The sequence below is a fragment of the Trachurus japonicus genome, chromosome 5 (assembly GCF_045865225.1).
Source record: "Trachurus japonicus isolate A0001 chromosome 5, Traja_1.0".
NCBI classification, from domain to species: domain Eukaryota; kingdom Metazoa; phylum Chordata; class Actinopteri; order Carangiformes; family Carangidae; genus Trachurus; species Trachurus japonicus.
In genome coordinates, this window is record NC_140911.1 from 14,930,687 (window position 1) to 15,002,775 (window position 72,089).

General features: G+C 41.1%; 3 protein-coding genes across 4 annotated transcripts in view; 1 reads left to right on the plus strand and 2 right to left on the minus strand.

Moving 5' to 3' along the window:
* Positions 1 to 20,386, plus strand: part of wnt4 (wingless-type MMTV integration site family, member 4) — a 24,474-nt gene extending 4,088 nt beyond the window's left edge. Inside the window, exons 2-6 of the mRNA XM_085776496.1 lie at positions 15,781 to 15,862; positions 16,628 to 16,781; positions 17,039 to 17,170; positions 17,479 to 17,621; positions 18,457 to 20,386. Coding sequence (XP_085632622.1) covers positions 15,781 to 15,862; positions 16,628 to 16,781; positions 17,039 to 17,170; positions 17,479 to 17,621; positions 18,457 to 18,927 — 982 coding nt within the window. The 3' untranslated portion in view covers positions 18,928 to 20,386. The remainder of the gene's footprint in view (positions 1 to 15,780; positions 15,863 to 16,627; positions 16,782 to 17,038; positions 17,171 to 17,478; positions 17,622 to 18,456) is intronic.
* Positions 20,387 to 30,971: 10,585 nt separating this feature from the next.
* Positions 30,972 to 43,964, minus strand: cdc42 (cell division cycle 42). Of its 2 annotated transcripts, none has more exons than XM_085776497.1 (6): positions 43,761 to 43,964; positions 38,108 to 38,248; positions 37,767 to 37,839; positions 37,450 to 37,559; positions 36,663 to 36,860; positions 30,972 to 32,855 (listed from the first exon to the last, which is right to left on the minus strand). In XM_085776497.1, the coding sequence occupies exons 2-6, from the start codon at positions 38,210 to 38,212 to the stop codon at positions 32,766 to 32,768; spliced, it is 576 nt and encodes a 191-aa protein (XP_085632623.1). In that variant the 5' UTR covers positions 38,213 to 38,248; positions 43,761 to 43,964; the 3' UTR covers positions 30,972 to 32,765. The 2 variants fall into 2 exon arrangements, with proteins under 2 accessions (XP_085632623.1, XP_085632624.1); XM_085776498.1 differs by lacking the exon at positions 30,972 to 32,855 and adding an exon at positions 34,688 to 35,523.
* A 672-nt stretch (positions 43,965 to 44,636) lies between these two features.
* On the minus strand, positions 44,637 to 51,902 carry snrpe (small nuclear ribonucleoprotein polypeptide E). The gene is made up of 5 exons (XM_085776500.1): positions 51,701 to 51,902; positions 49,037 to 49,063; positions 48,866 to 48,928; positions 45,615 to 45,693; positions 44,637 to 44,862 (listed from the first exon to the last, which is right to left on the minus strand). Exons 1-5 carry the CDS (start codon positions 51,752 to 51,754, stop codon positions 44,807 to 44,809), a joined length of 279 nt encoding a protein of 92 aa, XP_085632626.1. The 5' UTR covers positions 51,755 to 51,902; the 3' UTR covers positions 44,637 to 44,806.
* Positions 51,903 to 72,089: the final 20,187 nt, after the last annotated feature.

The window sequence follows — 72,089 nt, forward strand, 5'->3', positions numbered from 1 at the left end:
AGTGGTTCAGGGACCCTGAGGGGTCCTTGAGGGGAAGAATGTATTATTATTATGGTCATGAGTAAGTTTCCACCTTGGAACTGAAACACTTCCTGAACTGTAACACTGTATCAGCCACAAGCTAACAAACACTATTGAGAGTCTCTCTGATTCTTCCCATGTTAATCATATTGATAATTTGCTATTTCAACCTTGCACATGCAGTGGTGGTGGGCGGAGCATAAGGCCAGATTCAGGTTTTTCATTGAGTAAGTACAGTTATCGTAGTGTTCATGCTTATAGCACCAGTATTTGATCATTTATGCAATGATTACTCATAAGTTCAAAGTATGGATTTGTCCTGTACCAAAAACCAAAAAAATGTGACATGTGTGACCGTAAATACAACTGAGGCTAATGAAAGCAAAGCCTAGTTTATGCTTCCGCGTCGCGTCAACGGCATACCTACGGCGTAGACCCGACGCCGTCGTTGAGCATTCGAAGTTCTGCGGCGAGGGAACGTGTTGCTTCCGGTCACAGTAAACAATCGTTGCGTCGACGCAACGCGTAGTCAGGATTTTTTGGAGGTGCGCGTCAGGCTATGGCATAGGGTCCGCGTAGGGGTCTGTGTCAACGCCGTAGCTACGCCGTCGCCGCAACGCAGAAGCATAGACCAGGCTTCAGTTATATTTACGGTTCACACTAATTGGTAAAAGTTAGCATGATACGCTAAACTAAGATGGTGGACATGGTAAATGTTGCACCTGCTAAAAAATCAAGTTCTCACACACGTCATATGAGCTTGCTGACAGACACGTTGAGCTCAAGGTTGTATCACTTACTAATAGAGGGTTTCAATTATTATGTTGAATGCTGAAAGTGAATCAACTGACTGTGTCTTGTTTCAAAATGTAAAAAAACAAAAAGAAGAAAAAAGAAACTCAAACACCAACCTGAGAAAATGTAATCACAGAATAATTACTCCCACCAGTGCTGTGGCAAAAGAAAGATCACATCTGGCATGCGTCTAGAGAAAAGACAAAAAAACAAAAGGCATTGCTCAGTTTCAATTATTTGTTTAGCTAAAGTGTCATGAATCTGCTCTGTAGAAAGGATTATAATCTTCATTTGTTTGTTTAGGAAAGCGTGTCTCCTTTAAAACCTAGAAAGAGTTGAGTGTTTGCTTTTTAAACACTTCGGTTTCACTGGGGAACACCGGGTTCAAGCTTAGATGCCATGTGCTACTGTCAATGTGAAGCAAAAGATGCAGCATGAGAAGAAGCAGAATTATGGGAATGAGTATGGCAGGGAGCATCATGTTGTCAGCAAATGTTCTGGTTTAGGCGCAACCCTTGTTTCACTGAAGATTCGGCCCTCAGCATTGTGGTCGTGTCACAATTGAGGTTGAGTCTGGCAACAGAGGGGGAGGCCACACAGAGGTAGGATACAACATGTTGTTTATGGTACCCAAAGAAAACAAAGCATATAAATGGGGCAGAGGTCAGTATTGTGTGTTAGGTGCAGCAAAGAGACAAAGGTGGTATAGGTTGAGGAGGATGCTGAAACCCAAAGGAGAAATGAGAATAGCTGAGCAAGCCAGTGGAGGGGTTGTCATGGTTATCATCAATATAACCCTTTCGGTTTCTCCCCATTTCTCTCTCTCTTGTCCTTCTGCTTTTCCGTCCGTGTGAGTGTGTATGTGTGTGTGATCATATATGTCCCAAACAACCAGGTGCTAAAGAGATGGCAGCTGATGGGTAACCAGAGAAAGCAAAGGCCTTGAGTACACAGTACATGCTGGCGCCTCACACGTCTTTTACACACTCTCTCGTTCACACACACACACACAAATGCACAAACACATGAATGTGGTAAAGCTTAGGCATGTTATTTCGGGAACTCTCGTCACCGCAGCAAGTACAATTATTGTGACACACTTTGGACCCACGGGGAATCACTTAGGACGGGCAGGTTATGACCAGGACAGCTCGAGGAAACACCGGGGTCACTGAAAGACGAAGGACAGGACTGAGAAAATTATAGAGACGAGCACAGGAGTTTTTTGGGAGCCATAACACTCGCTCATGCGGGCAATGTTGTAGGGCTGGAGTTCCTTGACTGTGAACAGCTGATTGCATTTCTGAATATACACGTCAGCTTCTGCTGGATGCTTGGGCTAGTGAGCAAGTTAAAGAAGGTCCTGCCTTAAAAGCTTTTGAAAATGTCTCGGGTGTAGAGGTGAGTGGTGGCATGTTGGACTTGGAGGAGTGGAGTAGGATCTGTAGGTGTAGCTGGGCAGAAGAGGCCAGTGCATGGGACTAATAGTGCAGTTAGCGGCCACTGAGGCCAGCTCTGCAACAGGGTGGTCACAGAAAAGAACCAGAATCAGCACAGACCTGAAGAAGAAACCCAATACGTTGAGTAGGCTTTGGTTGCATTCTCGGTCCTTGTAAGTTAGCTAGCTCTCGAAAACAAACACAGGTAAGGTAGCTGAGAGCTAGCAATCAGCTGACAGCAGCTAAAGGTTGCTGGAAATTTAAATCCAAAACCTATAGGCTACATTTGATCACTTTAGTGAATTTGTAACAGGTAGTCAGAGATATGATGGTTGGCAATATGTGGTTGAAGATACTGAGGTAAAACAGACAATATTGACTCATAGATTACATTGCTATCATTGGAACTTATTAAAGAAACAAAATACAGAAAAAAAACAATATTACAATTATGTTTTTATAAGATAGTATATAAAAAAATAACTCAGAGCTGTTGTAGCCCATCAGTCCAAAGCTCACTGAATCTGTGGCAACATTATCCCAACATTGTCAATGCACATTTCATCACAGGGGGAAACTTTAATATATTAATATTAAATATGCAAACTTTGAGCATTACACACATGATTGCATATATAGATTATGATGAATTCATATTTAAGGTTGTACTCAGTGCTTCCCTTAGAAAAGTAGAGACTGTGTTCAGTGGTAATGGTGAGATACAAGATGAGTAAAAAACCAGCCTGCAGATTAATTCTGACCTTGTACAGAGAGTTCTTTATACCTAAACTTGTGTATATCGCACAGTTTACACACGTGTGTTAACTGTGTAAACAGTAAGCTGGAGCTGTGTATGGTGCATGTTCAAACCTGCCCACTGTGCATGACTGATTTCAACTTTACAGCAAGCTTATCTTGTTATCTATCAAGCCCAATGTGAAAATAAATACAACAATTAGATGCCAGAAAGTCTTAAAGTTGTCAACACATTCAAATATCAAAGTACATACTGGACCTGATCCCAATAAATGACCTTACTCATGCTTATTATTAGTCTTCTTCTACCTGATTAAGTTTGGATTAACGCAACTTTTTAGCCATATGCAGTATAGCTTTAACCCCTTTTACCTGTTGCTAGATATTTGGCTCACACGTGGACTGTGCTGCTGAGTCTCCCCACTCTCTCTGTGTAATAACAGAGCCAGCAAAGAAACTCAGATGAACAGATTGTACCTGAAGTGAGCAATGTTACTGATTTCTGTATCTTAGGTTAGGAATTTGTTGCTGGGAAGTTTGTTTATTTTAAAACTGTCAGTGAGCAGCAGCATTTATGATCCATCAATCAATAATGGTTAATTATTATTTTAAACCGAGTGCACAGAGTTTGGAAATACAGAGGAGGTTACAATAATATGAAAATCAACTGGAAATTAGTGTCTTATTAAATGCACATCATAGACACCATTGGAAATTGTAACATAATAAAGGAGTGACAGGTGAGTTTTGTGTGTTACATCTCAAGTTAGACAAACATAGCTGATTGTTTGAATGGGATCCAGTCAGTCAGTTTGATGAACAGGTGACGAGCATTGCTAACCTTACTCCACCACTATTTCCCTTTTCTCTCATCCTCTCCCACATCTTTTTCCTTCCAAAGGATTGCCATTTCCATCTGTGTCACAGTGACAAAACTAAAATTAGGGTCTACTCACATTAAATGCAAAAGGTCAACCTTAAAATCAAGTTAATGATAAATAGCTGTTACAGCACAACATCACATGGAGTGTTGGTCTGAGGGTAAAAGGCATCGAACTAAGTCCAACAGTGAAATGACCTGTGTTTTTGTAGTTAATGACCAGATGACAACACCAACACACAAGCAACAACCTGAGGGATCAGATGAGGAAGCTGCTTTTTTTGGCATCATACAACATCCTTGTAGAAATGGTGACAGGTAGCTCAGGAATCAGCAGCAGCCAAGTCCTGCATTTAGAAACAATCAGCTGTTCACAGCTATTGTTTCCGCAAGAGCTGCAGACCTCCAACATGGCCTCCAGAGAGTGTGTTTCATCACCTGAAACATGACAGAAAGCAGGATGAACAATCAGAGGACAGTGATGTTACAACAGGCTGTTGGCTGGAGTCGGATGAGCCTGTGAATATAACACACACACACACACACACACACACGTTAACTGGTTCGTAGCCTTTTGGGGCCGCAGCACCAACACTGAGCAGGAGGTTAATTTCATGGCTTTTACAGCCTCTCTCCCTAATGTGTGTGAAAGTGTGTTTTTGAGTGTATGTGTGTGTGAGAGGGTTGTGGTGTTGGCAGAGTGTGTTATTTTTAGGGGGAAATGAGCTCTACTGGAGCCAGCAGCATAAAAATACACCCAGACACACGCGTGGACACACACACACACACACACACGCTCACACAAATTACTGATGTAGTGTGAGCTGGCGCTGCTCAGGCCAAGTGTTAATTGAACTCATCAGGTAGTTTTCACTCTCTCCTTTAACTCCTTCCCGTCTCATCACATGACGCTCTCTTCTTCCTCCTTTTATTGTTCCTTCACTGTCTGACTTTCAATGATTTACTCTGCTCCTTTTTCCATTTTCTTTCCCCTCACATCCTCCCTCCTTCTTATCTTCCATTCTTTCCACTGGAGGTACTGTCTCCCTCTTACTTTTATTTGTCACTGAATACATAGGAACAAGGCTATTTTCAGTACTATGACTCAAAATTAGATCCACGCACTCGCCCATTATTACCACCACCAACTGCAATGACTCTGTCATCAGTGTTTTGTTTTGTTTGTTTTCATGTTTTGCTTCATGAACATTTGAGGAGTTTTGCCTATCATGATTCATGTTTTGGTTTTCTTTTTTGTTTTATTAAGAAATATATTGATAGTAAATATACACCCAGTCATTTGGACTCATCACTCTTATTTTTCTCTCAGCTTTTTTAAACTGTCCATAGTAACACAAGATGAAGGCAATGAGACATGTGAGTAATGGTATCTCCTGCTGAATGACATGAAAACTTGGGCCAATATGCAATATTTTTTATCATGGCAAAAAACTCACATTTTATTCCAATGTATTTGCTTTGCAGTGTTGCCATCCGCAGGCTTTAAGACACTGGTATATGTATATTACGGTATGTGTATTGATATACTAATATTGTTAAAAAATACAATTGAAACAAAAATTCTTCGGCATCACAGTCTTGGGAGGCCCCAGACAAGTTTATCCCAAATTATTCTGCAACATGAAGTCCAGATGATCAGAGAGGTTCACTGGTCTGGTACTAAATTCAGTTGCAATCAGGATTTTAAACCTGATTCATCCTCATCCTCATCCTCAAACATGGAGCACAAGATTTATGACATTTAACAGACAGAAATCATAAAGAGAAAGACAGAGGACTGAGGGCAAGGGAGATGGGTGTTTGTCGGTCAGATGCTTTATATTACCATGTAGAGACTAAGAGACTATTATTATTTATAATGAGTCACAGAAAATGTACTGTAACATACAAACAAACACACAGACACAGGTAAACGCTCATGAGACAAAGTAGCTATAGCCTGCTTTACCATTCACAGTAGACCTGCACAGAGCAGCCATAAGCTAGTGTGCAGGAAAACGTTTTTGCGATGGTTGGCCTCAGTCTAGATAAGGAACTGTATTTTAGGGACAGCAACTAAACAAATTCGTTATAGTTCATTAATGAATGGTGCTTGTAGAACTGTTTGTATCTTAAACTGAAAGGACCTGATGCCACAAAGGGAGATGACACTTTCTGACTGTCACTTGTCTTCCATAAAGATGTAGCGTCAGGGTGGTTTATAACCTCTTACATTGTAAACAACGACATCAGAAGCTCTTGGGAAGTTCATGGACTTTAAAAGCCTTCACACCCCGGTCATGGAGACTCACCTGGTAGAGCACATGCCATGTCGGCTTCGTCCTTACTGCAGCTGCCAGGGGATCAGATCTGACCTGTTGCTCTTTGCTGCACTGTCATTTCCTCCTTGACGATCCTGTTTTTCTCAAAAAAAAAGGCAAAAATGCTGACAAGAATAATAATTATAATTAAAAAAAAAAAACTTAGCACGTACTTTCAACAATTTAAGGCAGAAACCAATCTCCCTCATGGATTTGTAACTTAGTTAAATCAAGACTTAGAAAAAACTCTGCTGTAAATTGAGGTTCTTCCGTATCAACTCCCTGCCCAAGTAACACGGAAAAGCTGTGACACATCAGGAAAACTTGAGGATGTTTGTTGTGATGTTCATTGCTTCATGTTTGAAGAAGAGTAAACATGTGTAACCAAGAGACTGTGTTTAGATACCAGATAAGTGAAAACCGGTCTTAGAATTAATACTAAACTTGTACGGAGTTCTTTATACCCACAAACTTGTGTACAACGTGCATTTTGCACATGTGCATTACTTTGTAAACAATAAGCCGGAGCTGTGTATGGTGCATGTCCAAACCTGCCCACTGTGCATGACTGATTTCCACCTTACAAGCTAGCTTATTATCAAGTAAAGTGAACATAAAAATTCCTTGTGAAACGATAAGCAAATTCATCCCTGATATGCAAATCACAGGTCACTGTGCAGCTCTTTGTAGATTTCATTTGGTGTTGTGGTTTTTGAGTCAGCACATGTGCTCTGTAGTGGAGTCTCCCCAGTCTAATCTATGTAACAGACAAACTACCTGTCCTTGAAGTGAACAAGCCACTAGCAAAGAGACTCATGGAACAAATAAGCTAGAGCATTCACTAGGCGTTCTGTGGCAATTCTAAAGTATTAAGGGGAATTTACATGTTGTTGTTACAATAATCTGATAATGCTCGAAGACGACTGACCAGCCCTGGTGCTGCCTCACCAGATTTTCAAGTTATCTTCTGGCTAAGACTTGGGGAAGCGTATTGGATTTTTGTGTAACATTCTCAGAGATTGATGTTTGATTAATTGCCACTGAATTTGCAACACACATTCATTTACCTGCCAGGATGGATTGTAAACGTCTTGGTGGCACCTTACTCATTGTGTAGTACTGTAATCAGATCAGTTGCAACTGCAAAATCAATGACTGCTCGGGCTGCTACTGCTGTGGTTGAAATCATTAATATATTTGCATATTACCTTGAGAACAAAGAACTGCACCCCTGTGAATGGATGACATTTTCCAGAGATTCAGAGACTTGATCTTGACTTGATGCACGTCTGTCATCTTTGTCCAACCAAACCCAGCAGCACCAATCCACCACAGTGACTTTGGTGCTATGATGACATTTTCTTTGTAGCTTATGTGACAGGTACACAGGTCAGGAATCAGCAGCAGCCAAGTCCTGCATTTAGAAACAATCAGCTGTTCACAGCTATTGTTTCCGCAAGAGCTGCAGACCTCCAACATGGCCTCCAGAGAGTGTGTTTCATCACCTGAAACATGACAGAAAGCAGGATGAACAATCAGAGGACAGTGATGTTACAACAGGCTGTTGGCTGGAGTCGGATGAGCCTGTGAATATAACACACACACACACACACTCACACGTTAACTGGTTCGTAGCCTTTTGGGGCCGCAGCACTAACACTGAGCAGGAGGTTAATTTCATGGCTTTTACAGCCTCTCTCCCTAATGTGTGTGAAAGTGTGTTTTTGAGTGTATGTGTGTGTGAGAGGGTTGTGGTGTTGGCAGAGTGTGTTATTTTTAGGGGGAAATGAGCTCTACTGGAGCCAGCAGCATAAAAATACACCCAGACACACGCGTGGACACACACACACACACACACACACACGCTCACACAAATTACTGATGTAGTGTGAGCTGGCGCTGCTCAGGCCAAGTGTTAATTGAACTCATCAGGTAGTTTTCACTCTCTCCTTTAACTCCTTCCCGTCTCATCACATGACGCTCTCTTCTTCCTCCTTTTATTGTTCCTTCACTGTCTGACTTTGAATGATTTACTCTGCTCCTTTTTCCATTTTCTTTCCCCTCACATCCTCCCTCCTTCTTATCTTCCATTCTTTCCACTGGAGGTACTGTCTCCCTCTTACTTTTATTTGTCACTGAATACATAGGAACAAGGCTATTTTCAGTACTATGACTCAAAATTAGATCCACGCACTCGCCCATTATTACCACCACCAACTGCAATGACTCTGTCATCAGTGTTTTAATTTATTATGGTCACGTTTTGCTTCATTAACATTTGAGGAATTTTGCTCATCATTTTACTGCTTTTGACACAGAACAGCTTCATATGCATAAACACACATTATTGTTACTGTAAGTCATAAGGTAAACAGCCTAGACTGTATTTCAAATCAAAAACTGTCTCTGTCATTCAGTCATCATATATTTTGGAGGAGAAAATCTTCCAAATGTAGTCTTACCGGTTCTGAATAGGCTACTAATGATCAAAAGAAGGGTTAGATCAGGAGAATCAGAGTTCAACGCATTTTAAGTCTTTCTTATTCACACTGGATTTGACACAGGTTCATAGGTCTTTCTCTTATTCCTCCAATTATATGATCTGAACTGAAATCTGTGTTTTAATGGCGAGAGATTTGCAACATGTAAAGGACATAATACAGTCACAGCATGAGGTGGAACAAATACAAGGACTTTATGTATTTACACTGCTCAATCCCCTCATTGCTGCTTCTGCTGCTTCCTAGAAAGTCTGCATTGGGTTCAAGAGTTTCACCATATGTTAAAACAGGTACAAATAGCATGCACATCCCAAAAAAGGTAATACTGGGTGCTGGACCAAAGGATAAATATGAGATGAAGAATAGAGTCTGCACACCAGAAGCTGCTCCTTGAAAATATAATAAACCTGAAGTTTCGGGCACCTGCCCTTCATCAGACATGAAGTAAAAAAGTGGAGCCCCTAGGGTCACCTGATGCAATCAGGTGTGATCAGCCAAAGTGTGAACAATAATAACCTAATCAGAGGAAATATAAGTCCATGCATGTTCATGTCATTCAAATTCATTATAGCATCAGTACAGTATGTACATTATAAGCATAGGGAAATACATGCAGAGGTACAATGCAAGAGGGTACAATACAATGCAAAGATAACAGAATACCAATATACACAATTCATTAGGAAATATTTAAGAGAATCTGTGCAGGTGTAAGACCTGAAATACACATAACTCACACACAAACTTTAAATATCACATGAGGTATGGACAATCATACACTCATGTGGTATTAAACGTAAAAAAAAAATAAAAAAAAGTTCTGTAATGGCGTCTCAAATAGCTAAGTATCAACAACACAGCAAGAAGACAAATGAAGAGTAACCTGAGAACATGGCTCGCACAGTAGTAGCAGAAGACAATATGCAACAACAGACCAACTACTGAGGAGACAATGTCAACACAAGTGGCACATTACTAGACATATAAAAATGAGGCACACAAAGTCAACACATCACAAAAGCCATGTTCTCAGGTTACTCTTTATTTGTCTTCTTGCTGTGTTGTTGATACTTATTGGTATTCTGTTATCTTTGCATTGTACCCTCTTGCATTATATCTCTGCATGCATTTCCCTATGCTTATACATATACTGTACTGATGTGCTAATGAATTTGAATGACATGAACATGCACAGACTTATATTTCCTCTGATTAGGTTATTATTGTTCACACCTTTTGTTTCTCACATCTGATGCATTAGGCTGTAGGGGCTGTATGGTGCGTCTCCACCTTTTCACTTCATGTCTGCTGAAGGGCAGGTGCCCGACATGTCACGTTTATTAAATTTTCAAGGAGAAGCTTCTGGTGTGCGGACCATACAGTATAATGTTACAAAGGTTTCTGTTCAGATCAGACCTGGAAACATCTTCTACTTGTCGCAAAAAGAAAATTTATCAATACAGGTTTCAATAATTTCCAGCTGTCTGTCCGGGACACACTGAACAGACAGAAAAACAAACTTTCTGGTAAGAATAGTCTCTCTTCAACTGCCAGGACAGTGACATCTACAACTAAAGGCAGCATCTGAAGGTAAACTGGGAGAACAGCACCCTCTAGAGGTCACTGCATGTTTTGCATACAGTAGGTGTCCACTGCAGAGGGGTCAGGGAGGGTTAGCTCAGGTCACACTCTTCTTTAGGAGCGCTTTAAAGCTGCTGCCTGCCTGCAGACTCTCCCCCCGACTGAGGCTTTGTTGTTCATGTGTTTGAGAAATCAAGCCTTCGCTTTTGTTCAGTTTCACTTTCCTTGTGGCGCTTTGTTGGTCTGAGACTGAAGGAAAATATTGTCAGTGCTTGTTGCAGTCTGATAGCTCCTGGAAGACGTGTGCACAGAGGCTGAGTAGAGAAGACATTTTTGAGACTCTTGCTCGCAGCTCTCCTCCTCACATTTCCCATTCACACTATATTTACCTGTCACTGTGTACCTCCGCTGTGTGCTCAGTGCTGGAAAGGTAAACATAAGGATATTTTCATATAAATACACATTAGAGATGATGGAGGCGGAGAGAGTGTGCTACAGTTTGTGTTATGCGTGTGTGTGTGTGTGTGTGTGTGTGAAGTCTACTGAAGCACATTACTGTCATGTAGTGTGTCCAGCCTCTATAGCCCCTCTCTCTCTCTCCACTGCTTTTTCTCCTCTCTATGAAGCCAAATGTCACTTCCTCTATAGTTAATAAAAATACGTTCTTCTCGCCAGCATGTTGAATGAAAAGTAGAGACAAACCCAGCGTTGTGAAACACTGATTGGCAGACAAGGAAAAGCATATGAAGAAGAAATAAAAGGCAACAGTGAGCAGGGTAAGGCTGAGGGATGTTAGCACCATGTTAGTCAAAGTTACTGACTCTGATTTCTGTCAATTAAACACACTGAACATTAAGATATCTATTAATTATGCTTGTTTTGTCTGACAATGTAAATCATTCCATATAAAGTCCATTTAAAATCAAACAAAATGTTTAAAAAAGGAGCAGTCTCTACATTTAGGATCCCAAATCTTTAATGACTTGATGATTTAATGATAGGCTTATGGTAAATATGTTTGAGTGATATTTTAAAATCCACACCTCGTATCTTTGTATTTAAGGAAATAACTGCTACAGCTAAAAGACACAAGCATTCAACAAACCAGATAAAATATGTTAATTAAAAAGCTTAACCATACTGATTCACCTCACTGATGTCTGTGTAAAACAAATCTGTGTAAAACAATTTTTAACCATCGAAAAAAAGTCCTGTGATGACAGCATGTGCTAACAAGACAGACCTGAACTCATCTTAAAGGTCCACTGGATCGTTTTTCATGACCTTTTTCTTTAAATATATTATTCTTATTATTAAAAAAGGTATTGAGCTAATCATTAATCGTTCCATTAAATACTTTTGTCTTACAGCAGTTACAGTTTTTTATATAAAAAATGCAGTAGTTCATATTAATAATTGATGAAAATTGTTCAAACCTTTGCATGGGTTTCACAATTTTTAAGAGATCCTTTATTTCCTGTCTAAACAACAACCTGCGTCACAAGTGTCTCCTCTGTTTAGAATTATCTCTTATTTTCAGTTTCAGCCTCCCATGAGGCAGTAGGGGGCTCCGGGTGGGAGGTATGGAGCATTCCACCTGGACACTAGTGCGTTCGCAGGCCGTGCTGTGTTTGTGTTGCATTACACATCGCAGCCTTCACAAGATCGCTGGCTCCACTGGGCTTAGGCCCCTGGGATTTAAGCACGCAACCACCAGAGGCCAGAGAGAGAAGAGGGAGAGGAATGAAGATGAGATGTGGGATGATGGTGTGTGTGTGTGTGTGTGTGTGTGTGTGTGTCCTGTCCTTCTATGGATTGACTCCTCTGTCTCCTTGTTGAGGTGTTTTGTTAACCTCGTCTCTGGGAAGTGAAGGGTACACACAGCAGAATGAACAGATAAAGACAGACGGGGCTGAAAATGCTCACACACACACACACACACACACATTCACCCAAGGTCCGTGTTGAAGTTTTCCCACACACACTAATATGCAGAAAAACACCTGAATAAAAGCTTATCCAATGTTTATTAAATGTTTCCAGGGTGAACATCAGGCCAGTGGGATGCCATCCAGCTGTTTGTGTTTTGGTGTGTGCGATTGCTGCTCATCAGAGGAGGAGCAGCTTTCGGGTTGTTGTCGTCTATTTTCTGTCTGATGCTCTCCCAGCTGGACGGCGTGGCCCTGAACGCAGCCTCCCTGCCCAGGGCGACGCTGAACAACAAAGAGGGATCAAACGCCGCACATGGCTTTGATGAAAACCTCGCAACTGCAGTGGAGCAAATCAGAGCAGGGCAGAGCTGAGTTGGACTGGATCCACACCAGGAGAGAGGGAGAGGGAGGTTGGGTGGGTGGGTGGGGGGACCTGTTGATTTAGGGGGAGAAATTAGAGTGGGTCTAGCCCCACCCCCCCCACTCCCTCACCCCCAAACACTGCAACTTCATACTGCAACACAATACACAAAACACCAACATGCAACTGGCTAACAAAGTATGTGTGCAGAATGAGTTTAGATTGGTTGTCAGGTTATTATTATTCTATATGACTACACTTTCATTAGGGTGAAAGAGTGTGATGCTACTGTTGGTGGTACTTTCTCTCTCTGTCTGTCTCATCTGTATTTTGCCTGACCTGTCCTTCTCTTTTCCTCACATGAAACAAAGCGTTTGAAACAGTCTGTAAAACTCAGCACTGATGTGCATGTACAGCACAAAAGGTTTTAATGGAAAATGAGATGCCAATTCATACAAGTATGGAACAGCAATACTATTCATTTGGATGCGTTAGCATTTACTTGTGAGGCTCCTTTTATCTCTGTTGTTGGTCTCTCCCAAGGGGGCAGTTGTCGGTCTGAGAAGTGAAGCTCACTTTCGCATTCAAAAAACTGCAATCCTCTCGGCTGCCTCTGGTATGGGGGCTGGTGCCAGAAAGCAGCATTCTCCATAGACCCCCATGTTAAAGTCGCCGATTTTCCATCCTCAATAAACATGATCAAAGCCTGGTGCCATCACCACTCTGAGGGGGGTGAATTTTTTTTTAACTCTACCATTTTACTATTATTAGGTTTAAAATTCTCGCCAATTAGGGCGCGGAAACGTTGAGCGACAGGTCCGGAAACCACTGCTTCGAGGCCAGTGAGCGGGTTCTCGGCCGGCCAATCCAACATGGCGCTGTTCAGGCCGCCATATTTGAGTCACAAAAATGACTCCCCAAAACCAATGGGTGACGTCACGGACGCTACGTCCATATTTTTTACAGTCTATGGTCTCTCCACCATCCACTGTGGTTACCAGCTGGTCTCCAAATGTTATTTGTGGATAGGCCTGTCCTGTCACTGCCTGTAGATAACTGCCACACACAACCCTACAGCATGTCAAATTATCTGAAACATCACTTTAATCACTGCTTTAAACAAAATGTCAGGAGTTTCTGACGTGAAAACGCTACAGGCGAAGGATGGGGCCTCGGTGGTGCTTCCACTTTATGAGAGAGTGAGGTCACCCCAGAGGGTGGATCTGAGCGGATGTGGCTGAGATGTGGTGGAGTGGGAGAGAGCGGGGTTATCACAGCGATGAGTGGTAAATACTGACACTGTCTGGATGGGAAGAGAAGAAGGCGGCTAATGAAAGGGGCAAGAGAGAACGAGATTATCTGGACTGTTGAGAGGAGGAGATGAAAGAGCGAATGGAGAGGAGGAGCTGTTTGACCTCTGATGTACTAATTATACTGACACATTTACAAATAGTATTAAACACAGCACTTGTGCTAAAAGTGCAGTACTTTTACCCCTTTTAGCATTAACACACATGGAGAATTTAAGATGCTGAATGTAGCAACCAGCCGAGCTTTGCAAAACGAGTTCAATTATCAGGTTGTCATACCGATCGATTCAGTCCAACGGTGTAAATCACCAGTGGTATGACATTATGTTATGCACTACAGTTTTGTCAATAATCTGACAGCAGAATTCTTTGCAATCTGGATCTGTGCCACGGTTTGATTGAGACGGGCAAACAGGGCTTTACAGAGGTATGTGTGGTCTTGGGAACTCATAACCCAAGACTCATAAAACAAGCTTGAGAAACCTCAAGGAAAAACATGTCTACTTGTACGGAATAATAGCCTGAAAGTTAATTTTGCTGGAATTTGCCTTTATTAAGAGCCATTTTGATATTCACCATCTGCCCATTGTACGGAGGAGTCCGCAAATACTGAGTTCATATTTTTATATTATTACACGTTGGGTTATCACATTTATTACACTTGTCCCCATCCCTTCAGTGCTCTTGTACACAGTTGTGCTGCTGCAGTTTTCATTATATGAACCTCTGTGACTTTCATGTACCACTTTACATCTTAATACATTAAGGATTAATTAATATAATTCAGTTTTGGTTTAATGTGGATATTTGATATCCAAATAAGACCATTACCAGACACAGCACTTGTTTTACTGGAACAAACAAGTACGGTCTCTTCACTCTGGTGCTGGTATTGGCTCCCTGTAAGATTAAGATAATTCACAATGATTTTAAAATGTTACTATGACTTTAAAGGCCTTATGTGACCTCAATCACAATTACATCTAAGCTGTCCTGGCCTGGTATGTGTGGAAGGAGCTTCGCTGGCTGCCCCTATAGGTCGAACCAGTTAGATCCTCTCCATATTATTTGATAAGCAGCTATGTTATTCATGTGCTTTTATTCATGTTTTTGTCTGCACTTTAACGTTTGTAAGTGAAGCTGCTATCAAAATAAAGTCACTTTATATCGTCAACATAAAAATCGATCTCAACAAGAATAAGAGGTGATAAGAATTAAGTTTCAGTTTCAAAAGCACAAATGTTTCATTTTCTTTGACTCAAGTGCTTTCAGATATGATGTGTAGTAATAGAAACTGCACTGGAAGTAAAGAATTATCACCTCACTTTGTTTAAGAAAAACTCTGATTTTATAGACTCAACATGTGTGTGAGGGGAGCAGCACATGAGCACGGCTGCTCCCTCTGAGGGAGACTCGCTTACAAGAAAATGAGCCTATTTCTGTAAGGTGCAGCTGGGCGAGGAGATATGAGACTGAAGTGACGTGAGGTGGATGTGTGAGGGTCACGGCATCCAGACCAATGCCATTTTCTCAGATTATATGTGTGTGTGGGGTTGTGTATGCAGGATATCTCCCTGACCTGTCTGGCCTGGAGGTGGTGTGTGTGATAAACCACTTTCCCTCCTCTCAGTGTCCTCATTACCAGACAATTATCCAAAACATTCCCACGTCATGGGAACTAACCCTCCTCAGACCATCCCTGCTGGTGTTTTCTAGAAACTGTGACAGTAACAGAGTCAAAGTGATAGTGGAGTTACTGCATGTTGACATCAGATTTTTTTTTTTTACATTAAAAACTTTTCTTTGCATTTTTAGAAACAAAACTGTAGTAGTGCTGCACATTAATGAGACTGTTCTGTTCTGTGTGTGTGTGTGTTTTGTCAGGTACCTGGCCAAGTTGTCGTCAGTGGGAAGCATCAGGGATGAGGAGACGTGCGAGAGGTTACGAGGCCTCATCCAGAGACAGGTGCACATCTCCACTCACAACAATAATTTATTGTCAAAAGTGTGTGCATAGCTCTTTTCACAAACCCCTGCTACACAATGAACACAAACACACCTCGTACAACTTGTGGAGGCTTTTCATAGATGCACCTTTTGACTGTGTTGCTGTCAATTCACAGCACACCCTTTGAAATTGACAGTTACGTTTTTACCACGGTGAATGGAGCAGGTGGTGTGCAGAAAATCAAATTTCCTTTTTTTTTTTTTTATGGTTGTGCTGCACTGACTTATGTCACTGTAGGCCACTCCTTGAACTAACAGACATATGATAAAGCTGTTAGCATACTTGCAGGGCCGTTGCTAGGAATTCTGGGCCCCCTGAAAGAATACTAAAGTGGCCCCCTGCCCCCTGACTTTTCCACTTTTTTTATTATCATTTTTTATTTAGCCTACTTTGTTTTGACGCTAATGCAGCATTACTATGAGTATTAGTCAGGGTCTTATGCAGAATAAATCAGTCATACAAATATTAGACTATGGGGTTTTCTGTGGGCCCCACTGGTCGCTGGGCCCCTACAATTATCATCACCTTTCTCCCCTATACAACGGGCCTGCCTACTTGTGTTCATTAATAAAATGTCCTGCTTCATAATGAGGCATTAAGAATCTCATCTTTGCCTCATTTATTCACCTGAACATTCACAGAGAGGTACAGAGGTTCAGTAGTTTAGTTTGTATGTGTGCTCTGACTGAGGCTGATGCAGCTGTTGTGTGACTCCGTTTCCAGGTTCAGATCTGTAAGCGCAGCGTGGAGGTGATGGATGCTGTGCGTCGTGGAGCCCAGCTCGCCATAGACGAGTGTCAGTTTCAGTTTCGTAACCGCCGATGGAACTGCTCCACTCTGGAGACAATGCCTGTGTTCGGCAAAGTGGTCACCCAGGGTAAGATTATACACCGCAGCAATCCCTGTCACAAACATTTTATCAGTCAACTCAAATATGTCCAAATATCTTAGAAATATTGTGACATTTTTTCGTTTGTTTCCATTTGTGTTGGCTCCCCCTGCACGTTAACGTCTGGGCTCCTTTAGACTTTAATACAAACTGCTTTTTTCAATTCAGTATGAGAAGCTCCTTTCAGCTGCATAATGAAACAATATGACTGTGTTTGTGCATATGTGTGTATGTGTGTGTACTAGGCACCCGTGAGGCAGCCTTTGTGTATGCCATCTCAGCAGCCAGTGTGGCGTTTGCGGTCACAAGGGCCTGCAGCAGCGGAGAGCTGGAAAAATGTGGCTGTGACCACAATGTACATGGAGTCAGTCCAGAGGGTAGGTCTCTCTTTCTCTCTCTCCCTCTTTCACACAAACACACACATACACACACACACACACACACATGCAAAGGAAACAACTGACCCAGTACCTTTTAATACAATAAATGATGTGACATTTAAGTGTTTATTTTATTTCGAGAGGGCTAAGCTAGACTCTTACAACATCAGCTCTGGGGCCATACATTTATACAATGAACCACCAACACAGAAATAAAAGTTTGTGTAAATCAGCGTTCAAGTATCATGTTTATGCAACATTTAAAGAACAAAACAGGAAACCACTCTTCTGGTATCTCATCGCAGGGTTCCAGTGGTCGGGCTGCAGTGATAACATTGCCTATGGAGTGGCTTTTTCTCAATCCTTTGTAGACGTGAGAGAGAGGAGTAAAGGCCAGTCCTCCAGCCGGGCTCTCATGAACCTGCACAACAACGAGGCTGGCAGAAAGGTGAGTGAGAGGAACCCTTCTGCAAAATGCTTTGCACCTTTGAGTGTAAAATGAAGATGATTGTTAAAGCTGAGAACTGTTTTTGAAATTAGCTTAGTTTGTTCAAAATGATCTTGACATAGATTGTTGTATCCTGTAAGTGTGCAGCAGCAGGAATACTGAGAGTGGAAACTGACAGTGAAAGTAAATAAGTAATTTGAGATGTAGATCGACATACATCTACATAGGCCTACTGATAGAGATATTTGGGTTAAGTGCAAGTTAGGTTGCAGATACTTAGGGAAAGTCAAAGTCAAAGTTCAAGACAGTGAAGATAAGTCATTTAAGCCCCTAAACCCACCATCGGGCCCAGAATGCATTAGAAGCAATACAGTCAACAGGCCAGTGGGTTAAAATAATCCTGATTAATGTGACACAAGTCTAAAATAATTCAATTAAACTCTGAAGCCATATGAGAGACATCCAGTAAAGTCTCCAGTCTGTTAAAGAAGAGCTTCTCAAACGTTTTCGCGTTAAGGACCCCAAAACAGAAAAAAATCAGACCTCAGACCAGGATGAAACTTTTAGATGTTTTATTACATGAAATGTTCAAAATCCACAGTCAAAATCAGTCAAAATTCTGCCACTGTGTTACTTATGGAAAGAATTACTGTGAAAATCAGTTATTCTCCATTTGCTGCTTCTTGCTGAGGGTTTGTGGGACTGGTATCAGTCGAAAAGTTTGCTGTGAGAATGAGCACTCCATGTCTGAAAGATGTTGGCATCCAGAGCAGTTTGTCTTTATGCATATGATGCATCGTCTTACCTCAGTGTCTGTTGTTTGGCCTCTCCACAGGCCATCTTGTCCCACATGCGTGTGGAGTGCAAATGTCACGGCGTGTCCGGCTCCTGCGAGGTAAAAACCTGCTGGAAAGCCATGCCGCCCTTTCGCAAGGTGGGCAACGTCATCAAGGAGAAATTTGACGGCGCCACTGAGGTGGAGCAGCGCAAGGTGGGCACCACCAAAGTCCTGGTGCCTCGCAACTCCCAGTTCAAACCTCATACAGATGAAGACCTGGTCTACCTGGACCCCAGTCCAGATTTCTGTGACTTTGATCCACGCACGCCGGGCATGCTGGGCACCGTGGGCCGCCAGTGCAACAGAACCTCAAAGGCCATTGACGGCTGCGAGCTGATGTGCTGCGGTCGCGGCTTCCAGACGCAGGAGGTGGAGGTGGTGGACAGGTGCAGCTGTAAGTTCCACTGGTGCTGTTACGTCAAATGCAAACAGTGCCGAAAAATGGTGGAGATGCACACTTGCCGGTGATGGACGTGGGGGCACAGAAGGCGCTGCTGATGAACACAACAAACGCCCCACACTCTTTCTAAGTCACCAAGGCTCGAGGGAATCCACCCCACCCTCCTACTACTGGTCAACGGAAACAGACTGAGTGGCTGAGAGGTCATCCGATTCATTTTATGCCACCGTAATGGATATCAGTAGTTAATGCATGGGATTTCCTACAAGGCTACAGAGGCAGTTTGTTTCTTCTGAAGTAGAGAGCATCTTTCACTTTCTGTCTCCCTCCCCTCACTCTCATGTTTGGTTTGTCATTGATGCTTCTTATTTTTGTAATGTTTAACTTATTTTGTTGAGACTGAGGAGACTGACATAGGGTGGGGGTGGACTCGGAAGGAGGGGACAGACGAGTGGAGACTGGGGACAAACTGGACCCACGGGTGGCCAGATGGGTGGGTGGGGATTAAAGGGGTTAGGGTGGGGTCAAGAGGAGTGTTGTTTGCCCTCTGTCCTTGCTGCTGCTGCTTTCGGTGACTCACTCTGAGTGCTGGATGTCATAAAGGGAGACGCCAAAATCTGTCGGAGGACGGACTCGGAACAACAGAGAGGAATGAGTCACAGACGGACTCTCTGTGATTCTCTTCCTGAGTGTACATGGCTGTGCTGCGCTGAGGTTTCACTTGCTGTTGACTCATTTATTTTGCCCCCCTGCAATGCCCTGATGCTGCTCCACTCACACACACACTCACTCACTCTCTGTGCGTCAGAGGGAGGACGATGATGAACAGGTGAAAGCCACTGTCCGCTCCTTTCTGTCTTTTTTTCGTCAGCCAGTTGCCCCGGCAGGTGGAAGGGCCGAAAGGACTCGTTGCTCATTAAAATGACTCCAAAACAACAACCTGTACTCATCCATACCTGCGTAAAAAACAGAAAAAAAAAAGAAAAAAAAGATTTGTTGTTACCATTTCAAACCATCTTATTGTGAAAATTTGTCGGGTGCTCATTTGGACTGATGTTGATCTGGGCGTCCTCCTGCATGTCGCCATCTGCCAAACGTTAGTTGGCTTAACGCAGACACACGGTAAACACAGAGACATGCATGCACCAGCAAACACACACCATGTAAACACACACCAAGGGGTCTGCCAGAGGGTTGCCGAGCATGTTCGCCATGCATGATGACTGAAGCACTTTCTCTCCAAGCGCACATAGAGCCCTCGCCCCACAGCAACAAACCTCCAGCCACATACTCAATTATCTCTCTCAATCTCTCTCTCACACACACACATACACACATACACAGTTTTGCCATGCCACTGTTGGGACTCTTGTTGTCTTGTACCACCACCATAAAGCCAAGCTTTCCTATAATAACGTGCTATCATTATAGAGACATACTGTAGATCTGTAAAGACTTATACACTGAAGAAGACTATACTGCCTATGAATGTATGTTAATATGGAATATATGCTGTGTCAAAAATGACTGTTGTGGATTCTTTCAAGACAAACTGTGTGTGTGTGTGTGTGTGTGTGTGTGTGTGTGTGTGTGTGTGTGTGTGTGTGTGTGTTTGTGTCAGAGAGCGAAAGAATTCCACGAAAACAATGTTGCCCAGAAGGAAAGAAAGAAACGTAGGGGGATAGAAGGATGGAAAGTGAAAGAGAGCAGATCCTATTCCACCACCGAGCCCTGAAATACACACACTCACACAGAGACACACACGGCCTTGCTGACAGACATACACATATTTCAATAAAATCGTCCACTTCCCGTGTCTTTCAGCTGCATTATTATGTGGCCACAGTGTGCACTGCGCAGCTTTTTCACGTGTGCATGTGTGTGCTGTTTGTGTGAGGTACATTACACCCCGAGGTCCTTCCCTGCACCCCTGACACCTATAAACACAATTTATGCGCCGTATATCATCACATACAGTATATCAACCAGTGATAGATGGATGTGTTTCCCGCGGCGGCTGAGAAACCTGGTAATCTGGTTTCGGGAAGAACCAGAGTTGCCGCTCGGATTTCAGCAACCGTCTGATTGGGTTTGGGCAGAAGAGGGAACAGAGGCAGGAACAGGGACTAGAGCAGGGATTACAGCGAAATGCAGACCACATGGCACAAGCTTTTTCCCTCCTCCTGTCTCTATCAATAGTATACTATGCCCCCCCCCCCCCCTTCCCCTTAACTCCGGCTTTCTCGCTCTTTCTCCTGCAATATCTTTGACTTACACTGGTTCCAGCTCGCTCCCCCTCTGCAGAGAGTGTAACTCTAACCGCTCTCGGTCTATGATGGCGGGGGATCTGTCCTTCATTAAGCTACCATGATGGCCTAGATGAGATGGGTGGTGGTGGCCACACTGATTGGGAATGTCTGTGGGCTCGTATGTGTGTGTGCTCAGGCTGTCAGACAGCCATATGTACAGTCAGGCAGTCAGTCAGAGAGCTCTAATGCCTCTTGTGGTTTGCTGCGGTTGTGGCGGAGACAAGAGGCTGACAGTAGGGTTTTACCACTTAGTGTGTGTGCGCGTGTGTTTGTTGGGGTGTCTCGAATTTTAGACGCAACAAACATTGGCTTATGGAGGATGATACAAATATGTGAGGAATGAAACTACTCATAGCTCATTTTGTGTTAATATCCACCATCGATGTAGATTCCTTTTGGGGCCAAATGTCATACTGCATCATTGCTCAAATGAGCAATTCCTATTCCTCAAAAATGTTTTTACAGGTAGATGAATAAAAAACTAGCAAGTAGTACATTTTATGTTCCTATATTGAATCTGTACACATGCCGGATGCATAAACAAAAAAAGACTGGAGTTAATTCAATCAGGGTGCTTTTTCTGCTATTGTTCGCTTATGGTGGGTAGCCTAATTTTTAGATAGCAACTTCATGAGTTAGTGCTAAAATGCTGCAATTTTAGTACAAACCATTACTGAGCAAAAGTTGCACCTCATGTTAAAAAGATAACCCAAGTTGCACCTGTCACTTTAAGATAGTGTTACATGTATCAAAGAAATAAGTAACTTAGATTCGATGTGGAGACTGCCTGCAGTTTACCTGTCTAAATGAGTTAGATCTTCAATATCCACCCCAAACACCACACACACAACAGACTGACAGTTTTAAAGGATATATACTGAATCCAGTAACAATCCCTCACAAGACAATATCTAAAAAAAAAAAAGGGTAAATAAATTAAAGTGAGCACTGGATAAAATCACTACAGTATACTACAGTACCTATCATCAACTCAAAGTTGGATCACAATACACAGTTATATTAACCAGCTTTGTTTAAACCACAATTGGCCAATTGATTAGTTCAAAACAAAAAAAAAAAACAAGATCTCCGGTATGAAAAAGAAAATTGTCCCCAAAGTTCAAATGTATGGACAAATAAATAAATAAATAAATAAATAAAAAGTAAGGGAGAGTAAAGTGCACTCAGTCGCGCCCTCTTTCACACGGATGATGAAGAGGATATGGAGATGTGGATGTGGATGACCTTTTTTCTGAAGGTGAGTGGCAACCAGGATGGAGCTGCAGATGGATGACAGCAGACGATGGTAGAGGAACCAAGGACGGAGGACCTAATCACAAAAAAACCCTACACAGCCATGCAAGATAATTACAAATCTAGTCCATATTAAAGGTCCATTTGGCCCAGATTTTGCAATGTCGCACACCCCTAGAAAGATGACCACCCCTATCAGCTTTTGCACACTGAAAACAGCACCTAATAATTGCCTCCTGAATTAAGAGGACAGTAGGAGACGATGCTTTTGCTGCTTCTTTTTCATGGAAAATAATCATAAATTTAAACGTGAGAAAAACATTTAAAACACATCTTAATTCTCAGAGCAGATTATAAATAACCTGGGGTATAACAAACCTTCGTTACACCAGTATTTCCCAGTCTCAAGGAAATATTTTGGGTTCAGCATCATGTGTCATTCCTTAACTCACAGATTAACACTAAAATGCCACAGTAACTCTGATTTCTTTCACGTCATTCCTTTGACTTAAATTAGCATGCTAACCAGCTAGTCCCAGCCTGTCTAATAACTTTTAAATATTGCAGGCTTCAGTCTGCCCTGCGGATATAGTGCTTCTCACAGGATGTATTATACTAACAATTTTGTTTTATGAAAACAATGATGACTGAAGTTCTTGGCAAGTGACAGTCGTCACCACCTCCTTCTAGCAAGAAACCACAATCAGCAACAGAGAAGACACAAATAGCCCCTCAAATGTGGCCTTATATGTAAAGATTTATGATTATTTCAACAATGAGACAATTTTATATAGCCTTAGTTTAACATGTGAGTGGAATTATGGGACATTTAAGTTACAGTTGACTCTCCGTATTGACATCAGCAGACATGATAAACAACTTAAACATTAAATTATCCCAAAAATAAAAGAAAAAAATGACAAAACTCAATCAGTATTACCTTGAACTGTAGTGTAGTATTAGAAATACTCAAATACAGACGCAAAAGACACATAATATAATGGCTATGAACACTGTAACGGAGCCATAGAGTCAAAGTCCACCAGCTGTTCCTCTTGCTTCTGTAACTCATTGAGCATTTCTGTCATCAGCCTGTGTTGTTCCAGGTTCCACCACAGTGCTCATGATTTCATGGTTTGCACATTTTAAAATTACACAATTACAAATCATTACAACTACACCTCAAATAAATATTTGCTTGTTTGTCAGTAAAGATATAGCAACCAGTTTTAAAGCAGAAGTAAGTGATATATTTGTGTTAATATAAGTCTTAAATAGTTATATCTTCCGACAGCAATCACTTACATAGAGTGTTTGGACTGAAACACGGGTCTCTCAGTCCCTCTGCTCTGCTCTGAGCCGAGGAGAAAACATTTATCGTATCCTACAGTTTTTATCCAATGAGGAGAGAGAACGGCATGCAGGGCTGTGTGTGCAGCCAAGGAACGCCGTGAATGTGGCGACGTAGCGACGAGGACTGTTATGGTGCGTTCAAGGAAACTCGTATTTTTCCGACCGTGAAGTGGTACCAGTTCGATCTGGTACGAGTTCACCGGTCGGAAGTTACGAGTGGCCGTTATAGTGACTTTCACCGGTAAAACAGGTCGGAAAAACACGAGTGGGTTGCCTGGAACGCTACAAAGTCGTAAGTTGTGACTTGAAGCTGTAATTTACGATTTCAAAAGCCTGCCTGGAACGCAGCATTAGCGAAAACGACCGGACCACTTACTTCTGCTTTAACTTATTTTTCATAATTCCTTTTGTCTAAAGGAGACAAAAATTAGAGGAATAGTTGAACTAACTAATATAAAAATTGCAACACAAATCGCATTAACTTTATGATGAAAGCTCATTACAAATACAAGTAGTTTGATGTTTGCTCAGTGTTATTCCCAGCCAACAGAAGCACTGGTTCTTCACTGGTAAATACTTCATACAGGTATGAGAGGTAATGAGATAACGATGGTGTCATTTCACGCTTTCACATAAATCTTCCAGCCAATTCGTCTCCCAGACAGGCGGCTAATAGTTCAAATTACACCTCAGGTACCTCTGCATACCTCAGGTTAAAGGTTTTCTGATGCTCTGTGTGTGTGTGTGTGTGTGTGTGTGTGTGTGTGTTGTGAGTGTGAGGGGTTAACAGTGCGGGGTTGGCTGGATATTAATGCCACTCGCTCAGAGAACCCAGGAGAAGGCTGGCTTTAGCCCAGGGCCCAGCCCTCCCAGGCCTCTCTCAAACTCCCAGATCTCTTCAGCATACTTCTCATATTAAAAGAAAACAAGTTACACAAATGAGACAGATGGTTCTTGTTTGTGATGACAGTTGCAATTCTTTCTCCCCTGGCCCTCCTCCCCTCTTCTTCCCTCTCGGCTTTCCTCTGGTGTCTCTGCTGTTTTTTGCCCTAAAACAGCCACGTTGTGCAACATGAGTGAAGTGGGCGAGAGAGTCGGACTTGTGGGCATCAACACACAGACACCAGGCTTCACATTTGATGCGACTAAAAACTTTCTCGAAACTTTTGCCTTTTGCCTGATGTCGTTTTCACACAAGTGCAAATTACTGGGACCTCCAGTTGATGTACAGTAATACGTGTTTCCAGTCACACTGTCTCCCACCTTTTCATATACAACTGTGTCTTTAATGTATCAGATTTTTATCCTGCTATTTTGCATTATCAAAATAAGTTGTCAGCATCAATTTTAAGTTTGAGTAAAGACACAAACCGTTAACCTCCACACCCCTAACTCCTGTTTCACAATATGAATGACACCATTTCCTGCACATTGATTAGCTACATATAAACAGAATTTAGAGGAGAACAAAAAAAAAAGTTTGTTGTCATATGACATAGACGTTACCTCATATGTATTCATGAGGGGACTAAAAGCAAAGGAACAGCTGATCAGTGAATGAATATGAAGTCACTGTGGGAGAGTTAGTGCCACAAACACACAGGGCCGGTGGTTGGTGGTTGATTTCGCAGAGTGAGTGATGTAGGCGACCCACAGTAGCTAAATGTCGACATTCCTCCAACCGGTGCTGGTAAACCCCTGTGGGCTGTGACAGACTCACTGACACTCAGCTACTAACAGAAACAAAGAGCCGCAGACTGAAACATAAATGAAGTGAGCACATTCTGAAAAGGCCCTCGCTGCTTCCTCCACATCCCCTCACCAGCAGGGACGTGAGAGAGGTGAGAGAAAGACATAAATGTTCTGTAACCCATTAATTTACAGGCCGCTTATTACGTGATAATGTCAAGAAATAACAATTAATTGCTTCATAATATCTAGAAATTGCCTAGAAATAACGATCAATTTCATAGAGTCGAGAAATATAGCCAAGAAATATTGATCGTGGCGAAATAGCCCATAAATAACGGTCAATTGGAAGGACTTGGTCGAGAAAAATTCTGGCCTTTCCAAATAAATTCAAAGCATGAAAAATGACTATGAAATTGGCCGTTACTTCTAGGCTGTTTCTTGACATTTTTATGTCATTAATTGTTATTTCTTGATATTATCACATAATTAGCAGCCTGTAGATTAAAGAGTTACCTTGTAAGGTTTGCAAATGTTTTATTGGCCCACTTCAAATACATTAGCAACCTACCACAGAGTCCTGGCCCACATGTTGGGAACCACTGATCTCAGTAAAGATTTTAGCCCAACAAGATTGTGAAAGACTGCATGCAGGTTCAACATGTCCTCCACAGCCCCAATTTGATATTATAGGGCTTAAAGCAATAACTGCTTCTGTAGTAGATGTGTGTATTTATATACGGAAAAAGAGGAAGGAATGAAGGTTTTCGTCAATTTTTTCATACAGGTTTTTGGTTCATGAATAAACATGAATAAGTATTATAATGAGTTGACCCATCATTCAACAGATTCTGATCAAACGGGTGTTGTTGACACATGTGCAAGTTTGCATATTTAATGAGAGAGTTTACAGAATGAAGACGAGGAACTTGGACTTGTATCAAGAGAGCTAAATCAGTTTGGGGCCGGGGACACTTACACCCAGGTGTGTTGTTCACATCTGTCCATACAAACTCAGTGAACAAGCTTTTGATTATTGTGAGAAACACTCTTTTCTCCAAGCGTGGATAGATCAGATAAGGATGGATCAGAGAGGGAGGAACATCCAAGAGGAGTGAAAGTGACAACACACAACTCCTCACACTAACACACACACACACACACACACACACACACACACACACACGTACCCAGCAATGGTGGATCAGGTTGTTGATGGGGGCTTTGGTTAGCCCAGCTCCATCTCTGGATGCTGGTATGAAGGATCACTGTGAGCTTACCTCTCCACATGCACACTCAAACATACTCCTCCTGGGTCCTTAGAGCCGCGTGTCTGTCAATAAGGGGACTTCATCTGAACAGCAAAGAACTTTCCCTTAACACCTGGGCAACTGCACGTCACACACACACACACACACACACACCTGCATGTGTGTATTTAGGTATGTGTATATGGGTGAAAGTAGTTGGAGCGTGTGTGCTACATGTATCTCTCAGCCAACAGCAACCTGCCATGTCAAAATAATCATTACAGTGACCAGTGGTAGCATCAGGTTATCTTGGGATACACACACACACACACACACACACACATAAACTGATGCGCACACACATACAAAGCTGCGTAAAATCACATCCTTATGCTTGGACCAGCCTCTTTTTTAAAGTAACACAATGCAACCATGTTAGGTAAAATAAAATTAAAGGAACACTTTTTCTGTGTTTTATTTGAAGAGTTTATCCATCAGAATATATTGGTTGATGGGACTAAAACATACAATGTATCTGTACATGTCCACTCTCTGAAGCAGGACCCTGCTAGTTTCAAAACAGAATCACAGTTTGGTGTTGCTCGTGAAATTACTGTAAAACAACAACAAAATAAAGTTTGGGCATTCAACCCAGCTGGACAATGTGACATGACAAAGTTACAAAAGTCCTGCTCGTTTTAAGGCTCAGTCTGTGAATTTCTCTGTGAACTGAGCACCTTGATTCTTTCACAGTACAAATATAGAATCTACACCTTTATAATCAAAGACATGGACACCTTACTTTGTACATTATGGTATGTTTCAGATTGAAGATAAAGCTCTGGTTTCAAAATCATACCTAGTTAACATGGAAAAAACGGCTAAAATAAGAGTAAGAGATAATAGAAAAAAAAGAGGGGGTTTCATGGGCCACACCTTGGAGTTCGACTGATTTTAAAGTGAATATCCACATCAGTTATATCCTTTCTTTTTTTTCATTCATTTTTCGATATTATCCCACTTTTCGGCATCATTAAATCTCCACACTGAACATATTCAGTAAAATACAATGGGAAATATTCACAACATATTTTAGAGGAGACCTGCTCTCAGTCAGTGATGCACCTCATCAAGTCAGTGATGATGAACTTTTAAAACCACATTTTAATAGTAGCCAGGATTCAGTTGGCTCATAGTTGAAACAACTCAATAACACTGGATAAGATAGTTTCCACAACTCTGTGCTACATGGACGATAGAATAACACAGTTTGCAGCGCTGATGGTGTCGGCCTGAGCTGTCTGACAGAGGTAAGACCCCGGCAAAAGCTGCTTGTCAGACCTTCAGTGTTGTGCACTATTCATAATCACTAACTGCAATAAACAAATTTAAAAAAAATACAATGCATCTGTCTATCCAAATTTATGTCAATTTGTGTGTCCTTCATATTCAGTGGCACAATCAATTCACCTGTCAGACACCAATCACTGTGAAAGTGGGAAATTGTCCACATATGGTTATCCATCATATAAAATACATATACATCTATCATTATTGTCATTAAAAAATGTCTCTAAATATGCTAAAGAGCAGGTTTATATTTGTCATTTTTGTACACATACAATTTTCTTTTTTTCTTTTTTTTTTTAAGGGAATTTTCATTTCCGTGAAAGTTATCCGTACTTTCCACCACAAGTTACAATATGCCCCAGTTAAAAATAAAGATGGCCACTAACCCTTCTCTCTTCCCCTGGCCCCTCCTCCTACCTGCTGGAGAGCATTTAGAGCAGGCAGCCCGGGCCAAACCTGCACCTCTACACCACGGCCAACATCTACATGAAAACCACATTGTGCTCCATGTGTTGGCAGGAGCTCTGGACACTGGAACAGCAGAGACTGTCAAAGGTTCAGAACCGGCACGGCTAAGCAGGGCTGTGTCCTAGCTTCAGCCAGCTATGATTTACTCTCATGCGCACACACACACACACACTTGCAATACACACAGCAAGCAGCATGCCCTCACATTGTATATAGCTGAGATGCCTGAGCATTGATTTACCGCTGAGCACTGATAAAACTGCTAAAATCCTCAGCATGCTTTTCATGGTAAGTCAGTATCTGTGCAGATAATCATAAAATCATCTCATAAAAATGGGTGCAGCACACATACAGCCAGCTCTCAGCCAGCATTGTGCGTATGCGTGTGTATTTGTATGTGTGTTCCAGGTTTCTCAAGTGTCCTGGTGAGTTGCCTGGTCATTACATCCCCACCTCTGCCTGCTCCGTCCACCCATGGAGACGCTGGCTGGACCACGGTGATTGGACAACCCCAGAGGACAAAACATTTAGACTCATTTGTCAAACATGATGAAGACCAATGGAGGCCAGGTGGTGTCTCTCTCTGCATATGTGAGTGTGTGTGTGTGTGTGGATGTAGCGGGCTGTGGAGCATCTGTGTGTGTGTGAGAGAGCGTGTGTGTACACCAATATTTCAGCAGAGAGGAATGCCCTTGGTTCAGCCTGTGTGATAATTAATGGCTGTCAGCATCTCTTTAGCAGAAGAAGGCGCTGACAGACAGCACTCCAGAAAGGCAGGGAATGTGTGAACGCCTCACAGGGGTGGATGAGGGTAGAGGGAGGGAGAGGAGCAATGCAACGCTCAACATCCCCTCCCCAACTGTCTGCAGCAGATGATCCAGGTCACCAAACCTGGGATATCACCCTCATTTGCTGCTGTTTGAGGAATTCCTGGACATCTGTGTAAGCTGTGTGAAAGCGATACTGATCTCTCAACACCAACATTACAGCAATGAACTGTGTACAGTCTGTGTGTGAGTGAATGACAGGGGATAAATGTAGCTTGAGCGACTAATCTTATAAAAACAATTTAATTTTTCCCCAAACTGATGAAAGAACCTATTTTTGTTGCTGTCTAAATTATCATTATGCATTATCACACGCATTTGAAGTTGATGTACTCACCAGAACTTATTCTGGTTGTATTATATCCACTATTTTTTAATTTAGTGGACAATTTCAGTGCTTTTTTAAATTTTTTTTAATTACCAGACCATAAATTAAATCTCATCTTATCATTTCCAAATGTGGTCCATACACTCTTGACAATGTCAAATTATGAAGCTTTTTCATGGTCGTTGGTCTGTCCATTGCGACTGTTACAAATACTTTGCAACGTGATGAGGACAGGACCCCCACCTCAACTCTGGTAAATGCTTAAGAAACTGATGATACTTTGTTGTGAACGTTGGGTTTTTGAGGATTTTGATGCTTCGCCAAGAGGAAGTTCTTACAACTCCAACTCACATTGTCCAATCAGATCCAAACTTCATGTTTTTATGGCGAGTCTCACAGTGAGGACACCTGCATGTAGTCACAGCAACATTGGATACATAAAATATTCAATACAGACATTTATGGTGGAACAGATGTTTGCAGTATTGGTTAAGTTAATCAGCTGCCTAAATTTGCAAAGGAATTGTGCATTAGGCTTTCAGACAAGCATGTAGTGTAGTCCTAAGGATGACGAAAGGTGTACCACAAGGATTTTGCTTAACTGTTAGATCTAGTTCACATTTGACAAAATCAAGCCGTTCCTCATCCAAACAGATATTCTTCAGTTTGATATTATAATGAACCCCCTGAATGTAAAACAACTAAATGTATTGATTTCTCTATGCCCTTTATAAAAAGGTAGATTAGTCATTAGTCTTCAAGCACTTCACATACAGATCTGAGCATATCCATAGACTTAGTACTACACTTTGATGGCACAACAGCTTCTTTTCATTTTTATCCATCACCTTCACTGTGAGGGGCACAGAAGCTGGGATGTCTGAGTGAACAGCACCTCCTACTGGATCAACATGCTATGACATCATCCAACTGTGATGCCCTCAACATGCAGAGGAGCGAATGTTACTAAAACTTAAAATAGGATAAATGCCACTTGCATCACTGATAGTGAAGAGCAAGTACACATGGGATGTCCACTGCTTTAAATTATAGGTCTATTTATATTATAGACTATATATCCATAAAAATTCCTTTTAGCCATGATTGTGTTGCCAGCTCTCACAGAAATTGACCCCTTATGTTCAAGGATTGAAAAAAAAAAGCATTACTTGTGTTTTGACGCCATTTAACTATAAAAACTCAGGTCAATTGTTTGGAGATGAGTAGGTATCTGTAGTTCACCAGTAATAATAAAAAACAAAAAAGAATGGAAAGTGAAAAGTGTTAAAGGCAATTAAGGTATAAGTTTAATATTTTTGAAAAGAATGCATATACAAAGAACAAAGACTTTAAACAAAGCATTTGGTTTTGCACCAAAACAACAACAGGTTATAATAATTATACTGACTTGGGCTGGACGTCAACCCAACTCTAAACCACCAGTAAAGAAAAACGAGAAATAACCAATCACAAATAATCTTTACCAAACAGTCTCTCTGCCACTGGAGGTTTTTATTCAACTAAACCAATCAGAGGTTTTCTTGGTATAAACTGGCAGGTAAGAGTTCAGATGAGTTCCGACCCCTAAATGTAAAAGGAGTGAAAAGTAACCTTTTTTTTTATATATATTTATATATAAAATAAAAAAAACAGCACAAACAGAAATAATGAAGAAAAAAAAAAAAGATTTTGGTAAAAACACCTGGAGCCTACATCAACATTGTGTGCCAGCTTACATTATAATTACATCTGTTAAACCTATCATTTAGAACAGAGACCAAGGTTCAGCTACATGCAGCACCGCACAGTTTGAACGGATACAGACGGGACAGCTCTTACACATCAGAGAAACAGTCTGGACACAACGCACTACAGGAAGGCACCAAATTCTGACCTGGCACAGAAATCTGGTGGAAAAATTAATGTTCACTGATCAGTTGTTTTAAATACGGAACTTCGGCCAAAACAACATTAGTTTTGCGAGGATGTCTCTGCTGTACCCGTTTCAAAATGTAAGGTGGTGACAATGTTAGAACAGTATCCTGCTTTACTCTCCCTTGGTCCCTGGCAACGCATGAAGAATACACCGCTTGTTCTGCTAACACTGTTTAAGTTCCCTGCATCTAAAAGGCCAATTCCTGTGGTCAACTGGCGGACCCATTACTACTGGATGCCTTTAGCTCTTCAAGTGATTACCACACTCCAAATGGACTGCGACTCTGCACTGTGAAAAGTCCGCACTCAGAGGACTGGATAGTGGATGGCAATATTAACCAGTTCAATTTCCTCTACGAGAGAGAGCTGTGTGGATGTTTAGCCTTATTGCCCTGAATTACCGAGTCCTGTCAGACCTACACAGGTTCCTTAGTGGTTGAGAGTGCAGCTATCTGGACCATGGAATAAATATCTCAGACTTGTCATATGTTCGAGGAGAAAAAAAAAGGGGAGTTGTTGGCAAACAAAGCTACTCTGTTAGCAGTTCTTCTGGTAGTGCTGACAAAGAACGTAGGGATCGGGAGATGAGACTGCTCATCAACAGAGGAGGGGCGGGACCAGCAGCATGAGCAGCCACCAATCGGGTGGCTGAAAAGGGGCTGGGGCGGGGCTTATCTCCATGAAACCTTGACAGTGGCTGAGGACAACTTAACAGCTGGGCTTCTAGGCGTTGATTAGGCCGCAGCGCTGAATTAAAATCAATCTATCAAAAGCTCGACAGAATGAGTTCTACTTGTGTATAAGCTTGGTATCTGGATCACCATCTGCCCGGAACCCACAGCGCCCTGTTGGCCAGGTTAGGTTCATCATCTGTCCCAAATTCAGACTTGGGAGAGGGGGTGGGGGGGGGTGAAGCTTCTTATTATTGCAGAGAATTATCTGAAACTTGGTCGGCTGTTTTCCTTCTGGTCTTCTCTGTGGAAGACAATTCTGTCAACCAGCCTTAGCAGAGCAAGGGAAAAGGGTGTGAGGGCGGGGAGGGGGGGAGGGCATGTATGTGTGTGTGTGTGTGTGTGTATGCGAGTATTTAGATGTGAGGCTGTGTTGATGTGTGTCGTGTGCTTTGAAAAAGGTAGGAGCCTCTCATAGGAGCACACATTTGCGTTTCTTCTTGGGCTCTGGGGGCTCCAATGCAGCCAATATCGCCTCATCAAACACATTCTTTAGGCCTTTCTGTGAACACAAACACAAATATACGGGCTCAATGAGGGGCATCGCACACACACACAGGTTAAATAAAAGAGGTTGGAGGGACAATCAGTCTTAACAGAAAAAAACAAAGCAGCATATAGCATTACTTAGTGGGGTATAAAAACAGAACGTGAGAACTACTTGGGAAAAAAATGATTAAAACATAATTATTTTGAGATATTAAAACAGATACAACTAAACTCAAGAAAGAAATTGTGTTTTCCTTCACATGTTGTTTCAGTTAACTGTGAGAGGGGTAAAAATATCAACACATAAAATCACATGCATGTTTAAGTGCGGTTGAAATCAAAGGCAAGACAAACAAGAAAGTGGAGGAAGAACACAACACAGCCCCTGATGCTACGGCACGGAACCAAAATAGAAGGAGCATTTTCATCCTTGCATACTTTTCTTGACTTTAGATTAAAACTGCTGACTAACCCCTGCAGGAGAGCATCCACATTCAAACACAGAGGATACATTTTAAAACAACAATGATCACTATGTGCGGCTCAAGTGCTGAATGTTTCTCTCTTTGTGTTTGCCTCCGAGCAGAGCTGCTTACACCATGAGGTCGGTCATGTGAAGTAACCAGAGCTGCTCTATGCAGTGAACCAGTAAGCCCCTCAGCGTTGCAAAACTCCATCAACCAACCCCACTAAACTCTTCTCTGACAAAGCGCTGGAAAAAGGAAGGAACCACAGAGAGGAGAGCAAGTTTATTTACCTTTTATTAATTCATTTAACAGGTCATTGCACACAATTAGAACTGTTTTATTATCTGGACTCTCAAGGTAGAAGGATAAGCACCACAGTTAATGGCACCTTGGTGTTATATATAGAGAAGGCTGGGCCAAACCAGTCATAAAACATTTTTCACAATACTTACTTTAAAGAAACATCAAGTGTAGCTTAGACATAAACTGAATATCATTATGCCAAACAAACAAGAAATGCCTGTTCTTGCATTTATGCAGACAAAATGGCCAAACACTCCCTATATATGACATTTGTATATAAAAGTACTACATTCAGAAAGTATTCAGACCACTTAACTTTTTCCATATTTTGTTTAAATTGCAGCATCTGGCTGATATCGCTGAATTCTTCATTTATTTCTGCACTATTCAGCTTTCCCTCAATTCTGACCAGCCTCCCTGTTGCTGACACACACACATACACACAGCCTGATGCTGCCAACACTATGCTTCAGCATTGGGATGTTACTGTGCATGTGATGAATGACAACTGGTTTTCATCAAATGTGACACTTGGAACAGAGGTTAGACAGGTTTCATCAGGTTCTGTGTCCTTCACTGAGGAGAGATTTCCACATGGCTACTCTACCATGAAGTTTAGATCAGGGGTATGGGGATGGGGATGGGATAGTTATCGGTCTGGTAGTTTCTCTCATATCCATAAGGCCCTCTGGGGTGTTGTAGACTTCTTCAGACTAAGAATTACAGGGGCCACTTCGCTTTTGGGAACTTTCAAATGTTGCAGACTTTCTTTGCGTCCTTCCCTGGACCTGTGCCTCGACTCAAACCAAGAGACCGAAGTCTAACCATAAAGTAGGTGTAGACTCACTTGCTTATTAGAGGGTGGGGGGCTTCCTGCTTTATACCTTTGATCGACCTGCTGCACCGTACTACCTGCTGACACTTTACTTCCATCCCATGTGAAAAATGCAAACAGAGGAGGTGCTCTGTATATTTTAATACACTGGAAATTGTAAAAAATCTCTTCATTTCTTCATGGGACATTGAACACAGAAAGATGAGGGGACAAAATGAAATGATACTTTTTTAGTATGTGGGCTGCAACATCCCAAAATATGAGAAAAGTAAATCCATTGTAACACTTTCTGAATGCACTATATGCAACTATTACCACCTGCAGTCAGACAGACTGCATTAGTTTAGTCAAACATCAACAGTTGTACAAAAAATACACAAGCATTAGAAATGGAAGCTCTGTTTAGTGTTGAGATCAATCTCAGTGTGGAGCCATGTGAAGCGTCCAACCCCCTCTACTACATGACAAAGGGGAAAACGAAACTTAGGGAAACAATGGCTACATCCCAAATTACATCCTATATCCTCTGTGGGATACAGTTTCACTGATGATAAGCACTGAGCTAAAGTAGGAAAACTAAAAATATAACAGCGGTGATGTACAAAATCTATGATGTAAAACTCAAGATAGATCACTCTTGAATTAAGGTATGAAGTATATAAGTTGCCACACCAAACAACCTGAATGTCAACTGTTGCAGGTTAGAAAAGGCAACAAGTTGTTGAAGTGCAGAAAGATCTGTGTTAATGAGGCCAGAACACAGATAAGTTGAAGTGCACTCTCACTGCAGAATACTAGTTTTGTTTTAGATGTGAGACTAGTATGAGAACGATGGCCTGGTTAGTTCAGTGGCTGAGATTGAGATTGGTCATGATGTAAAAAGCAGCACATGTTAAAGAGAGAGAGAACGGAGAGATGCAGTAAAGGAATGACGAATGCAGAGAGGGCAATCGAAGGAGGAAGAGATGAGATGAGTGGCACAGAATTTAAAATATACAGCATTTCCTCTTTCTCTGCGTCTCAGGTGGCTCTAGGGCAGCTAGGATAGCTTCGTCAAATACATTCTTCAGCCCTCGCTACAACGACAGGAGAGGAAAGAGAACAACAGCACAGTTAGCACAGCAAACACAGAAAGAGAAAGATGGGAGAGGAGGATAAGAGGAACATGGCAGAACAAGGAGAAAAGTATGTGACACAAAAGAGGAAAGGTTGAATGCGTGAAGGAGATGCATGGCCCCAAAGATGAAAAGTGAAGTGCAACAGTGTTGTGATGAAGAACTCTACTGCGAAGAGAGAGGGCAGGCGTTTGACAGTGGGCTGAGAGTGAGGCGTGGACTGAGCTCCCCGACAGGAAACAGGAAATGACATCAGCAGCTATGCAACAGTAGTGCCAAGGAGGGAGGGGAAGGAGGGAGGAAGGAAGGAGCGGAGCAGGGGCCCAGGGGCTACACCTCAGCTCCATCAACACTATTGTTCTGTTTCTGAGTGAGGTCGAACTCATATGTTCTGCTCTGGGTCATGTTCGATGAGGTTCTTACAACAATGCATCAATGCCAATGCAAATACTTGAGCAGATCAACAGCACTTGACTGCTTTGACTAACCAGACATTCAAAGATACATCCTGAACACCGCAATATCAATCCAATACTGTCAAACAACTCTACACAGTAATGTGCCAGCTCATTTCTGTCCTCATTTCTCAGGGAGAGTATATCATTTCATTTATTTGGTGTACTTGTATGCTGATGTTACTATTGTGATTCAGAGTATTAACCTATAGATGGTTAAGTAAGAAATTAAGCAAGGCATGCTTTTGAAGAGACTAGCAGTACGCTCGCCTATACGACTGTAGGCACTATGTAGTCACACTATTCCACCAGCCCAAGGAAATTCAAAGTCATCTGTTACCAATTGCTCTTTTCACCAGCAGTAACGCTAAAGACTGACCTCTTACTGTAACCAGAATACACCATTATCTACAGCTACATGGTTTTTAAGCCACAACAGAACATCTAAATTTATTCTTAGCAAGACCACAAGTTGACGAGTTGGACAGATCGGTGAAACCAAACCAGCATGCAGAACAAAACTCGACCACAGTGTGCACAGACCAGGGGGAAATACGGACATGTTCCTCTTTCCTCCACTTTCTTTGTTCTTGCCACAATTTGTGAGTAGTGTGTGAGTGAGAGTGTGCAAATCTGCGTTATTACCTGTGTGAGGGCTGAGCACTCCACATATTTGACAGCCTTGAGGTCTCTCGCCAGCTTCTCAGCTGTCTCAGGAGTGATGGGCTTTTGCTTGTTCTTGGCCAGCTTCTCTATAGTTGAGGGGTCATCCCGCAAGTCAATCTGGGTCCCGACTAGGAGGAAGGGGGTCTTTGGACAGTGATGGGTGATCTCTGGAACCCACTGGATTCACAAACCAAGGACAACAACAATCAACACACCAAAGAAATGACTATGTGTTAGCACTCAACAACTCTGTTGTTCTGATCATGTCAAAGGCTTTGACTCACGAGTCATACAGTGGCTTCAGACTAAGCTGTAGTCCATGCCTCTACAATTTTGTTCTGCATTTCAGTGCAAATTCTCCATGATATATTTAGTTTTTGATTTGGATGACAATGTTTTCAACAAATTTGTTCATTTACAAATGAATCAAAAAGACTGTCTGGAGCAACTGCAACTGTTGAATGCTACCAAAATGTTGAATCATCTTCCACGGAAACTAATTTCAGACTTTGGATCAATAGTGTTGTCAGCCAGTGTTGACCATATTTGTTCCTTTTTTTTATTATTTTTTTTTATTTTACATCATTGGCTCATGTCAACATGCAAAGCATGGCCGAGACAAATTTGAGATCAATTGCATCAACATTTGTGAAAGCTCTCGATACACAACGCTCTTTATACTGCAGATAAAAAAAACAACAACAACAACCAAGCATTCAGGGAGGACTGAAGACCAGAGACAAGAAAAAAGGAGGGTTACACTTGCCTTTTCTTTAACATTTTCAAAGGAGGAGGGGGACACAACAGAGAAACAGACCAGGAAGACGTCTGTCTGAGGATAACTCAGGGGCCGTAACCTGTCGTAGTCTTCCTGACCTGAGGAACAAGATACAAACATGTTAATTCACACAGCCTGGTCCAAACTTGGATATCTCTGCCATTAACACACAGTACATAACAGTCTGCTGTGGAAAGACAACACATTTGACACAGGATTATACTTTATAAAAACATCTCAAAGTACACTTCACGGGAAGGTTAACAAATGTAATTAAGTCAAGGTTGAAAAAGGAAAAGACATACCTGCTGTATCAAACAAGCCCAGAGTGTAGGGCTCGCCTCCAATCATTACAGTTACAGCATAGTTATCAAACACCTACAACACACAAAGACCAAAATCAGTAGTTAGTTATTTAAATATGTGACATTTTACCACCACAAGATAAATATGTTGATATCAAAATATATATTCTGGCTGATAAAGAACGGTTCTAGCTGATACAGCTCTAGACTGTTGAGGAACACAGCCAAATAAAGTGGACATGGGTCTTTACCATGTGAGAGAGAAGCGACTAAAAGATGGGACCATTTTCACATTTATATAAAATCAAGTCTTTCAACATAACAGCTGCTCAAATACCTACCGTTGGTACATATTCAGAGGGAAACTTGTTTGTGGTGTAAGAGATGAGCAGGCAGGTTTTACCCACAGCACCGTCCCCAACTACAACACACTTGATGGTCTGCATAGCTGTGTTTTACAGTCTTCGCTACTCATTCAAGATCTGGAAGAGAGAAACAAAGAGAGGAAACTTCATTAGTTAAGGACAATCAAAAGTCACAGAGAGACTCACCATGAGAAAAGGTTAAAGCTACCTGCTGCAGAGTACAGTGAAATAATACAGGATCACAGTGAATGCAATTTTGCTTTTGTGGAAAGACATTACTGGCGTCAATTATAGCCTTGAGTCCTTGAGGATTACTTAGGGGTAAATTAGAGCTGTATTGTACTGTGTCATTTTGCTACAGAAGAAAAAGAAAGCATGTGGTTGTTACTGAACAATTTTCTGTGGGAGACAACTCAACACCAGATGGCTATTTCATTATTTGTCAATGACAAACTGTTGCTAAAAGCACTTTGACATAACTGTAAAATTGAATTACTCTGACCAAAGGCCTGCGTAAAAATCTCATTATCTACTTGACACTGGGACATTTATGTGGAGACAACTCTTTCCAGTGAGCAATTAATAACTGAATCTCCCTGATCAACCACTGAGTCAGTGAAAGTGTCCAGATGTCCAGGGATTAAAGGGATTGTAAAGATCCACATCTGGAGACCCATTTGGAGACTAAATAAGATAGTATCAGTGTACTTCACACAAAGGTAATGCACACTTTGTGGCTGTGCTACATCAGTATTTAGGTGGAGGAAATGTTTAAGTAGAGGGAAAAGATGCCAGATTGACACTCTCCTGTCAACAAAATGTCAAAAACACCAACTGGGAATCAAATCTACAATTAGATTGTGTGTCAGTGTTTGCCTGACACAGTAACATCACCACATGTAGACATTAAAGTTAAGTGCTTAAGAGGTTCAACACCCTTGAACCGTTCAACAACAACAACAACAACAACAACAAAATTGCTGTTTCGTAAAATGCAAAAGATAGAGACAGTTTCACCTTAAAAACAGTCAACACAGCTTTGGCTTGCATTTGTTTCGTTTTTAAACCTCACATCACAACTAAGCAACAAACCAATTGAACCTGTGACCATTCCCTTTAACATATTTTGAATACAGACACTGGGATATGGATCAAATTCTCCTAAAAAAACCACAAGGCTGGACCAAAAACGGGGCAATTTTCAGACTCTGAACAATGTCAGGGTCATTAAAAGGTCACGTCTTTAGCTGGCCAGCAGCAGAAAGCGAGCACCTTCACGTTTTTTGCTGCTGTAAACTTATCTCTGTGGTTTTCTTATTGTGTGTGAATACCTTCGATGAAAATGACCTATTTAAAGTAAAACTGTGGAGGTTGACCTTAAATCTGCTGGTAATAACACACAGTGCATCATGATGCAGTGTGCATTTTGGGACAACACACTAGCCTATATGTTGTATGTGGACCACAGTATTCCCTTGTTTCTCCTCCACAAGTTTCAGTATGTCAGCGCTAAGCCACTGCAGAGCTCTGCACCACTGTGTGGGGGTGGGGGTGTCATTGAGAGAAACAGGAGGGACAAACTGCAGGCACCAAATGTTACAGTATGAACGTGGTATAACAGAGGGACAGAACACAGGCCAATGTTTTTCAGAAACACAAGGATGTCACTGATTTCTTTCGCAAAAGGCTGACATTGTTTGTTAGACAGATCTTCATATAATCTGTTTTCAAATGTTTAGTACTGCAGTGCTGACTATAAATATGATTGTATAAAAACTTTTTCATAACACGCACCAGGAGTTTCCCTGCCTAAGAAGATCCCACACTAAATAAAAAAAGAAATTAAAGATTAAGTCTGGTTCTGATAATTGATTACATTCATGGAGGCAGCCAAGGCTGGGGCACAGGCTAAAATGCATTTACCCATTTAATATTCATCATACCAATTATAGTGTCATTCTGACCAAGTGCCTATCACTCAATCGTGAACCAGTTACTATGGTGGGAGAGAATATAAGTTCTTTGAAGGTTTACAAAGTGAGCCAACTTCAAACTGGATTCAAGAAAGATGACCCAGACTACGAGACTAAACTGCAGCTAATAAGAAAAAATATGGATGGGACAACAGAGAGAAACCACTTGTCCTGTACAGATGTATGTATCTGTATTTAACAAGTTAATTAAACCTGAAATTTTAGGTCCAACTCGGTAACATACTCAATATGCTTAAAATGGAAAATTATCTCTCTAACACAAACCGTTCAATGAACCATTTTCACTCCTGAACAGAAAGCTGTTATTAAGCTCCATACTAACTGTTGCATGACAGTTAACATGACCCACCAGTGTATTCGCTACCGTCTACCACAACTATTTAGGAAACATAACTATCCAACCTCATTTGACATCAACAGTGTTTCTAATTTTTCCAAACAGAAAAAGCTGTGGGCACAGAGGCTGTATTATTCAAATATTTTCTATCAGTAACATTTTCTTAATGATGATGAAAACATACAATGGCTGTCTGTTGCATCTGTGACTACTGCAGGTTACAAAGGGGTGCAGCAACAACGATATAGAGTGAATACATGCTGTGGGACTTCCTCTCGGTGAGGCAAGTGCTTGCAGGATTGAGAAATCCCATATTCAGAGAGTTTTGCCAACATGTTCCCCAAACTCAAAACTCTGGCTAAAACCTAACCGCAATTGGCTCTGCACGCCAAAACATGCACTCAAGAAAACTGTGCAGTTTAACACTAAAGGTCAATTGAACTTCACAACTATGCTTTGTTCATAATTAAATTGTAATTGTGTCATTCTGTAAAATCGCATTGCTCACATTAGCCTGTTCAGGCACAATAACCAGTGTGATATTGTCCTCATTAATCTGATCTGTATGGTGTTGACAGGAAAAGTCACCGCACAGTCTGGCAGAGTCAGAAATCATTTCTAAAATGCTGGAATATTGTGAACAGGAGGCCAAAATGTGGCAAAAATATACGAGTTTCAAAATGAAAATGAAGTAGTGTGGCTGTGTGGATGTAGCCTAAGGCCAACTAGCATTGTGGGTGGAAAGATGGTGATGGTTTACATAAATAACTTGTATTGGTTTGTAATGGAGCCTGACTGGAGAGGGGATGGGATAATGACCCTCCCAGTAAATTTCTGTTGAGCAGGTGAAGCTTAGCGAGGACTGCATCCTGTGGGCAGGTGACACAAAGTGAAGTTGGCTTAGCTGGCATTTTGATAAGAGGGGCACAAAATTCAGTAGAAAGTGATAATACCACAATATCAATGAGAAGACAAGTCAAAATAAATAACCAAGAGCTGCATTGATGACAGGTGGAAGTAAGACCCGAAAGCCCTAGCTTCGGGTTCATGCGTTTGGTTTGCAGTTTAGGTGTTTTGTGCCTACATGTTGAGCATTAAGCATGATTTACCTTATCCATGTTATACACATACTTGTAATTTGTGCAAATAATTCAGGCTTTTCCTAAACTATCACCATGTTGAGTGAAAAATAACATGTTCTTACGATCTCCAAAGTTTATACACCCATTCAAAATAAATACCCAAGAGAGTTACAACATTCCAGCAGACAACACTAAGAAACGCTGTGCTTCATGCACTAACTAAAGCAACTGCTGGGCAAGGGTTGACACAGTCTGAAGAAATCCTTTCCCCACTTTAAGAAGTCTATCACAATCAGTGGTCAGCTGCAAACATGTCTGTTGAATGTGTCTCTAGTGACCAATCGTGATTAGATATCACCGCACGCTTCTATGTAAATAAACAAATATATATATTATTATTTTCAGCTAGTCCAACAGTGACACAAGAATCTACTGTTGGTGTGTTTGTGTGGGAGAAAGGGGAGGGGGGGGGCGGAGGATCAGATCTATTCATCGCACATTGCATAGTTTTACCCATACAACATAAAAATATATATTTACAGTTCATTATGAAACTGCTGCAGAACTACATTAGCGAGAGCAAGGGATGTCAGATGTGTAGGTGGTCCTTCAGTGTGGGCAAGTGCATACCACTTCTGAATTTGACCTCGGATCTAAGGCATTTTACACTGGTACTGAATGGATGTTAATATCAGGTCTGACCAGTGCCTTAGTTTCACAGCAGGGTAATTACAATCACATCAATTCAAATGAGTATGAGCCAAAGTATATGTTCTTCTAGGGGAGGTTACTTATTACTTAAATATTTTATCAACTCCAAAATAAACTCTTAAGTAAGGCCATTGCAAATGGGGAACAGAGGGTGGCTGCAGCACCAATAATGCCGCCAGACTTAATCCACGCATTTGTGTTTGTCGGCCAGCAAGTACTCTGAGGACAGGCCAGCTTTAAGACTAGCAGTGAAAGGAACTTAGGTTCAGTTTGATGTGGCACTTTTCTCATAACAAAGATCCTAAATGGAAACTGACTCTGATTGTGAGTAACTGCATCAAGCACCAGATTTTTCAAATAAACTCTAGCAGCTCCAGCAAAACTGAGCTCTGCAAATGCAGCTCTCCTCCTACTAACCACAGATTCAAACACCACTTCATCCCCACAGCTTGCTATGCTACGACTGGCATTACTGCGGATTTAACAACATTTCCTCAATGATTGGTCAAAGCTTCCATCCATGCTCATCTGAAACAAATACACAGGGATGGGCTCAAGGCTTGACCAGGAAAATCCTTGGACATCTGGTCATTTGAAACCTCATATTGCAGAACTAAGGAAGAACTCGTACGCATTTCCCATGAGGTTTCTATCCAAATTATTTTTAAATTTGCCTAAAATTGACGTTAGCCTTTACATTACCTTTCCGTGCTCAAAACTTGTGACGTGCCGACATCTACGATCAAAATTGATATTATGACTGTAACTGTGACCCTCTGCGATTGATCATTACTGAATACCAACTACATAACATAACAAAAATAATATGATATCACAAGTTGCAGGTATGGCTGCGAGTAAAAAACTAGCGCTAGCCTGAATACGATAGCCTTGGCTGCTAGATTTCGGCCACATCCCCGGCCTCAATATGGCCTAATTTCCTGCCGGTTATTTTTCATTCTCGATAAATTTACTGGCTCTCCTTCTTTTCGGTCACTCCTACTAACCAAAACTTTAGCATCCAAACAATACCCCGTAGAGATATTGAGAAGATTGTGCTCAGATTGAGAAAAATATGACCCCAATATTTGTTACGCCTTTTTTTTTTCAGCTCGTTAAGCGGCTAACCGCTAGCTAGCAGCTACCTGCATCTCTGGTTCACCGGCTTTGCTTGAGGCCAAAGATATGGAGAACATACAATCTCACTATAGTGGCCAATAAATTCAATATCTCTTTACGGTATAACGTTGTTATTTCATTAAGTCCGATATTATAAGTACGTATTATATGCCTGCATTTGCTAACTACTGTCCTGCCCAACTGGGTTGCTAGCTAACTAGATGAGCTAACCATAGCGGATGCTGTTGCCGAATGACAGATATAAACTGATAATTACAACCACTGTATCACAAATGTATAGTATAGATGACATTAGCGTAATTTAAACTAAAAGGCCAACCACAAATATGTCCCCATTATCGAAAAAAATACATTTTTCCCCTTACCGTATCCTCTATTTGTGTCTTTACGCCGGGCGTTGGCAGCTCCGCGCTAGGGGCTTCCCAGTCAACAGAACAGGGACACGTTGCGTTGCGTAGGGAAGTACTACGTAATTACGTTAATCAATTTCACAAAAAAATGGTAGGAAATCAGTTGCTGTCTGCACCTATCCCCTTTTCTTTTTTACTAAAAACACTTTATATTTGACAGCTCAGGGTACCCTCCTCAAAGTAAAATGTATGCTTTTTGCAGCAAACACTCTACGAATACAACTTCACAAATAAGCAAGAAATTAGGATCAGCAGTTCAGATAGAATGTGGCTGCAGCAGGAAATAATACAGTCTGAGCTTAATGACAATCTAGGTTTTAAACAATTTCAACATCTGAAATTAACCATAATATTTAGCTGTAGCTGTTAAAAAAAAAATCAAAATCAAATATATTCTACCTACTTTGTGTAAGAAATTTCTAGAGAAAAGTTTTCCTCATGTCTATATTCAGTGAACAAGTGTATACATTTCTGTTAGGATTGGTAAATGTAATGCATAATCACATCAGATAGCATATTGATCAGAAACAATCTAAATATTTCAATTTTTTTGCACCACACTGCATTTCACTAAACCTTCCATCATGCAGAGATACCCTTATTTGCATCAAAAAAAAAAAAAATGACACAAACTAATTGTCCTTTATATAAATGTACTTTGTTCTGCTATAGTCTATGTGGGGCTGGGAGTTTGACCTACATAAGTACGTTGCAATACTGCTGTCTGCCAATAGATGGTAGTGTAGTTCTATGACCTAAATACTCAGGAAAGAACTGAGGTCTGGGTCACACTTACGAGTGGACTATGTCAAAATATGAACAACAATAGTAAGAAAAAAACAATGTTTATTCTGAAAATTGATCCATATAGTAGAAAGAAACAAATTACAATATTCATGTCATAAACACAAACATACTCAACGCCTTAAGCAAAAACAAAACAGAAAGAAGAAATATTGTTTTTCAGAGTGAAGGTATGACTTGTAGGTGTCTCCATTGTCCTAGCTTGACACACTCTGCAGCAAGGTAATGTTGTCTCCTTTCAACATGATCCTCCCTGTGAGACACAGATAGAGGAACAAAAGAGAGAGAAAACCAAGTGGAGGTTGATCAAAAGAGTAAGATGATGGATGGAAAGAGATACAGCGTGTCAGTTCACCTCTGGACAAAGCAGTAAGTGTCCACCAAGCTGGCTAAAGATGTAAGGGAATCTAGTGACACAGTATATGAACCATCAGTGACATGTTAGGTTTCTCTCTCTCACTGCCTTTCCCTTCACAGCTCAGGTGTGTTCATTAGGTAACATATATGCCAAAAGAAAAAAGGCTCAATGAAGAAGCCTAGCAGTCCACAAACAATCACTAGGACAGTTACTATAATATGTCCTGAGTGGGTGAAAAGGAAACTTGTGATGCAGGCCAGGGTGTTCCTTGGGTCGATTTTAATTACCTGAGAGATTTTGTGTGAACAATCATATTAGCATTCTTAACTGGAACAAGTGAGATAATTTTAAACACATACTGAGAGGATTTTGAAGATGAGTTATAATCTTCTGCACCAGAAATGTTTGCTTGTCATAGGAAGACATAGGTGAAACTTATTTTGTTAATTATGACTCATCAAGAATGTCAGTAAGTCCAAGCAGTCAACCTACATCACAACACCTGCACCCTGGAACTCAGTCTCCGCTATTACACCTGTGCATTCTCTACAGGTTGAGTTGATTAAAGCAGCAAAATAATTGAGATCAGTGACAGCTAGCCTACATTTAAAAAAAAAAAGGCAAAAGAAAATGTAGCAGACTCTTACCCAGTGGCTTTCTGTTCTTAGTCTTCATGTGGACTTCCTCAGCATCGTCAAGAACCAGGTTCATGTACTCATCAAAACCCTTTGACAGAGAGAGGTCAATTAGTAAAAACAAGTTTCAACAGGCCCTATTAAGGAACATTTCCATATATTTTCCCTAAATCCTCCAAATTTCTGTGAGAGTTAGTTTCACGAATTTCAAAGACAGCATGAACACCGTGGCTCATTTCAGCCTGCTTAATGTAGCCTGTACATGAGCTGGTGTGACTAAATGGAACTGACTGCTCTACAAGGTCTCCTGCGATGCAGGTTTTTTGAGTGTCTTTGAGAAACCTGACAACAGAAAAAAAAAAAAATCAACCTCACACCCACTTCAAATCCTGCTGACACAAAAAAAACAGTCGATCAATCAGTATAGTAACAAAAACGGTGTTGGTTCAACATTAAATTTGATGCTAAAAAATCAAATTTACAATTGTTACAATTATGCTCAACCTGATGAATATCCCAAAACTCAATACTGTACAACACCAAAGCATAATTTTTTACTATTAAGTTCTACAAATTAATTTAAAAAATGGTAAAAGTTTATTACATTACATCAGCATCCATACATATTTACTTTGTTGAAACAATTTGGCAGCAATTACAGCCTCAGGGAGGCTATTATTGTCTGTGACATGACAAACACTGCACTCTTGATATTGGGATTCCTCGAATCCCAATATACCTAGTAGGTAGGTGGGTACCCTCTGGCTTTATTGGGTTCAAGACAGGGCTCGAGCTCTACCAACTGACTGGACTCAGAGTTGTCTCTGCCACTCCTGAGCTCTCAGTAATGATTAGGGTCACTGTCCTGTTCGACCGCCTTCAACCCAGTCTGAGGTCCTGAGCACTGTGGACCCAGGCTTTAATCAAACACATCTCTACTCTGCTCCATTCAGTTTTCCTCACACCCCTCCCTGATGCTGTCACCGCTGTTGAGATGGTGCTGAGGAGAAGCTTCCCTCCGCCATAAAGCCCTGATCAGCAGAGCTCTGCATTGTCATAGCCAAACATCTAAATACTAATGTCAATGTGACATCATAGTTTTAATTCATAAAATGACATTTATGGCTCTTAAAACAAGTTTTCATCACAAATAATGTGTCTGTCATCGACTGTCAAACAGTTCTATTCACAACCATAAAAAGTAGCACAAGAAACCAAACTAAATTTTAAAATTAATTCTAGAAGAGACAGGAAGCCAGTGTAAAGTGCGGAGAATTGGGGTAATGTGATGGTGACGCTTTGTCTCTGGCAGTAGGCGCGCTGCAATCTGCATATTAAAAACATATCGATGCCAGCATATGCAGCACTTTGCAGCAATTTGCAGCACTTTAATCAACTGATTGGCATGTGTGCACGCATGTTGCTAGTACGGTTTTACAGCAGTTATATACATGAAAATGTGTGTGGAAACCTGTGACAGGTTAAACCTAATGCTACATATATTAAAAAGTTACAACATTAATGGGAAAACAAGTCAAAAATCACTCACAAAAGCATGAGCTATCTGTGATCATTCATCACCAACATCATCATCCCTCAGGAGAATCCTTGTAAATACACAATGAGTGTGCAGATAACATAAAGCCAGTCTTCTTTCCCTAAGGTCATCTTCTTCCCCACAGTGTTTAACATTATACTACAGTCGTTTGAGTGCAGTCAGTCTGCAAAGGAGCTTTGTCACTTTTTTAATCACCTAAGGTTTTTTAGTTGGCCTGAAAACTGAAAAAACTTGGTGGTCTTTCTTTGTATTACACTTACTTTCTTATTCTTTTTATGACAATAAAATCAGAACCACCTAGTTGTTATTTCTAGTCACTTTAAAAGGGTAGGGGGCAAGTCCACGTGTGGTTTTACTTTGTTAATGCTACAGTATTTTAACATCTTGGTGTGGAAGACTACCTCATGTTAACATTAGGGATGGGAATCGAAAACCGGTTCCTCTTCGGAACCGGTTCCAACTTGGATCAATTCTTGGAATCGTGTGCGTGTCTGCTTTAACGATTCCCTTATCGATTCCGTTTGGTTCAGAAACTCGCGCATTAATTGATTAATGACGTTACGTAACGTTCCGTTAAAATCAATCTTCATTATAAATGAGGGTGCTTAGTGTTTATATCCACGACGTTTGTTCTCACAAAATAAAGTTAGTGGCGTGTCTGTGTGGAGCGGAGCTGCTGACAGATGCAGCTGACAGTGACGTTTCCTCATCACTAAACCTGTGAGACACCCTCCGGTCCTCCCTCCCTCACGTCGTGAGGACAGGACAACGTCTCCTGAACAGGCTACATATTCTTTCTGTTTTTCTCTCTTTATTCTAACCACTTCCTTTCAGGTTTTGCTCGTAGCCACGTGAAACGGTAGCTGCGCCCTGTGTCTTTTCTCTGGCGCGCTCTCTCTCTTTCGCTCGCTCGCTCGCTCACTCCGCATAAAAACGAACGTTATGAAAACAATAACCTACAGATGCATAAAAACCATGTAATGGAAACATTGTTAAATTCCTCCTGTGAGCACAGCTGCCCCACAGCCACAGTGGTCTAGTGTTAACCTGTCCAGGCAGGTCGGTCCTGTCAACTTTTTTAATGTCAGAGCCATTTATGCAGTGTTTTCAACCTTGGGGTTGGGACCCCATGTGGGGTCGCCTGGAATTCAAATGGGATCGCCTTAAATGTCTAGTAATTGATTAAAAATAAATAAATAAATAAATAAACTAATTATTTTTCACAATCTTAAACAACTATATTCTTGATATATTCACTTTCTTGAATAAATCAAGATAAAATAAAATGCAGCATATACAAATATCTGAGCTTGCTCATCTTGAATGAGGGTCACCAGAAATTTGTGATGTCAAAAGGGGTCATGAGCCAAAAAAGGTTGGGAACCACTGCATTAATGCAAACAAACCCATTTCTCTTTTATTCCCTCACCCAATGAGAATCGATAAGAGAATCGATAAGGAATCGAATCGATAAGCAATATCGATAATGGAATCGGAATCGCTAAATTCTTATCAATACCCATCCCTAGTTAACATGCAAGTTTTCTGATCCACATTGACTTGGGAAAATGACAACAGTGCCCACAGACATGACACATTGTGCGCTTAGTTAGATTCATTATTCATGAGCCAGTAAATTGTTTCAAAATTTGTTTTTACTTTAGTTGAAAAAAGTCAAACTGAGAGAAAAAAAAAGTTAACTTACAATAATGCAGCCCTCTATCCGCATGTTCACCTGTTCATACAACCAGACCTGAATCCGTGAGCGCTGAGAAGGAGAGAAGGGAAATTTACATTTTAGTCCAAAAACACAAAAAAAAACAGTATTCAGAAGTATCAGAATTGACTATAATATGAAGATGATCTAAGTACTTACATTTTGCAGATACCTGAAAATTAGGTTCTGAAACATGGAGTTAAGGAAATTCAATGTACATATTAGAAAACACACGGTAGATATGTTCACAGTGACACAGTGATAATGTCACCTGATCATATTCAGACTTGTTGGATCACAAAAAGATGAACAGAAAGACAGTGAGAAATCCCTCAGGTACTGTCTCTTAATTTAAGACTCATTACATATTCTGGCAAGTAATTAACTCACTACAATTTAGGCTATTAGAAATTCTCCTGTGAAATCACAAAACCAAATAGACAAGTTTAAACACAGAGACATTTGTGGCGGCAATCAAGATGATTTGCTTTGACATCACTTGTTATTAGAGCTGCTACTTCATTTATAATGAAATACGCTGCAGATTATTCAATTGAGTAATTCCATATAATATGAGAAAACTGTTAATAACCTCTTTGAATTGTCTATTATGTCAAAGCATTTTGAAGAAGGTCCAAAGCCCAAAGCCAGTGGTCATTGTATTTCTGGTCAATGATGTGATGCAACCTAATGTTATCACTGGTATTTCTTCATAAAAATCTGACCACCATATACAGGAAAATAAATCTGGACTTGTCACATTATTTAGAAAAAGAGTGGTTCTTTTGTAGTAACACCATCCGATATTTTCAGGGGCATTCAGTCTTACATTTGTTAAAATATGGTTCAAATGACATAAAATCAACATGAATTCAAAATGTAGGCCTACATTTTAACAAATCTGATGCATGATTTTAAAACAATTCTTGAAGATATTTCTGAATTGCTCATCTTGCCAATCCTTATTTGTAGGGCTGGGTAAAAATATCGATTCAGCAATGCATTGCAATTCTTTTCTCTGCAATTCAATATCGATTCAGCAATCTTCTGAATCGATTCAAGCCCCTGGCCAATGGGGGCGCTGCGAGCAACACTCTCGTGTGATTCGCGCTGTACGGACGGGGGCCGCACTAGACCAAACCATAACAATATGGGAGTGAGTAGCAGCAGCAGCGGGGATCGATCGTCGGGGGAGGGACGCACCGCGCCGTGCCGTATTAACTTTCGCTTTCAACACGCGCTGCTGTTATGCATGCGTGCTTCTCTGTGGTGTGTATGTGTGTGAGAGGATGCGGCCATCGTCCGACGGGGGGGGGCGGCGGCGGCGGCGGCGAATATCGCTACTTTTTTTTTTTTTTAAGACGTTAGTTTAGGCGGCAGCTCTTTGTTGTTAAGGCGGCCGCCTTAACAGGAAAGCGCTGCGGGAAACCCTGAACTTATCTGACAGCTGCTCTCACTTCTTCCTCTGCTCCTCCTCACTCACTCACCTACACACAGACAGGACTCTGTCTTCCTCACACTCACCCCAGCCCCTCAGTTTCTCATCCCACCTGCCCGTACCATACACATTGACAGTCAGTCAGAAATCACAGAACTTAAACATCATAACAAGAACATTACTGCGGGGTCGCTACAATATTTTCAGTTGTGCAGTCAACTATTATTAATAATATTGTTTTGTATTGTTTTATTACTCAAAAGTTATGAGTGGGGCGTCGCGTGGCGTAGTGGTTAGAGCGGGCGCCCCATGTATAGAGGCATAGTCCTCGCTGCGGTCGGCCCCGGTTCGAGTCCCGCGTCGGGTGCCATTTGCTGCATGTCATCCCCCCTTTCTCTGCCTCCCCGTTTCCTGTCTGTCTCAACTGTACTATCTATAAAGGCATAAATGCCCAAAAAATATACTTTAAAAAAAAAAAAAAAAAAAAAAAATGTTATGAGTTATTTTCCAAGAGGAAAGTATCACATAGCCTAATTTAAATGTAGCTGCACTGTAGTTCAGTGTTACAGCAGTGTCATATTTTGTTATGCTATGAGTTATACTATGGCTGTTCATAAGGCATGAAACTAAACAAATAATTATTAAAAAAAAAAAAATCTGGTACTCTTATTTGTGTATTTCTGCTTGATACTGAATCGATATCGAAGCATTTCAATCAATATCGAATCGAATCGATATCGAATCGAATCGTGACCTAATGAATCGAAATCGAATCGAATCGTGAGATTCTCAACAATACCCAGCCCTACTTATTTGTCACTGACCCTTTTTCAAAGAAAAAGGAAAACAAAGCTAAAGTGAAATTGATTGTTGAAGTCAAGAAACTAGCCTCTGCCTGTTATCATTTGTTCAAGATTTAACATTATGAAATGCAACTACGTGATTTGTTAAGTACCCAACTAAGGTAGGCTACGGTATGTGCTAAACCTATTTGATATCCTTGTCTAGAACCGGTTAACAGAAATCCTGGTCCTTGCATGTGAAGGACGCCACCATATAAAACATGAGCAGCTCTCCTGTCCTGAGATCAGCGTGTAACATACTGGTACCTGATTTAAGCGGGGTTGCATCGACACACCAGTCGTTTCAACTCAATACAGTGAGCAAGAACTGTTTGCAAAAGTAACTCGGACGAATACGTTACCCGCTGTTTGTTATACGTCTTAGGACCCCCATATTACCCGATTAATTGTCTGTATTCGTCCACTAATGGACAATGAATGATTAGCTAGCTAACGTGAAAGGGCTAATAGCTTAGCTAGCTGCTAAATTCAATGTAGCAACCGATTCAACCGCTCACGTCGCTCACAGCGATAAAAGGATACGATGGGCTGCACCATAACCTTCTGGACCTTCTGTCCTTGTCCTCTGTACGCCATCCCTCCAACAAAAAATACCAGCGGTTGGTATAAGAAGAAAAAAATTGCACCTCTTTAGCAGAGCGTACTTCAACGAAACACTCACGTTGAGAATTTGCTTCAATGGCGGGTTTCCTTCCGCGTGCAGCGCCAGTGGTAATAAAAGTGTATCATGATTTAAAACAGCGCCCCTGCAGGTAGGAGGTCTCTACTGCATCTACATGTGGACCCATGAATTCCTACGTTCGGTATGATTGTATGTCCTTACAGAATATTCCCTTTATGATCAACAGGTGGAAATATGTTATTTTCATTAAATGCTTCTCCTTACACTTATTCATTATCAGAGACACTCAGAGCTGAAGCTGCAAATTGTTTCTGAGTTGTCTGTATGTCTGCATAGGCCTACATAGCCTACATCTCATTCTCATGGACATGATATCTCAATAACATCTTGAAGGAACATCAACAAATTTGACATAAGCAACAGTTTGGAGTTTGGAGTGATTAGATTTGGGGGGTCAAAAGGCCTCACAAAACACAGAAAGTGGCCTTTTGAACACAGCATCTCAGCAATGCTTGAAAAAAAACGTCCTTAAATTTGGCACAAATGGCAATTTGGGCTTAAGGAAGAATTGAGTAAACTTTGGTGGTCAAAGGTCAAAGGTTTAGCCTTTATACTCAAGACTTCACACGACAAAACTTAACACAAATGGTTTGTGTCGTATGTATTTCCTGATAAAGAACCAAGTGTCCATTTCAGCAGTTAATAAATACAGGTCCAAATCTATTCTCATATCAACCTCTAGAGTGTGCTGTGCCATATCAAACGTCACCACAAGTAGCGGAGCAGTATTTTTGACATAATGCTGAACTGTTGGCTAAAGTTAACAGCAGTTTCTCTGGGTCAGGGGTAATAAAGGAAAACCAGTGTTCTCTGATGATATAGAATTGGCGTTGCTTCAATATTTTTACATTACCAGAAATCCAGAGGGAAGTGTTGGGGATCTGTTGCCAGATGTATCATGACAATCAGCCTGCATCTGACCATAACTGGCCAAGGTATTCCCTCTGATATTTTTAGATGGTATTATATAAAGCAGGATTGGCAATTTCTCTGTTATACCTGTAATATGATGAGCTGAGTCAGAGAGGCCAGCCTTGAGTGTGCAGTTAACAATAGTATTAATAACATACAACACAGGCTTGTCCCCTTGCTCAGAAGAGAAAGTGTGACGGAAATTAGCAGCCGTGGACAGACAAGAGTCCGCGAGTGGGGGGAAAGAAAAGACGCAAGGAGCCTCGATGGCGCAGGCTGAGGTGTCGCCTTTCAGGGCAGGGACCCCTCGGCCACATCTTAAAAGGCAGGGCTGCTGCGGCTTGTGGTGGCGTGCGTCGCTCATCGGGCATCGCTGTCAAGTGCCACATGCTTGTCTTTGTGCTATGAGAGCAGGAATGGGCTGCTGACTCTCAATGCCACACGCCTGCTTGCATTCTCAAGGAAGAATGGGAGAAAGGAGACTCTGCAGACACTGGTGCTCCAGCTGGCCACCATACTGTGGAGGCCCTGGAGTCTAAACAACAATGAGAAGGGTATAGTTTTAACATGCACAGAGTGTGGTGTCTCAAACTACTGTCATGGCCTTACTCGCTGACAAGGTCATGCGGGCATCTTCTGTTATCTCTGGAGAGTGTTCTTATAAAAGACAGCAATTTGGAATGATAAAATATAATTAGTGTGAAAAATGTATTTAAAAAGGGGCAAATAAACCTTAATAGTAAAGTTAAAATGCAATCTTCAGTCATAATATACAATACTGTAAGTCGCTGTACTTGTAAAACAACAAACAACACTGTAAGTGTCTACTGGAATATTCTATAAATAGGGAAGTCACGCGCGCGCGCACACACACACACACACACACACACACATGGCCAAACAGGATACTCTGCCACCACTTGCGGTGTGTGTTTTCTATGATTTCTTGAGCCTGGTTTTCCTACCTTCTCTTTCCACGTTTGACCTGGGCCAGAGGAATTGCCCTGGTTAGATCAACCTCCTCTCTACATCACTTCCTGTTCCTGTTGGTGGTGATTGTTCTGAGGGGAAGGGAAGGCAGACGGGATGGGGAAAGAGGAGGAGGGAGGTCAGGGGGGTGGTGGTGGTTGTTGTTGGTGGTTCTTTGTTCCTCTGTCTGCCTCACCTGCTTGGCCCCCACCTGACAGGCTTGACCCCTGCAGGCCTGGTAGAGCCAGCCAGACAACCCGCTGACTGCCTGTTTCCTGCCTCGCTGACTGACAGGATATTCATAGCATGCTTGGGACACAGTCAGACTGCTGATCTCAGCCCATGTAGACTTTTACTATAAAACATGCCACTGTTTATTACCGCTTATTAGATACAAGAATAAAAGTCTTCTCTTATTTATGTGATGCAATGCCTTGTGGGATTGGAGAGAGATTTTTCTACATTGTGGGACTTTTAGAGGGGCACTCACAATTAGATCTCGGTAAATATAGCTATAGTGTCCATAGCTTGTTCACAACTTTCTGCTATATCCCATAGTATGTTGCGTGAGTTAGAGTTATGCAAGATATGTGCCAGTAATGATGTAAAATGAGGATGATGGAGATGTGACAGATTGGTGTCAGAAGTCAATGTCACAAACATGGCACTTGAAGACTTTAGGTGGTGCTGTAGCACCTGCCCTTTTGGCTTCTGGCTAGATGAGTGACATTTTAAAAAAGAATTTGAACTTCAAATTTTTTGAAAATGCTGGTTACCTTGGAGTTTTTATTTGGTGACGGCACACAGCCACCGCAGGTTGACTAATGTACGCAAATGAAGAGCCCTGTAGCAGTGGCATGCACTCCTCGCTGACATGTCCCTAATGGTGACAATCACGTAACCATAGTGTTTTTTTTTCCCCCACCAAGCCTGTACTGTTAACAACAATCCATAACCTATGTGTCATTAAAAAAATTAAGTTATGTTAATTACCGAATGCGGGTATCCCAGTCACTCACCTGGGAGAGTAGGCTACAACGAAGGGTTAGTCATAGTTCAGGTTTGTATGTATTTTGGCTACATGTCATCCCCTCTCTCTCACTGCCCTTCCTGTCTCTCTTTCACTGCATCTGATTAAGGGCAAGCAATGCAATGCCCAAACAATACCTCTAAAAAGAAAAAAAAATCACAAAACAGTTCAAATCTGGCTTGAGAAACAATGGCTGCAGTTGGGCCACTGGCACTTACAGTCAATGCACTGCCCTGCGCTGTAGTTTAATGTCAGAGGGCATATTATAAACTCTTGCACTGAAGCAATGGCTGAAGCTCTTGACAGGACCGCTGAGTAAACAGCTGTTACTGCTAATGTTGGATGTGGCAATAGCAAAAGTTACAAATAGCTCCTTTTAGATTAGATTAGATAACATGAAATGCATCTGTAGGGGAAATTCTGTTAGACACAGCAGCACTGGGGGGTGTGGGGGTTGGCGGTAGTGGTGGGGTGGGGGAGGTATATCAAACAAGAAAAAAAAGTCTACATGTCAGAAATAATTAAAAAACAACAACTAAGAAATATAACAAGGAATAATAGGCATGTGTGATACATTACTTATGTAAAGAGTTTCTCAGCATCAATGCACATCAACTCCTCATAGAAGGAAATGTTCTGGTAATATTGTCTCACCAAGATCAACTAAAAAAATATCAGAAATCTATATTTACGGCTCACTGTAAAGACTGAGTTTTCCATTAGGCAATAATGAAATAGTAGGATACCCAATGATATACATTCATGAGATCTTAAAAGCAAGTGGAAATCATCTCACTTTATATTGGATATAAACAACAACAACAAAAAGCGTGAATGCCACAGAACCCATTTTTACTGCCAGACTCAGTGACTTTGACTTACAGCTGGTGCTTTGGTGAGCATTGTGATAGCAGGTTTTTATAACCTGTAGGTGAACCCCCTACCTATTCACGCACCCATTCATGCTCGGTGCAACACACAGGTCAGTGTTTCTGCTGCTGTTCCCTCCAGGCGATGGTATCACTCAGCGAGGTGATAGCAGTGGAATGGCCTTTATCAAACGAGTGTGATTGCTGACATGTTTATTCCCTTTATTCAAATGAAACAATCAGTTTGCTTCTCTGCAGGGTGGAGTGACTCATTATTGGTCTAACCTGTGATGTAGGACACAAACCAATTATAGAAGCATGTGTGATCATGTTTTTATTTTCTGTGATCTAACTTTACCAAAGTTCACGAATGTGAGTCATATAATTATCTCACTGTACTTTTTCAATCCGCAGAAGCTGCAAAAAACCTGGTTATGGTTTGTGGTGTTCATGCATCTCAAAGTATATATATATTTCCATGTAATGCACAACGATGTTTGTTCTCAAAACCCCATGAAATGTTAAAATCACAATTTTGAGTAAAGAATGCACATAACCTATAATGCTAATTCTTGCAAAGTTGTCACTTCCCGAGGCTGTGCTTGTCAGGAACAGAGCTATAGAGAGAGGTGATGTCCTCTGAACAGTGGAAAAACCTTGACGGCTACTGAAAACCTGACAAACTTTTCTATGTAAATGAAGGAAACATAAATCCTAACCATTCAAATATGTCCGACCAGTGTGCTAATGTTTAGTGTAGCTTTGAAAAAGCACATGCTGATTACTGTGGTCGCTGTGGGTAATCCACACAAATTTACATCCATGTCTTGCATGGTTGAGATATCAGACCTGTTTTGGGTAGTGATTGCGTGTCTTTTTAGTTTCAACGTGCCTGTTTGACCACCGACTTTTGTTGCATGAATGGGTAACCGCCAAAATGAGTGACAATCAATAAATGACATCTAGCATGGGGGATTACCAGCCTGGTCACATCAGCCACACCAAGCTTCAGCACAGCCAAGAGAGGGAAAAAAAACAGTTTCCAACTTGTTCACACTTTCTCTATTAAACAATCTGTTCAAAAGCCACTGCCTCAGACTTGCTCATATGGTTCTTATCTTGTTTTAACAGCACAGTCGAGATGCACAATACATTTATTTTCCCTCCAATTAACACGGTGAATAATACGCAGGTCTGATAAGGGCTTTTTGTTTCAAACAGTGTTTGTGAAACCGAGGAAATGTGGAGGCATTTTTCATTGTGAGCTTGTTTGGCTGTAACACTGGGGATCTGATGAACATGTCGGGCAAAGCTGCGCCAGAAGTGGCAGGGGTCAGTGAGCAGAGGCGCTAAGGGGGGAGGGGGGAGAGGGGTGAGGGCTTCAGCAATTTCAGACATTGGCCACCTCGCTGCTCACAGATATTAATTTACCATTATTCCATACCACCACTTGCAGTGTTACGTTTTATTCAGGGCAAGATAGTAAGACCCTTACAGCCAAAAATTGTTCATGTAAAAGTCTCTCTAATGATCTGTTGTTCAAAATGTTTAAAACTACATCCATGTGCAATATCACAAGAATGTAACCCGCTAACCCACGCACCTGTGATTTCCAGTTTAAGCTAAACATGTGAAGAAGGTAAGAAAAGAACCTGTGAACAACAGCTTTCCAAATTTTGGCCTGTGCAATGTAACATGGCTCAATATCGAAAGAAACTGCCTGAGACTGAGACTTCATAAAGATGAGAGACATGAGCATCGGTGGCCACTGAACAGAAGCAGTGATTAAAAGGTACAGGAACAATTCACTGTTTATGTAACATTTTAGTAGGTAAACACACACACACACACACACACATAGGTAGGTGCTTCTCACATGGCAGGTTAATCTGTGTGTTTTAGTGACCTGTCAGACAGTGTGAAGGATGCGAGAGGTCGTTAACCTCCAAGCAAGAAATCCAAGAAGAAAATTGCTGCTCACAAAACGACAAAAACGACAAGATGAAACTTTAACAAAGAACATGAAAAGAGGCCTGATGAAGGTTGGCAGCACACTCTGGTCAGTTGATACCAAAATACTTTTTTTTTTTTGGCGTGGACCTGGGCAAGATTTGCAGCAATAACTGCACAGTGCCGACCATGAAGGTGCCAATGTGCTGATAAGGGTCCTGAGTGCAAAAGGTGTTGGGCAGATGACATTTATAGATGACACCATGAATGCAGGTTTGTGCACACAAACACTGAATGAAAAGATGGCTCCCACTCTCAAGGAAAAAAAGTGAAAGCTATGAACTGGCCAATTATGCCCTCTGACTCGCAATAGAAATCACTCCGGCTAAAGGTAATGAAAGGCAGAGCATCTCTCCGCAGACCTGTATCATCCAAGCCCAGGAGGATCAACTGTACCATTGGAAATAAAGCTGGACCTGCAAAATATTAAGAGGAAAAAGATTCACAAATGTATCAAAACCCACCTAGTAACAAAGGATACAAGGTGTGCTGTGTTCCTTATTTTTCTCTGAATCTGCTAGATGTGTAACTGTTTTACCTGATGTCAGTATACTTGATAATAATCTGTGTAGATTTCCTGCCCCGTGGAAGACAAAAAAAAGTATTCACGCAGTTTTAAGTGAATGAAAATATTAAGTCATTTGAGGCTTAAATGTCTTGTATTCATTTTATACCTCTTCAAAAATGAATCTTTTTACTTGGCAAACAATAAGCTTCAGACACTGGAGGTACAGAACATCAAACAGCAAATAGTAATAATGCTGTGTTCACTTTCATTTTCACCTTTAAAAATCATCTGCATCTCTGTTTAAGACCTTTTTGACCATCCCCTTTGTGATTTCCTCTTGTTAAGCTCTGTCTGCACATCCAGTATTGAATCCACTGGATGAAAAGGAAGAGACTGCATTGACTCAAAATCCTCAAAGAAATAGAAGCTGGTTTATGTCACAGCTTAAACCTTGGTATTCTACTTTGTAAATGGTAAAGGTTTCTATGTTTTCACAGGAGATTTGACAGCATGTTGTTGCATTTTCATTGTCTGCAAGTTATGGGCCGGATGGGCTCTTGGCTCCCTAATCAGGTAAAGGGAAAATCTAAAAAAAGCCATTAGAAATTCCACTGAATTTAGGTGACAAACATTATTTGAATAGGACACGCCAGCTGTGACTGTAGCAGTGAGGTGATGTTATCACCCTGCAGCTCTCCATCAGTGATTCAAATTCAGACCAGAAAGTTACACTCTTTATTGTCTATATTCAAAGAAAGGACAGCACTCTGAGGGTAAATGTCAGCACAGGCCGTATTAGCCATATTCACAGCGTCGCCATCAAACGTCATCACTCGGGGTGGGAAGACATATAAGCTACTGTATATGGACTACCAATATTACAATTTTCTACTCACTGTCATGCCAAGGAAGGGTTTGGAGAACTTTCTGAAACGCTTTTGGAGTTCCAGGGGGGGTCTGGCTGGCAACACACACTATGAAACATCCAAATACCTTACTGACACTGTAAACCATTGGATGTATGATGTAAACACGGAAGAACATCTCGCAGCAAATCACGCGTATGCGCACAAACATCAACAGAGCCACATGGAGCTACTAGTACATCAAGGCTAAAACAGAAATCAAGTTATGTTTTTCCTAACAACTTTTTCATGTCACGGCTTCAGGACACTTGGGTCAGTACGGACGAGCAGTATGGAGGTATTTGGATGTTTCATAGCGTGTGTTTTGGATGATTCAAAAGTGAGCACTATCCACCGCCATTATATGAAAATCCAAAAGCGTTTTGATGACTCCGAAAGTTCTCCAAACCCTTCCATGACGGTGAGTAAAAAAATGGTGAATTATCAATTTTGGTTGAAGTATCCCTTTAACGTCCAAGTGTTCACCACAACATCTGATATTGGCTAAAATACAAGCTTGTTGTATCTCAGGTGTGCGTTAACTATTCACAGTTTTACTGCTTTTCTATCTTACATTATAGCAAGGTGGTCATATCAACATTCATGTTACTGCTAACGCTGGCTAATGTGTTTTTTAAATGTATTTTTATGATGACACTGGCTAACGTATTGTTTACCCACTCCGAGTGGTGACGTAAGGGAAAATGGCGACGTTGTGAATATGGCTCACCTTCTATTTTCACTTTGAAAGTTTTTGTATATCCCTTTTATGCATGTTTCACCTTTTCTCAATTTAATTGAACCTGCCTCTCTGTCTTTGTGTTGCTGAACCTGAATTTTTCCTTTGAAAATCAGTTTCAATGGCTTTCTTTGCTCGGGGCCACAGAGAATCTAGGAGTAGGTTACTGCAATTATACACCAGCCTTGATAACCAATGAATTCATGTACTAATGATCAAAATTATGTGCAAAAGATTGCTTGTGCTGCCTTTAGAGAGACTCAATGTTTTAATGCATTTACACTTATCTTATTCATATTTTTCATGGTTATCAATATCAGCAGCAGCTTTTCCTGTTGAATGTGATTTATGTAAACCAGTGTCCTTGTCTGTGCCTTATCTCTGGCAATTAGTTTTTCGGACTTTTCATGTTTTAAAAAAAAAATGTTTTTATGTCACGTGAATATTATGTTCTGTTTAGTCCACAGTGTATCTTTGTGGAGTTTTTCAATGTGACCTGCACCCTCATCTATGGAGTACAGTAGGCTATTTCACTTCTATTCATATTATGGAAGTGACTGTTTCTGTCACATCTCTCATGATGCCTGACCTTGAAACATCCACCAGGAGCCACTGATTGTGAATGTGTGGACGTCTCATTCAGCGTCCACCCACTCCATTTATCCGCTGTTGTGCAAGTACAGCAGCACTGAACTGTGGAGATGTGCCATTTTGACTTTAGTATGTATTAGAACAACAATTTAAAAAGTTAAGTTCCCCAATCAAACTTAGTGACAATAATGACATTAGTATTTTTTAATCCACACCGAATATCACATAATTAAATTTTTTTATGAAGGAAACCTGGAATGTTCTTGATGTAAATATACAGAGCATTTTCTGTTACATTTGAAATTTAGCTCAGCATCCTCTGTTGTTGATTTGACTCCATCTGTGGTCAATGCAATTGATAAGGTGTGATTAGGAAAGGTACACACTTGTCTACGTAAGGTCTCACAGCTCGCAGCATCAGAGAAAAAAAGATCAGACCATGAGGAGGAAGGAGCTGCTGCAGAGCTCAGGATTGTGTGGGGACACAGATCTGATTGAAGGTTTTTGCTGTGTTGGAGGTTCTTCAGAGCGCAATGGCCTCATGGTATGTATCACCTCCATGCATGGGAAGTGGTGGCGATTACACCGTCCCAAGAGGAAGTCAACCACATTGAATTTCGTGTGAAAATTTGAGCACTGGAGATTGACCATCTCAGCCTCAAATTGTGTCAGAGCAATTTCAAAAAGAAGTGTAGTTTAATTTCTCCATGTCTCCAACTGTCGTGTCTTTCTTTGACAGAAGTGTATATAAATCATCAAAGTCTTTCCACCAGAGAAGCTGCAGGAAGTAAAGGTATCTAAAGAGCTAAAGCCCATGTAAAGAGCAGGTCACTTCACTTTGGTTTACACAAAGGACTTTGGCCGAAGAGACTAATGTTGAATTGTACCATAGTTTTTTAAAGTGGGGTGAGACATCCGTTGCCATTATTTCAAACATGTATTTTATATTTATTTAAGCTATTAGATATTTTATGCATATCTCATGAGTCTTGATTTACACAGACTTTGTATTTATGAATAAGAAATAAAGAAATAGCATCTTCACCTTTTCGCAGAGAATTAGTGTAACTGTTCTATATCACACTTACTAGTATATAAAACTACCACCTCTGAGGCTCACTAATTAATGCACTATATCTCTTTTTTTTAATTGAGAACAAGACCAAAGTGTAAACATAGACAGAAAGGGTGCAGATTCTACTCTTAAATGAGCTACGCAAATTTGTAAAACAAATCAGCACAAAGAAGTTTTGTGTAAGTCTAGAAAACATTTGTCGGCCCAACAGTTTCTATTACTAGACTAATGTGAATACAGAAGTGCTTTTGTGAAAGTCTGTGCACAGATGTTGAGATGTTGAACTTGGAAAGCATGAAAACAACACTAGTGGGCTTCATGAAGCCAAACTGGTTAACCACTGTGCTCTTAGATAATATTGTTTCATGGTTTACTTAGGTTTGTTTTTGTATTTGCACAGCATGTGATAACACTTAATGCAAACCTTTTGTTCCAGCAGTTACTGCGCATACGGCCAAGCACGGGTCCCACAGGCCCTTTGGCGCACAGGTCTTCCCTCAGCTCGATCGGTCCTGTCAGGCCCTTGAGTCGTGATCCATGTTTCCCCTCATGTCTGCCAGGTATCTGTATCATTAAGTGATGGGTTGTCCATAGTTTGTGAACATGGGCCGGCTGCTGCAATATCAACAAAAGGCTTTTTCTGCACAGACTGTAATTCACGCAGGACAATAGCTGTTGTCCTCATAACCGCTTGTCTCAGAGGAAAACGAAACACATGGGCTGTGTTTCATATTACCAGAATCAAGAGCCGCACATGGATAAAACCAGTCTCCCCCTCTGTGATGCCTGTGAGGGCTTTATTTCATCTCAGAGAAGTATTTTATCTTGCTTCCTGTTTTTATGTCCTCTTGAAACTGACACCTGCTCACAGACACACACACACACACGAACACACACACACATTGGCAGCAGATCCCAATGAAGTGCCTAAATATGGTGAACAAAAGGTCTGCAGGGGAGTGAAAGGAGAAGCAGAACAAAAAACAAATAAGTAATGAAATTATAACAATACAGAGAGAGGGGGAGATAGAGAGACAGAGAAAGAGAGGGAGAGAGAGTAGGGTTGCCACAATGGTGAGGAACAATCGCGCCGCGTCAATGGAAAAAGAGAGGTGGGGGGGAGAGGGCTATCTGGACAATAGTGCCGGTGACAGGAGTACAATGGCGGCAGTGTTTTCAATTAGACATTATCTCATAGACAGAGTGGCAGGTCTCATTGTGTGAGGGGGCTATTTCAGGGCTGCCTTTGTGTGGGGCAGTGCCATACTCCCCCAGCCCCCCACCCACCCACCCCCGCACACACACATACACACACACACACACACTAATACACACACCCGCAAAGGCCCTGTAGAGAGAGAGCAGGCCTTTTATGCCAGTTGTTATGTGCTTTCCATCAGTGGAGGGCAAAGTGGAGCCGACTACATGGGGCGGACGCTTTACAGAGAGAAAGAGGGAAAGGAAAATTGGAGGTGGGAGTTGAGGAGGTGTGATGGGTGTTGCACCTGGTTGGTGACCCCAGCCAGCTGACCCGCGATGCTTAAGGCCTTTGCACACTGAGTCCGTTTTTGTCGTCCGAAATTGCCGCACGTCAAAAAATAAATTCGACCTCATGTTGTGTCGATCATGTTTACACACCGAGTCCAACACCATCTTCTGTTTAATGTGTGAGCTAATAATCAATAGGCTATCTATCAAACTGGACCACTGACATCCTATAATAAACTGTTGAAGTGATCATGATAGTTCCGCTGCTCATTGACAAGCAGCAGATCCCCTCTGTCGGCTCCTCTCAGGATGGACACAATATTTAAATTTTTCTCTTTCATTTCTCAACAAGTGAGAGAACCACAAAGTGCATCACTGCGTGACGATTTTGTCTCCCTCTCCGAAATTTGGAGCACAAAATAAAAACACATGCTTATAAAACGCAACGGACTTTTTGTGGGATGACGGATACGAAAAACGCATGCGAAAAAAACGGACTCGGTGTGCAAAGACCTTTAGGCCCAAGTCAAGTCACATTCGCCAACACTTATCCAGGCATATTCTCTTCGGTCCTCTCAGTGTCAAAAAAAATAAAAAATGATTGTGCACATATCGGCCCAATCAGGTCATTGTGGTCTCCATATCTCAATGGGTAATGTTTTAGAAAAGCAGCTCTCGCTCTTCGACATATGTCCGCAGTGTTGTTTTGCTGCATTCAGCGGATGAGGGGTCGGAAAAGCGGGTGTTTCGGTGTGCTTGCTTCTCAGAAATAATGCGAACTTTGCTTATCGTGTAGGAGCATCTGCAACACGTTGACACGCTCACAAAAAAAAGGAGTTGTTTCGACAAGCCTCATTCAGCCGACTCTCTGCGGTTTGCTGTGTGTCAGTATAAGTGCATGTTGTTTGTCAGTTTGCCTTTTTTCGCATCAACCAAATATGAACACCTTGTTCTGGGTAAATGCTCACATAGGCAAATCTGCACTTTCTCTCAGATATTGTGTCAGTTAAGCAGAATAATCTTATGAGGTTTTTCCACTGTTGGTGTTTATCTCAGTGTTGTCAGTCAGTCAGGGGCCCTCCCTCCCTCTGGTGTTCATGGTACATTCCACTTTAAGGCTGGATGTCATGGGTCACTTCTGCAGGTGAAGAGTGTTACTATAAATCTTTAATAGCTTCAGAATGAAAGGTTGAATCTCACTATATACAGTACATATATATACAATTTGTTTACATATTTACACACTTTAGGAGCACATTCATGAATCACCTTAAAATAATGACAAACCAATGCAGAAAGTTTACAAAGTCACACTGTTCTCCAGTTAGTGCCACCATTAGTCACATAAATTCACTGTTATTCTAGTGTTTGGGCTGTGCATATGTATTTGCCCAGCATGGTAATGTGTCAAATTAGTCCTTCAGAACAGCCCCTGGTTACGTTTTGCAATCCAGTACATGTGATGGTGCTCACCCCTTCACAAAGGGCTTTTTTTTTACCTTTTAACCCTAACCCTAACCCTTTTATTAGCATATTTCAGGATTTCCTTTAGATATCTGACAGGAAATAACAAGCTTTTCAATCACATTGTACATTTTGCATATTTTAATGAAGAAATTCTGAAACCCACAAAATCAGTTAGTAAATAGTAAGTACACTGTTGTAGTAATAGTGATACACAGTCTGGTTTTAGGATTCTGAAATGACATGGAAAACCCCACAAAATGACCAAAATGTAAACCAAAGTTACACACAAACCAGTAATTGGTAATTAGGTTTTCAGGGTTGTTGTTTTTTTGACACACAGAAAAAATATAAAAACTACCTACAGTAGTCTGTCCATTGCAAAACCTAACATAAGATAAAGGACAATAAACAATGAAGTTAATAAAAACAAGAACAGAAACCGTGTGTATCAACCTCTTCCAGTTTAGGATGGAGATGTTAGAGAGTATAAAAGCGTATTGGAATTGGTTTGTTTTGGCTAAAGGGAGTCTGAGGGAACCAGATGGCAGAAGCGCAAACTCATGATTCTCTCTTGATTTTATATTGCTGCTGGTCACTGCTTCTGGAGGCACCCAAATGTATATGTTTGTGTTTAATTAAATGTCCAGAAAACAAAATATACTTAAATGTTGTCCTTGAAAATATGTTGAATTTTATTATCTAATATGTTACATGACAGCTAGGAGTTTTTTTTTTTGTTTTTTTTTTACTTCTGAGCAAAGATCTATTATATGGCAGGAAACATCAACATGGTGGTATCAGGCATCATAATCAGCACATGTTAACATGAGAAACTGGATTATTACTAGTTTGAATGAGCGAGTCTGTGACCCAGAACCTCCGGCGAGTGATGGCTGTAGGCCGACTTCTCTCTTTGCTCCAGTGTTTCTTGTGTCTATTTCAGCGCTAGAGCTGAACCACTTCTGTGACCCAACAAACTCCACTGTGCCTTTGTGACGGTCATCTTTTTTCTTTCTTTTTTTTTTTGGGGAGGGGGGTTTAGTCTCTCTGTGGTTTCCACTTGTCATATGGTCGACCAAGAGGGTGGAGGATTTTTTTTTTTTACTCTAATGCTAAGTGGTTATCTCCTTTGGTGTGGTCGAGTCAGCGTTAATCAGCTGATATTGTGTTTGGATGAAGGGAGAAGGCGACAGGAAACTATTTGTCTAGTATTAAATTATACAATGATTTTTGAGGGTTAGATTAGTTCCTCATGAATTCCAACAAGAGGGAAGTTTTTAATAGTATGATATAGCTGAACTGCTAAGTGATCCCTGATCTTTAAAAGGTCAGGCTGAAACATGCAGCAGTCTGAAGTTTGGTACAATATTTGCACACGTTTTCATTGCCGGTGCAACATCTATCAAATATCTAAATATTTGCCGGATATCACCCTGGACATGCCTGGTTGTTCGGCGTGTATTATATGTGTCTGTGTGTGGGAACGAAGCAGCAGGCGGGCTGTGCAGTCAGCAGCTCTCAGATAGAGCAGATATCTATCTAATAGCAGAGAGGAGATACAGCAGCCGAGTGACCTGATTCCAATCTCTACCATCAGGGTGTGACAACCCCAGAAAAGAGGGGCAAACTGGGACACAGGAAGGCAGTGTGGGTAATTGACTTCAGTTGAGGTTGGGGTTGTTATGACATGTTGCGTGTAGATTACGTTGGGCTGCAAACACACAGCCTCCACAAGCCTTCAGCAACTGCCACTGCGGCAGAAGGGGTGTGTGTTGCTGTGCATATATATATATATATATATAAAACCCACATATCTGCTCTATTAACATAATTTCTGGTATTTGTCACATTGCACAGTAAAATCTATGATGAATTGTTACACCGTTTATAAGTATAAATCAATATAAATAAACAATCCAACAATGAAGAAATAAAAATATTAGATTCTGTCTGCCATGATGTCATTAACTTGTATTGTACTGAACTCTAATTAATATACAGTATACAGTGTATATATAATTGTACAATTAGAGCACTAAGTCTGATGTAACCTACTTATAATGCCTTTTTGGTCGTAATGACCTCGGCTTTACTGTGTGAAACCTGCAACACAACAATTCACCCATTATCTATTTATATATTCCACATTTTCTGATTTGTAAACAAATATCTACTATAATGTCTGTATCTCCTGCTGCTTCAGTGGTGCAGCGGTCAATCCTGTCACCTCACACCAAGAGGGGTCTGGGTTCAAACCCCAAGCCTGACACACAGGTCAAAGACAACAGGACGAGATCTGGTGAGTGTGAAGGCCATAGTAAATAAGTCACATAATTGTTATGCTCTCTAAACCTATTTTCAAAAGTATGTGAAACAACATTAAATCAAACAATGATTTCTTGTACTGCACAAGTGAAAATATATGACAATACAGTAGCATGTTTTTATTTGTAACATGTCACTCCCACTGATTTCGTTTTATTTGATTTGCCACTTTGTAGCATATTTTGATCTGTTTGACTCCAAAATAGCTTGATCAGAATTTTTGTTTTTTATGAAACAAAACTTAAAGCACAGCACAAAGGTGTATTGATTGTAAAGTAAAACAGAGAACGTGTAGCTGTGTGGACGGGCTCTGCTATATCTCTAAAGGGCAGCCGAGCAGCAAATTCATGCATGTAACTTAAACCTTACAGCTCGTATACTTCTGCTGTGTTAATAAATGATAGTGGAAATAAATACCGTCCTGGATTAGACAAACTGTATATTTCAACCATTAACATAACCCCACACTGACAAGGAACTGATGTGCAGTCTGATATCATATTATATAAATAGCCATGCAGCTCTAATGTTGTCCAACAAATGTGTATTAATTCACAGCTGGAAATAGTCCCAGCATAGTCCCCTGCAGTGTGGTGCTAGGAAGCAACAGCTGCCTGATTCCGGTGATGAGAATTGATGAGAACCTTGAGACTAGACCAAAACATTTAAACTGGTGGCAATGGAGGCTGTAGAACCAAACCAGTGGGCTGAAGCATGCCTAAAATTAGCATAATAGCAAAGAATAAACAGAATACATTGATTAATTGTTCAGAACAAGTACCTACTTGTTACATAAGCCTCAGTATCTCCAGGTTTAGCATGCATTTCATTCATACTTTGGTCACCGGTCTGAGGCTGCCTTTACAGGTTGCAGTTCAATACCCCTATTTACTCTATACCTGTTTCCCCCTTTGTCTGCTGTATCCTATTATTTGTTGTTGCAACAGCTCAATATCCTCATGGGTATCATTAAAGTTTTATCCTCTAAACAACCTGGCACACTGCTATGGAAACTCTTGGTGCTTCCAAGAGTACAAATAGAGGCTGCGGTTGTACAGTAGAGCATGGTAATACAAGAATATGCAAAAACTACAGTCATCAGTGTCTGAAGGTGCTGTAGCATGGTCCAGACCTGAAAAGTAGGAGGGAGAATAAGGACCGAGATTTTTTTGTATTCAGGTTTGTGTTTACATCAATGCCGATCAGAGCTGGAGCTGATAAAGATCGCTTCTTGACCAGGATGTGATTTTATTGTTCCCATTTCCATTGCCAACTCCAGCTAGATGCTAAATATCTTGGATTTTTTTTTTTTGTCCTGTAGAAAATGGGCTTCATTCATGTTGCCATGCTGTTGCTAAGTTGAGACCAACCTAGCGGGGTGGTTCAGTTCAAACAAAACCAAAGCAAGTCTTTTTGACTGACTCGGCCCAGTGTCCCAGCTCTTATCTCTACGGCACCGCGACACAAACACACCCTGTAACCCGCAATCTCTTGTTTATGACAGATAAGACGACACAAATATACACATTGTAAAATTGTATATGATAAGTAACGTTATCCCCCGCTCCATGGATTGCTTTCTAGTCGGCTTCGTTAAAAACAAAAGCACATGGCTGGGAGGGGGGTTAGCAAAACAGCGGAAAAGCGACCGGACTTGCATAGTTCCCCTTTAAACTACAGTTCCCATAATGTTGTGTTGTTTGGAGATGTCAACGGGAAGTGTCACGATACCACAGAATCAGAGTGTTAACTTCCAATAAATCTCAGTGGCTGTATTTGTTCACCATTGTCCGATTTGCTGTCGGCAGTTTCTGTTTGACTCATGTTACTCTGACACAGAAGACATTAAAATAAGATCATTCGCAGGCAGGTTCTGGATCATCTTAGCTGAGATACTGACTTCATTGGAAAGCACACTGTAACTCAGAAAAGAGCACATACGAGAATATGTGTGTATCATGTCTGTGTTCAGATTTAACTGAGTTCAAAACAGTTTGAATTATGATGTAAATCCCAGCATTTAAGTGCTAAGTTTTTACATGTTTACTCGCCTCCTGGAGCTGAATGGCTCACACTTTCAGAGTCTCTACTCTAGAGTAAAAATACATATGAGCATCAAAGTTCGTGTTTGACCTTGAAAACTGCAATTTGACTAAATATTTTGAACTCAACCTCCACTTTCTATCGTTTTCTTCTTGGCCCACCTAGTATCCATCTGTTGATGAAGACTGTGAAATGTGACTGTGTACTCAAGAAAAAGCTTGTATGTGTTAAATTTATTTTGTCAAAGAACAGGTAAAATTATTTATAATTTGATTGGATGTGTGATTTTGCGTCTCCATTATCTGTGTGGGTGTGCTGTCTCAGTGCCCTTTGTAGAAACAGTTTTCAGAGTGAGAACTCTATTGTAAAATAATTATTAAATTACAATTGCTATATTGGTTATATTGGTCACCCTACTTTGGTTAGTACTACAAATCAGATAATCAATTTGATAGTTTTACTAAGATATCTATAGCCACTTTGCTAAGAGCTAGCTGAACAAAAATGAAATCTTATTCTTAACACAATACCAATATCTGGATCGCAAGCCTGTCTGCAAACACCAGACATTATCAGATCATGTGGGCCAAACATCACAAAAACCCCTGTTAGCCTTTCACTGTCCTTCTTGTGCTTTCAATTATACGACTTTATGCTCCTTTCTGACTGTAAAAACTAAAGTACATTGGACAAATCTGTATGTATTGGTTGTCCAGTGTAGGTTTCAGCAATCATCAGGTTTGTCCCCGGCTGTTCATGGTATAAAATGACTTCCTCTTGCAGCAAAGAAGGATTTAACCACAAAACCTTTGAATACGCCCCCTTGATTTGTCTAATATAATAGCACTGGATAACAGAGATGTTACTGTAAGCAACAGATATGTTTTATATGTAAAGACAAACAGAACCTCTCGGTCCCATAGCAGATGGAAGTTATACATAACAAAATGATAATAATCAAAACATTGTGTTGCCACTGGCAGACTAAAGGTAGCCTAGTCATTCAGCAAAAGACAGTTTCCCTCTATTGTTCACAGTCTTTGTTAGAAACAATGGTGTGTGCTTTTCAGAACAGGTGACACAAACAACACAACTATGTTTCAGATTGCAAACTAGTTAATGCCCACTCTAAATGTTATTGTGTTCAGAGACTCTTTGTAGTATTATAAATCAAATTACTCTAAAAGAGAATAATTTACAGCAAAAAAACAACAACAATCTTTGCTATAGACAGAAAACAAGCCTCTCTTTTTGAAAGAGTTCACGTCTGCAGTGATGTGCCACACACACACACACACAAAAAATCCTTGTCAATGTTATGTGGCCTGAATATAATAATGAAAACGCTTGTTTAGAACCTGTTGCCAGTGATTGGTTAAGCGCCTTCTTGTGATATAAAGATGACATGAAGAAGTACAGTGAGAGTTCTTGTTAACAATACAACACTACACTTTACAGAAAGTAGCAATTGCGAGATGAATGGTAACATTTCCTGGGGTTACCACATCTCATCATCACACAGTTCAGTTTTGGTAAACAGCTGTCACCATGGATACCACCCCTCTTGGTTTATGACTGTATGTGCTCGGCTACTTGGAGAAAACCGGCTCCTGTGTTTATTTCCGGTGACACACTGTTGCCAGAGAGTTTATAGCCTTGATTTGATATTAATTGTCGCTTGTACAGAAACAAACCTCCTATCTACATGTCAATGTCTGCTATGCTACTCACAATAATAACTTTGGTATTATTACTGACCAACAGGCTTACACAATATTTTACTAATAATTACTGCTACAACTTGACATTTGTATGATTTCACAGTTGCACAATCACACACTTCTTCTTCTTCACATTACTACATTATCATAATGTAATTTCTACATAACAAATTCCTTATAAATTTAGTGATTTCTTAATTTACATTTGTTTTACATTGTATTTACATGTCTCTGTGTTAATAAAGTAGACGGTCCTTCATCAGTACAGAGTTGTATGGTGCTTTGATTGAGTGGAATGATCTAGCTACTACTATTTTATTAAACAGACTCTACTGTAAAAGCACTACTGACTGACTGGTGCAGTTGTAATGTTATATACTAATAGTAATCATAACTTCCACTGCAGATCTTTTGAACCTGCCTTATCTCAAATCAAGAGCTATTGTTGAAACACAACTCTACTTTGAATTGTGTGGTTTTGCTTTGTCGCATTGTTCTAATTGATTCTGTCAGGTGCTTTGACACATACCGAGAAGGCTTCAAAGGCATATTTCATTCTCAGACATGTTGGCGGACAGATTAAGTTACTAACCAGTGGTGGTACAGTAATGAATGATAAACAGATACTAATGCAAATACACTTAAAAAAAAAAAAAAAAAAGCTGTTTGAATTTGTGCCATAAGCATAAGGGATTCAAAGTTAAATCTTCTCCATTTAGTCAATGTTTCCCAGTCAAATAGTCAGGACTGAACTGGGCTCTCCTGCTTCCTCCCACACTCCAAAGACATTCACACTATGAATGAATATCAATGTTTGTGTAGGAGGTTGCTTGTCTCTGTGTGTCAGCCTGTCCAGGGTGAACTTCCTGGACTGCCTCGCTCCAGTCCTTCGACCCCTGCACAGGTAATAAAGCAGTGTAGACCCCGGATGGAGGAGCTGAAAGTCAACAGCTGATTTTAGCAGCCAACATATAATCACTTGATTGTGGGGACTATGACGATGGGTTTAGTGCTATGAAGAGAGGAAAAATGGGGCAGTAAAACCTCAACTTTACTTCCCCCCAAATTGAATAATTTGGATGCATTAGCTCCACTTGCTCTGTTGCTTAGGTGCCTGCGCTTCAACCTGTGCTGCTGTGGTCGTTGAGAGGGTCAGGAAGTGAAAGCTGCAGCTAATGAAGAGAGAGTGATGTAAGCGAGGAGGAGGAGGAGGACGAGGAGGAGGAGGATGACAGCCAACATGCTGCTGTGGGAGAGCCAGCTGGAGCAGAAGCAACAGGTGAGACTGACAGCAAACACAGAGACAAAGCTGTCGATATTATTAATTGGTCACAAAGTACCTGACAAGTTGAGCATGGTGTTATTATTGAATGATTAATTCAAGGAGCCCCCACCACTGTTGAAGGGGCTCTTGTGTAGAAAACACTACCAGCGGGGCACTGTGACCTGTTTGTAGTTTAGCTCAATCCACGCAACTCCTCAGTGCCCCCCCTCAAAGGGCCCCCACCGCTCTGTCAGTCTGACTGCCACTGTTGTGCCAGGCTGTTAGATGGATTTCGGTTTCCTTCACAATAAGT

Excerpts from the sequence above, each read along its gene's own strand:
- snrpe (XM_085776500.1), bottom strand. The coding sequence starts at position 51,754 with ATGGCGTACAGAGGACAAGGACAGAAGGTCCAGAAGGTTATGGTGCAG. Across the intron at positions 49,064-51,700 it reads AGGTTATGGTGCAGCCCATC|AACCTAATTTTCAGGTATCT; the intron begins GTATCCTTTTAT and ends TCCATGTTTCAG. Across the intron at positions 45,694-48,865 it reads GGATAGAGGGCTGCATTATT|GGTTTTGATGAGTACATGAA; the intron begins GTAAGTTAACTT and ends TCTCTGTCAAAG.
- cdc42 (XM_085776497.1), bottom strand. The coding sequence starts at position 38,212 with ATGCAGACCATCAAGTGTGTTGTAGTTGGGGACGGTGCTGTGGGTAAA. Across the intron at positions 37,840-38,107 it reads CCTCTGAATATGTACCAACG|GTGTTTGATAACTATGCTGT; the intron begins GTAGGTATTTGA and ends TGTGTGTTGTAG. Across the intron at positions 37,560-37,766 it reads GGGCTTGTTTGATACAGCAG|GTCAGGAAGACTACGACAGG; the intron begins GTATGTCTTTTC and ends CTTGTTCCTCAG.